This window comes from Lonchura striata, chromosome 6 (genome assembly GCF_046129695.1).
Source record: "Lonchura striata isolate bLonStr1 chromosome 6, bLonStr1.mat, whole genome shotgun sequence".
Lineage (NCBI taxonomy): Eukaryota > Metazoa > Chordata > Aves > Passeriformes > Estrildidae > Lonchura > Lonchura striata.
Genome location: NC_134608.1, coordinates 54,131,850 through 54,201,659, shown reverse-complemented (window position 1 = coordinate 54,201,659; position 69,810 = coordinate 54,131,850). Strand labels below are relative to the sequence as shown.

At 45.2% G+C, this 69,810-nt stretch overlaps 4 protein-coding genes across 4 annotated transcripts in view; 1 reads left to right on the top strand and 3 right to left on the bottom strand.

Moving 5' to 3' along the window:
- Positions 1–1,614, bottom strand: part of LOC110485021 (acyl-CoA (8-3)-desaturase) — a 7,660-nt gene extending 6,046 nt beyond the window's left edge. The window contains exons 1-2 of the mRNA XM_021556069.3: positions 1,447–1,614; positions 1–104 (exon numbers count right to left, since the gene is read on the bottom strand). The exon at positions 1–104 is cut by the window's left edge and continues 7 nt beyond it. Coding sequence (XP_021411744.3) covers positions 1–104; positions 1,447–1,614 — 272 coding nt within the window. The remainder of the gene's footprint in view (positions 105–1,446) is intronic.
- Positions 1,615–21,714: 20,100 nt separating this feature from the next.
- On the bottom strand, positions 21,715–30,784 carry LOC110485022 (acyl-CoA (8-3)-desaturase). Its single transcript, XM_021556070.3, has 12 exons — positions 30,455–30,784; positions 27,759–27,869; positions 27,139–27,336; positions 26,055–26,156; positions 25,763–25,891; positions 24,585–24,642; positions 24,148–24,224; positions 23,618–23,715; positions 23,225–23,321; positions 22,486–22,565; positions 22,252–22,377; positions 21,715–21,936 (listed from the first exon to the last, which is right to left on the bottom strand). Exons 1-12 carry the CDS (start codon positions 30,671–30,673, stop codon positions 21,885–21,887), a joined length of 1,347 nt encoding a protein of 448 aa, XP_021411745.3. The 5' UTR covers positions 30,674–30,784; the 3' UTR covers positions 21,715–21,884.
- A 7,157-nt stretch (positions 30,785–37,941) lies between these two features.
- LOC110484927 (acyl-CoA (8-3)-desaturase) lies at positions 37,942–47,449 on the bottom strand. Its single transcript, XM_021555917.2, has 12 exons — positions 47,184–47,449; positions 44,859–44,969; positions 44,385–44,582; positions 43,514–43,615; positions 43,254–43,382; positions 42,093–42,153; positions 41,907–41,983; positions 41,323–41,420; positions 40,916–41,012; positions 40,632–40,711; positions 40,122–40,247; positions 37,942–39,914 (listed from the first exon to the last, which is right to left on the bottom strand). Exons 1-12 carry the CDS (start codon positions 47,379–47,381, stop codon positions 39,863–39,865), a joined length of 1,329 nt encoding a protein of 442 aa, XP_021411592.1. The 5' UTR covers positions 47,382–47,449; the 3' UTR covers positions 37,942–39,862.
- Positions 47,450–55,076: 7,627 nt separating this feature from the next.
- On the top strand, positions 55,077–68,469 carry LOC110484926 (acyl-CoA 6-desaturase). The gene is made up of 12 exons (XM_021555916.3): positions 55,077–55,532; positions 58,903–59,013; positions 60,005–60,202; positions 60,316–60,417; positions 60,911–61,036; positions 62,255–62,315; positions 62,647–62,723; positions 62,888–62,985; positions 63,553–63,649; positions 64,558–64,637; positions 65,658–65,783; positions 66,645–68,469. The coding sequence occupies exons 1-12, from the start codon at positions 55,326–55,328 to the stop codon at positions 66,694–66,696; spliced, it is 1,335 nt and encodes a 444-aa protein (XP_021411591.2). The 5' UTR covers positions 55,077–55,325; the 3' UTR covers positions 66,697–68,469.
- The last annotated feature ends 1,341 nt before the right edge of the window (positions 68,470–69,810 follow it).

Here is a 69,810-nt window from a genome sequence, read left to right as displayed (position 1 = left end):
GTGGGCTCAATGCTGGGTTGGTCTGGTGCCAGCTCCCCAATCTGCAGTGGCTTCAAGTACTTGCTCACCAGCACCTTGTCAACGTGGAATGCCACAAAGGCATCCTGCAAAGGCACAGCAACAAAGGGGGGGAAAAAAATCCAGATTTTGTTAAAAATTTTTTTTTAATTGCCTTTTGAATCAATTAATTTCTGGAAGTGTCCAAGGCCAGGTTGAAGTAACTTGGTCTGGTGAAAGGCATCCTTTCTTTTTTATCCTTTGTGAGGATAAAAAATCAGCACCAAGAGGACTCCACAGTTTCAGTGTGCAGTGTCTCCTGAGCTGCCACCTTGCTTGGGTTTCTGCTTTTAGTTAAAATCTCCCAGGTCAACTAAGATAATGTCTTAATTTTTCATAACCTACCATCCAAAAGATTAAGCAATGGACCTAATGCAAGATGGACAGACATGAAAGTGGCTCAGATCCTGCAGGGCTTAATGATTTGGACATGGAACCAACTACCTACCAAACTGGCTCAGGTCCCAGAAACAAAATACCTGGTTCATCCATTGTCTGGGATTTTCCAGCAATGTAAAATGAAAGAAATCTAGTACTAGTAACTCAAGAAATAAGTGATGAAATTACAGAATGCAGAGTTCAACTAATACACAACTTGAAATTTAAACTTGATGGACTGAAAATTATTTTGAATTCTTGAGCCTCAAATATCCCTTATATATGGAAAAAAATGCTGCAACTCACAGCAACTGCACAAGCAAGAGCAGAAGAGAAGAGGAATCCTGAAGACTTAACGATCACAGAATGGTTTGGGTTGGAAGGGGCCTTTAAAGCTCCTTTAGTCCACCCCTCCCTGCAATGAGAAGGGACATCTTCAACTATATCAGATTGCTCCATCCCACCTGGACTTGGAGGTGTCCAGGGATGGGAAATCTCTGGGTGACCCATGCCAATGTTTCACCACCCTCATCATCAAAACCTTCTTCCTTATATCCAATCTAAATTGATGCTCTTTTAGTTTAAAGCTATTCTCCTTTGTCCCATCCCTCCGGGCCTTTGTCCAAAGTCCCTCTCTGGTTCTCTTGGACACCTTTAGGTAGTGGAAAGGGCTCTGAGCTCTTTCTGGAGCCTTCTCGTCCCCAGGCTGAACACGCCCAGCTAGCAGAGGTGCTCCAGTCCTCTGAGCATCTCCATGTGCTCCTCTGCTCTCGCTCCAGCTGTTGCTCTGATTTAGCTGGAGCAACCGCTCAGATCCCGTTCCCGTGGGCTGCATCTCCTCATTTGCCCTTTCCCATGGCACGGGGATGGCGAGGCTCGCACGGAGCGGTCACACTTCGCTCCCCCGACTCTGTCGCATACCTCGATTCCCACTCCCAAGCTCTCTCCGCACGACTTTCCCGGCCTCCCTCCTCCGGCTCATCCCGGTCCCCCCGTCCCCGCTCCGCTCACCGTGGCATCCTGCCCGGCGTGGCTGACGAGGAGCCGGGCCCCCCCCGGGTGCCTCCGGTAGAAGCGGCTGATGTCGTACACCTTCCTGTGGATCACCAGCCAGCGCTCCTGCGGCGCCGGCCCCCGCCCGTTCCGCTGCCCGATCTCCTCCCAGGTGAAGCGCCTCATCCCCGCTGCAGGGGCTCTGTCCCTGTCCCCATCCCTGTCCCCATCCCTGTCCCCATCCCGCAGCTCCCCGCCGCCCCGCGGCGGTGCCATCCTGCCTCCCGCCCTCCTCCCGCCGTGGCCGCAGCCCCGCATCCCGCTCCGCCGTGGCATTTAAGGGAGGGAGCCGCCCCAGCGCCGCTCCCCGCCTCCTCCACCCGCTCCAGCTCCTCGAGGTTGGGTCTGCCTCCCAAAATTGCCCCGTTCCCACCCTGGTTCTGCATTCCCAAAGTCCTCAGGTCGTACCCTCAGGTAGGGGCTACCTGACTGCTTAGGCGGGGTCCTCAGCAAGTTAATTCCATTCCCAGGACGGGCTCAGACAGGAAAAACTTCCCTTAAAATAGTCCGCTGATTAACCAGAAAAAATATCACTCTGTAGCTTTGCTTTTGATGTTGCAGTCCACAAACCCTTTGGATGAAACATGAATTAAGCATATTCTTATGTCCTACTAAAAAAACCCAACAGCCAAACCACCCCAATCTCCAGAAAACTCAGTATAATAATTAGCACCTGGTGAAACTCTATTTCAATCCAGTTTTCCAACACTGACAGCGAGCAGGGAGCTCCCATAGAGCCCGTGGCAGGAATAATCCTCGAAGTTCTGCCCTGGATGCTTCTGTTACCTGGGATAAACCTGGGATGGCACACATGGAATGTTGTACCAGGTTCTGATAGCAGGTTGTGAAACTGATGTTTCTTTCCCTCCCACTGCCCCCTTTGTGTTGGTAAAATTATTAATTAGATTTGTGGACTCCAGGAAATGAGCATTAATTTCAGAACAACACTTGGTGCCATTTTTCCTTTCCCTCTGAACAGTCACAACATCTACATCATTTTCTCTTGTCAAAAGAGACCCCAATCTTGAAAATTAAAACTGTGATTGACTGAATGATTTCTTTATCCTATAGAAAGCCACCTGTTAAAACCCACAACAGCAACAACCCAGATGGAGGAGCCTGTCCAAAATTAGGACAGGCTTTTCAAAGTACATGAATTAATTTATCCGAGATACCATCTTGTAATTAATTTGAACTGATTTCTTTACATTTATAACATTTCTCATGCATCTATTTGACCTTTTATTTTTTCCCTCAGTGCTTGTTTGCTCTTGAGTCTACTTGTGCTGGTAAAGCTCACACTTGATAATGATTCTGCAGTCTAGATTTTCAAAAGACGAAATCTCATCTCATTATCTCAAACAGTTTACACAATACTTCTGGCTCTTCTCCTTTACAGGAAGGTGTGAAAATCCTATAGCTGGTTTCTCAGCCCAGCTCCCAGAGACAACCAGTGCAATAAGGTGCCTTAAAAAGAAGTTTAATAGTTGTTTTTATCACCAACCTGTTTCTTTGCTTGTCCCCTGTCACAGTAGGCACCATTTCCTCCTGATTCCTGGGCTTTGCCATTCCTTTAGGCTCACATTTGGTGCTTTTTACAGAATGTGTTTTTATAACATACGAGATAAACCACACTTCCAGCACACCAGCACATACCTTCAGGAGTGCAGCACAACTCCTTCCTTTTAGCTTCTCCTCTTACATGAATACTCAATATTAAATATTCAGCAGAAAAGAAGGAAGAATCCACCCCCTTCTTGTCCCGTGCCCCTTAGCTACTTTATGGAATTATTAAGGTGGGAAAAGACCTCCAAGATCATCAAGTCCAACCTTCAAGATCATCAGCCCAACCTTTCTCTGATCTTAAAATCCTGCACAAAGTTAAATAGCTCTCACTGGGTCAATAAGTCAAGCAGGCAAAAGCTCCCTCCCCAGAGGGTTTTTAGTGTATGGAGCACAAAAAAATAACCCTAAACATGGCAATTTCTGTGCACAATTCCAGTACCTAAAGAACCTCCAAGAGAGCTGGAGAGGGACTTTTTACAGTGACCTGGAGTGACAGGACAAGGAGGAATGGCTTCAAAGGGACAGAGGGCAGGGTAAATGGGCTGGATATTGGGAAGAAATTCTTCCCTGTGAGGGTGAGGAGGTCCTGGCACAGGGTGCCCAGAGAAGCTGTGGCTGCCCCATCCCTGGAAGTGTTCCAGGCCAGGTTGGACAAGGCTTGAGCCTGGGGGTGTCAGGAGACAAGCACAAGCTTAGCTGGAGTTCTAGATTTTTTAAAAACTGCCTTTTTGGCAGCACCCAAAATGGTAGCGAGGTTTTAAGACCTTACATGGATTTATGTTAAGCCCTTGGATAACTGAAGCTTTCATGACCTCAGAATGAGCCAGGTAACCTGCTGAGAGAAAGAGCTGCCTGTCACATGCAGGACACTCATGACATTATCCCTGCCAGATACTGCTCTGATAGGAATGCTGGTAACAGCACCCAGGTCCATTGTAGCAGCAGGTCCTTCCAAGGGGGACAATCTATTTGGGAACAAACCCTTCATTAATCTGCACCACAGCCCTTACATCACCAAGGTTCCAGCTCCTCAGTTGTCTACCCACATTAAGCAGCACTGATTGGTTTTGCAACCTGTCTTTTCACAATCAAGAAATTAACTGCTAAAAAGATAAGCATCAAATTATGACTGGATAGCTACCTGATAAGCATTGTTCCTTCACACATCCCACATCTTTATGGTCCTGTATTGTAAATGCAGGTGAACCCAGTGGGAAGAGATGATGATGTCTGACTCCAGTTCAGAAGGCTGAATAATTTCTTTATTATAACTATACTATAATACATTAATAGACTATTTAAAGTTGATACTGAAACTACATACCTACTTTTTCTAACTACCATAACCTACTTTTTCTAACTACCATATCTAACTGACTCGCAACTCTGACTCTCTCTGGAGAGCCCAGCCCCAGGTGGGTTGGATTGGCCATCAGGCTCAAACAATCCTCACCTGAATCCAACCAAGCAACTACCCCAAGTAAACAATTCTTTAAATGCATTCCACATGGGTAAAACAAGGAGAATAACTAGAAATTGTTTTCTCTTTCTTTCCTCTGTGCTCCTCTATGAAAAATCCTGAAAGAAAGAAGAATGTGCCTGCCACACTCCTGTAATCCAGTCTTCCTTTCCTTGCACTGTACCAAAGCTGCATGATGGTCGTTTCTGGAACTTTTGTCTTAATACATATGTCATCAAGCCTGAAAAAAAAAAAAAGAAAAAAAAAAAAAAAAAAAAAAAGGAGAAAAAAAAAAAAATCTGGGGCAAAGCTAAATGGACTTTTATCCAGATTAAAATCTGATTTTTTCCAAACTGAGCTGTTGCACTTCCTAAGTGATGAATATATTTGTTGACTGCCAAAGGAATTCCATTAGTTCCCTTTCTGCATGTTATGAACATGGCAGGTTCTGGAGAGAAACACCGATTAGATGATTGACAACAAAGGCATGAGGAGGTCAAACACCCTCATAAATGAACAAGCAGGAATTTCCTCTCTCTTAGAGGCAGGAGAAAATAGAACAGAATGGAATACAACAGAGTATTTCAGTTGATCTGGTTGCAAGGGACTATCATTTAATCACTTAGATCATTTAGCTCACTACAAATATCATGCCTGACCACTTCATGGCTTACCAAAAGTTAGAGCCTCTACCATTGCTTAAATGCTTCTTAAACACTGCCAGGTTTGGAGCATCACTCACCTGTTGAGGAAAAAGGAAAAAAAAAAGGAGCACTAATTAAGCTGAGTAACTTAGAGCAAAACATAAACAAAAATATAAATAAAATTAATTGTTAAATATAAACAAATAAACCACTTAGTTATAAGAATGTAACTTATAGAAGAATGCAAATTGTATCACCCCTGTTCCTTCTTTTTCTTTTCTTATTCTTTCATGTGGTGCAACTCCTTAGAGGAATGTCCTCTATTCATTCCTCATTATTCCCAGCAGGATGGGAGCAAGTCCTTGGAGTTTGCAGCAAACTGGAAGGGACACGATGGTAGGCACTTTTGAGGGTCCTGATGTTCTGCTGCTGAGGACCAGTAGAGCAGATAATGCTGTTTTGGTGATAGTTTAGCCACACGGGCGCAGGGCAGGGCGTTCCTCCTGCGAGAGCGGGGCGAATAAAGAAGGGTTCTAGGGAGCGACCACCCAACCAGGCAGAAGAGGTGGACAACTCATTCTATAAGCAGCTGGAGAATGTTTCAGGATCACCAGCTGTTGTTCTTGTAGGTGACCTTAACCTACCAGACATCTGCTGGGAACTTAATGCAGCAGAAAGGAGGCAGTCCTGGGAGTTCTTAGAGTATGTGGAGGACAACTTTTTGTCGCAACTGGTGAGTGACCCACCAGGGGAGGGACTATGCTAGAGCTGTTCTTTGCAAATGGAGATGGGCTGGTGGGAGATGTGGTGGTTGGAGGCTGCCTGCGACACAGTGATCATGCAGTTATAGAGTTCTCAATATTTGGTGAAATCAGGAGGAACATCAATAATACTTTTACATTGGACTTCCAGAGGGCAGGCTTTGGCCTAATCAGGAGACTTATTCAGAGAGTTCCTTGGGGAGCAGCCCTTAAAAAGAAAGGAGTCCAGGAAAGGTGGATATGCTTCAAAACAGAGATTTTTGAGGGCACAGGAACAGACCATCATTGTGCGCTGAAAGATCAGTCAACGAGGCAAACATCCAGCCTGGATGGGCAACGAGGTTTTGAAGGAACTTAGGAATAAAAAGAGGATGTATCACCTTTGGAAGGAGGGTCAGGTCTCTGAGGAAGTATTTAAGGGGGTTGCTAGGGCACGTAGGAGAAAAATTATGGAGGCCAAAGCTAATTTTGAACTTAATATGGTAACTTTTGTAAAGGATAATAAAAAATGTTTTTACAAATATATTAATGGCAAAAGGAAGGTTAAGACCAACCTTTGTTCACTACTGGGTGTGGGAGAGAGCTCAGTAACTGCAGATAGGAGAAGGCAGAGGTGCTTAAGGCTTTCTTTGCCTCAGTCTTTAGTGGGAAGACAGCTTGTCCTCAGGACAAGTGTCCTCCTGGGTTGGTAGATGGTGTCGGGAGCAGGATGAGCCCCCTGTTATCCAGGAGGAGGCAGTCAGAGAACTGCTGAGCTGCAGTTCCCATAATCTATGGGACTAGATGGGATCCACCCCTTGGTGATGAAGGAGCTGGCAGATGAGCTTCCCAAGCTGCTCTCCATCATTTACCAGCAGTCATGGTTCACTGGTGAGGTTCCAGATGACTGGAACTGGCCAGTGTGACACCCATTCACAGAAAGGGTGGGAAGGAGGATCCTGGTAATTACAGACCAGTCAGCCTGACCTCAGTACCTGGTCAGGTCATGGAACAGTTACACTGAGTGTCACCACACACACTTACAGGATGGCCAGGGTGTCAGACCCACCCAGCAGGGGTTTGGGAGGGGTAGGTCATGTTGGACCAACTTGGTCTCTCTTTATGAGTGGGTGACCTGCCTGGTGGATGCAGGAAGGGCTGTGGATGTTGTGTAGCTGGACTTCAGCAAGGCCTTTGGCTCTGTCTCCCACAGCACACTCCTGGAAAAGCTGCAGCCCACGGCTGGGCCAGGAGCACTCTGTGCTGGGTTCAGAACTGGCTGCATGGCCAGCCCAGAGTGTGCTGGTGAGCAGTGCTGCATCCAGCTGGGGACAGGCACCAGTGGTGTCCCTCAGGGCTCTGTGCTGGGCCAGTTCTGTTCAATATTTTTATTGATGGCATGGATGAGGGCATTCAGAGTTTCATCAGTAAATTTGCAGCTAATACTAAGCTGGGATCATGTGCTGATCTGTTGGAAGGTTGGAGGGCTCTGCAGAGAGTCTTGGAACAGTTGGATGGATGGGCAGAGTCCAATAGGATGAAGTTTAATGAGTCCAAGTGCCAAGTCCTGCATTTTGGCCACAATAACCCCTGCAATGTTATAGCCTGAGGATGGTGTGGCTGTTCTGTGTCCAGGCAGAAGGGGACCTGGGGGTACTGGTGACAGGCAGTTGAACACGAGCCAGCTGTGTGCCTCGGTGGCCAAGAAGGCCAATGGCTCCTGGCCATTGGATTACTGTGGCCAGCAGGAGCAGGGAGGTCATTCTCCCCCTGTACTCGGCACTGGTGAAGCCACACCTCGAGTGCTGTGTCCAGTTCTGGCCCCTCAGTTTGGGAAGGACGTTGAGACGCTCAAGCACATCCAGAGGCACCGAGGCTGGAGAGGAGCTTGGAACACTGTGAGGAATGACTGAGGGAGCTGGGGGTGCTTAGCCTGGAGAAAACGAGACTCAGAGGTGACCTTATCACTCTCTACAACTTCCTAGAAGGTAGTTTTAGTCAGGTGAGGGTCAGTCTCTTTCTCAGGCAGCAGCTGACAGAATGAGAGGACACAGTCTTAAGCTGCATCAAGGGAACTACAGGTTGGATATTAGGAAAAGGTTTTTCACAGAAAGAAAGAGTGATAAAGTTCCAGAATGGTCTGCCTAGGGAGGTGGTGGAGTCACCATCCCTGGATGTGTTTAGAAAAAGACTGGATATGGCTCTCGATGCCATGGTTATTTGAGGTGTTAGGGCATGGGTTGGACTCAGTGATCTCAACCCAAGTCCCTTAACCCCTTGAAGAAATCTGGAAACATGGAAGCCACTTCCTACCAACTTTCCCTCACTTTTAACCTCTGACACTCTAAGGAAAACCCTGCATTATTCCTATTTTCTTCATCCCAATTGGCTTTTCCAAGCACCAGTTTACCGTACGTCTACCCAAAACAAATCAGAAATTTCCAGTCGCAAATTCAGGGCTGATGAGGTACTAAATATATAGCTCTACATGTCTGAACAAGGCAGGCAAGGGTGTCAACACAGAGATGCTTCCATGGGAACTCAAAACATATTTGAGAGTTGTTTGAGCCAAGCTATGACACAAAAATAGGGAAGATAAGAACCTGAACAAAAGCTACCAAGAATATGGCTGGGGAATGTTGACATGGGATAACTTCTAGTGCTGTTAGTGTCATAAATGGGAAATAAGCTGAAGAAAATGCTGGGTACAGGAGTAATGGAGGTGGCACATGCTGGTGTTGCTGTGTAATACAAGGAATTTTGTAATCTCTGGGGAAGTGATTTCTCTCATCAGCCTTGTTTCTCACACCTCAGACTTTACCATGACAGCAATTACCTACAAGAGAGGCCAGAAAGGGGAGACAGAATGAAGAAGGACAGACCAGCTCCACATAAAAATTACACATAAAACCAGTTGTATGATCACTCCAACAGGAGACACTACTCTCTTGTTAGAGAAAGAAGTAATAAATTAAGCAACTGAAAGCTTTATCAATCCACATGACTTTCCCTCATATTATCCTGATTAATGTAGAAATTATTTGTCCTACCAGTCCTACCAACAGCAGATAATCAGTGAAAGTATTTCACAACTGCACTATTTTAGAGTATTTCAAACTTGGTCCTGCGAAGTGAAAACAGTTAAGGTTATGCCCAGTTCTATACATTATTTCAGAGATGTCCAAATCTACCAGTCCCTCTCTTCCTCCCTCTTCTCCTGCAAACACAGACACTTTATTTTAGAATAAGGGTCAGAGGAAGCCAGAAATCCCTCAGAAATCCTTGACTCTTCCAAATAATCTTATATGACAGTATTGCTAAACTGACCTCTCACTCTCCGGTGTACCTGGAATATTCTGAGCTGATTTCCACTTCACACTGCCAATCTGTGGGGGAGAGAGGCATTAATGTTGCATAATTCCTTATTTCTTAGTCCTGTATATCAGAACCATAATTACTTCCTTTTCTAATCTCCAGAGGGTGACATACTGATGAACAGAGTGTTTGGAAAAGGCCAAAGGAACAGCCTAGCAACTCTAAATATGCTGGAATTATGAAGGAAAAGGAACAAAATCAATCTCAAATTATAAAGTCAAGAATTAGGAAAGGAAAGGAGCAAAACCCATCCACAGTTAGCTGGTATAGAAGGCAAAACATGGCTCTCACTTATGGTGGAAAGTCAGCAGAGAGATTTCATAAGGGTGGTGATTATGTTGCCATCACACTACTGGTAAAGATGGGAAAATGCAGAAAAAAGCTGGAACCATTTTGGTTGGAAAAGACCTTTTACAGTTATGCTCTTAAAGCAAATCTGGAGAGAAACTTGTAATAGTGTCCACAATAAAAGCACATTTTCTCCTGGAAAGGAAGGCAGAGAGGCTTACTCCTTATGTTTGTGTCACTACATTCCCTCCTTTTCTTATAAAAGAGAGGAATTGTGGTTTTCAAGAGCTGAGAAAGCACAAGGAGATGAAGAAGAGCAAGGATCCAGCAAGGATTTGCTGCACATTACAAGGTGTGTCCACATCCTACACAGACTCACAGATGGCCTTGGTAGGAAGCTTTGTCTCTTTTAGTGTTTGGGGAAAAATCCAAACTCATTCCAGCTCCTGAGTAAAGATCCACCCAGCCTTCCCACCTGAGGTGTGTCAGCAGGTACAGACAAGCCCCACCAGCCATCAGGGTGAAAACACATTGCACAACCCTCCAAATTACCTTCCTCAGAAGCTTCTTCTGTAACATTTGGGGACACAACTTGTGTGTCTTTCACTGCACCTCCTGAGAAGCACTTCCTTTGCAGTTCTTTGCACTAACAGGGTCATACTAAAACCAGCTGGAAATCACATTATTCTGCAAAATTTAAACACACAAATTATAAATTGCAGTGACTTTTCGTTTGGAAAAAAATACTGCAAGTATCACCTGAAAATGTGATTGGCCCTTTCATACTTGTTTCTTTCTGTTTTCCTCCCTTTGTTGTTTGAAGGAAGTCTTCCATGCCAGGCTGGAGGAAGCTGTTCAAGTGGATGCAGTCTTCTGTCCATGGAACTGGACGGACTTCTAGGTTCCCTTTCAACCCAAACCATTCCATGATTCCATGAAGATTATAATGTCCTTTAACAATCTCACCCCCTTTTATCAACTGCATGTTTAAGGATTATGCTGTGTGGTGGCACAGGTACAGAAAATGCTTCATGTCACCTGTGTCTCCAAACAAAATGATGTGAGTGCCAGAATATTTAAAATACAGTAAATGAATGTAATCACTTAGCTTTAGCTGTCTTAAAATGCATAATGTAAATTATTTATGTGTTCTTGCTCTATAATCATGTAAGGAAATGGACAGCATAAATTAGATCCAGAGATAATTCTCTCCATTGACAAGAAAGCCCAGGCAGCAGCTTAGACAAGATGCTTGACTCCATAAAGATGGACAAGATGAATCTGATTTGAGGAGTCCTTCAGTGCTATTGTTGACAAGGTTATTTTTCTAAAAAGTCATTGCTGCAGGCAGCACAAGTTTTAGATTTGAAGAAAACTGGAGTACTTGAGTTCTAATCAGCATTTTTCTGCATTCCTTCCATTTGTTATGGACAGTGACCAGCTTAGCTCATCCTCTCTTTCATAAGTGAAATAATGGAGTTCTTTAAGGAACTGTGCTTTCAGAAAAAGTCAGAAGAAGCATTTGAAGTAGAAAATCAAAGAATTAAAATACCCCTTTGCAGAATTGTACTCTTACAATTAGCTTTTACAACTTCTTCACCTTTCAGAATGAGTCTAAATGATTCCCCTTTATTCTCCCCAGGGGAGACAGAACATTAAAACCCCAGTCAAGTTATTCAGCCAGTCTCAAGCAAGAACTGGTGTTTTCCACACTTAAAATTGTCTTACAAAATCTCAGACACCCACTCACTCCACGAGGATAATCTTGTCACTTTTATTGGAGGGAAACGAGGGGGAGTGGAGCCAAGGAATATAATTCATCCTGTCACTCAGGAGCCATTATCAAGATGAAAAGGGAGGAACTGTATGTTGTAGCTGGACCAGTTCCTTGCTCAACCTGTGCCCAGCACCACCTGGTTTACCTAACTGCCTTGATTCACCTGGAGTGGCTGGATCCACATTTCATCACAACCCATCCTTTCTTTTGGGGTCTTTCTCCTCCTGCATCCCTGTAAAGGGCAAAGAAGCAGAAAGGGAAAGTTAATGCTACCTAAACCTCACTATTCTTGCTTGTCAAATGGAATTTATCTAGAACAACCTATAAAGTGTCTAGTTATCTATATTTTGGCTTGCAGTTGCATTTGGAAACATAAATTTGCATAGGTGACACAGGCACAGGACACACTAACTACACATCCCGAGGTGCACAAGTGCAGCTCATTCTGGAAACCATGGGGATTTAGTAACTGCAACTTCAGTGTTGTAAAATAAACACTGCAACTCAGACAATCAAAACCTGTGCCTTTGCATATGTGTAATAACAATATCTGTTGGAAACTTCTTACCCATCGATTAGGAACCCTAAAAATAATTAAATATTCCTTTCACAGTAGTGTCCGATGCATAAAGAGCAGATAATACAATTCAATCAATCAATAGAAGGGGTGTTAAGCACAGATAAGTGAGTGTTGTATTGCAGTGCCTCCTTTAGGAAGCTTTTACACCATAAACATCCTCATACAGAGCAAATGTGTCATTGCTCCTGCTCAGGGACAAAACCAGCAGTTCAGTTCAAAGTTTCCTTTATTCGTCTTGCCTATAGTCAAAATGTCTCACTTTTTATTCAGAACCTTTAATTATCTTCTAAAAAAAAACAAACAATTTAAAGAGTCTATAAGGTTAAATTTGTTAAGGAACGCGTGTTAAGGAAAAGATTGACTGGTCTCAAACATTCAGTAGAAGAAAAACATTCATAAAGTATAACAAATATTTAAATATTTCCTTGCACAATCCCTGTAGAGCTTCCACGGATCAGCAATGGTTTATCATTATCCTTTTCCAATGTCATTAGATAAGTTATCTCAATAATCGAATTATTTCCTGTAGATAATCAATTGCTCAGTTTAAAAACCTGCCATCACTAATGATTATCAATGCTGACTAGACTATTTAATGTTCCCTTGATTTTTTTTTAGAGTATTATTTTATGCTCTTCAATCAAAACTAATGTGTATTATTGAAAGAAATACTGGTAAAAATACAGTTTAACTATTCCCAGCTGTTTTTTACTTAAGTTTTTCTGATTATGAGTCAGTAAACAAAGAATAAATGTTCATAGGAGTTATCAGAGTATGCATCATTTAAAAATACCTAAACAAAACAGAAGGCTAAAAGTTTTAGGGGGGGAAAGGTGTCTTTAAAATATGATGAAATGTTAGAACTGAGGCAAATGAAGCAGCTTCTGAGGGAAGCAAAGACTCAGAAAGTAACTGGGGAAATTATAATAACAATGGAGAATAAAAATTATAATATGAGAATAAAAACCAGGCAAACTGTAGATTTAAGGTGAATTTTCATGTGCAGTCTTTCTCCTCAGTTCTACATCCTTGAACTAAGGGATCCTGACTGAGACAAGTCCATTAAGGGAGTAGATATTTATTTGGATTTATGGATTACCATTCCATAGCTTAACTGGCTGGAATGCTTTGTTCTTCTAGTACGAGATGTTCTTTAGGTGTTCCATGAGCCACCTGGAGGGTTATCCTTGGAAGGAAATTGCATTATAAACCCTTTGCTCCAGCCCAGCAAGATGGATATTGTGGTTATTGTGCCAGTATTGCAATTGACTTCCCTTAATTGCTCCTAATCCTTGATGAGACAAGCAGAGGCCTTGGGCTGTGCCTGTGGGATGCTTCTCAAGTACTAATTGGATAATCTTAGCCCTGAGCAGCTAAACCCATAACCTTTGCTTATGTCCTGATTGCTCACAGGTTGCAAACCTGAGGAGGCACCAAAGCACTCCACACACTCCAATGCTGTGCTTTGGGCATGGAGCAGAAAGCTTGAGAGCAGCTGGGATCATCCCAGGTCACTGGGGTCTGGAAAACCAGCCTTCACCATAGCGGGCTCTCCCACGTCCTGGGACAATAGTAAGGTAATTAATTAAAGGACAACAGGCTCAGGAATTAATTTTCACCTTTAGGGATTATATCAGGGACACAATGAAATTAAATTTCCCGTTGGAAAAGGCATGAAAGGGTTTTGGGAGCTGCTGAGGGATGCAAAGGAATGAGTTTTAACCATGCAAGGCTGAGTCAGGCCCAGCCACTGCTCTCACTGGTCTCTCACAGGATATTACAGGGAACAAGCAATGGGAACACCACATCCCCTTCTATTTTTTATAAGATGGGTTGAAAGAAAAGGCTTTTTGAGAGGCCATGCAGCTATTCCTATTAGCTCCTTTTTCCTATTATTCCTATAGCTCCTTTCCTTGGAGAAGAAGTTTTGGAGGAGAAGGGAACTCAAGGACTCTGACCTGTCATCCAAGCTCCGAGGCTCTCCCAAAAAATTGGTAGCAAACACTTGCTGTGGTAGAAGATCACCTCAAAGGTGACATTTGTCCCCCTGGACGCTGGGAAAGCCTCCCAGCACCCAAAGCTGTGCCCAAAAAGCAGGTGCTGAGGAGCACGGCACGGGGAAAAGCAGCACAATGGGAGGCCATGGCTGCTCGTCGTGGCTGCAGGCAGCCACGGCCTCTCCTTTATCAATAAACCCTCACCATTCCGTGGGAAAACAAGGGAGCCAAATTTTCACACTGTGAAATCTCACGTGGGCAGTGATTCTTCTCGTTCAGGAGATGGAATGTTTTCTCTAATATATACGGGTTTGGGGTGAAATTTGTGAATTTTGAGTCCTGTGTAGTCCTAGCTTCTAAGTCCACCATTATTTCAAAATAAGCCACCCATAAATATTAGGGTTTTCATCTCGTTTTTTCCTCTCTTTCATGAGCTACTTAAAAGTTGGAATTATTGTCTGGAGATAATTTGGATTCTTTTACTCTCAGAGGAGATTTGATTAAACAGCTGCAAAGCTGCTATAAGGTAATTGTTACAATTGCACCACCTTTTCATTATCAAATACACCTGATACAAATGTAACCCAGGAGAGAGATTTTTTCTTTTTATGTTGTCATTTGTTATAGTGATTTTGATAACATTTCTCTGTTATTCACAGCAGTTATACTTAAGAGGTTTTTTAATATTGTCATTTGTTATTGTGATTTGGATAACATTTGTCTGTTGTGAATAACAGCTGTTCCAGAGAGGAATTCACCCTAGGAAAAGGAAAAACTGGCCCATTTCCAGGTGCAACAGCGGGATTCTGCCACAGGGAGGCAAACTTGGATCATTTTTTCTTATCCTTTCCCCGTTTTTTTCCCTTGAGAACCCCTCCAGCTGATTAAATCCTCGTCTCTCTAACCTTCCTCTCCTTAGCTGTCCAAATATCAGTCAATTAGAAAATCAGCTACCTCTCCCTAACGAGTAAAGAAAATCACAGTGGTTTTCTCCAGATCCACATTCAGTCAAACACTCCTTTGAAATCGTCTGCAAAATAAAATTTTAAGAAGTTTTTATTGGCTTTCAAGTCATAAGGGGAACTGCTGACCCTGGAATTGAGGTAAAAGACCCCCAGTAACCAAGGATTACACTCCAAAATCAGTGATTTCACATTTTGATTTTAGAAAATGCAAAGTATAATTCTGACATGTATTCCATGGTCACCTGGATGAATTTACCAGCGGGGGGGAGCACACAGCTGCAGCCAATATTCAGTTTTAGTAAGCACCAGCACACCTGGAGCAGGCAAGGTTTACTCCCTGTCCCAGGTGGGAATGATGCTAAAAGTGTCAAGCAGTGACCCAGAGGCCGAGCTGAGCTCGGAGATGAGTTCTGGGCTTGCCAGGTGCCAGGTCTCCCAGTGGGAAACATGTTAAGAGGTTTTCTTTGCAGAGACAAGAGGGATTATTTTGCTGTCAGCAGATTCAGACAAGATCACTAGGCACACCCTGGTTCATGCAACTGAAGAGTGACAGCAGACAATAAAACTCTGCATGAACAAGGCAGCTATGCTTCAAACTTGCTTTTAATAGCTGAGGTCATGTTTAAGAGCTTCTTAGTCAAGAGAGAATTCCTTTTCCAGGAATCTTCTGTACCACAGGGATTGCAGCCCTGAAGAAGCAGCACCAAAGCCAATTATATTACATAAATTTTCTTTTTCCAAAGCCATGTTTTCAATAAGAGAAAAATGGAAGGTTTTTATTTCCTGGGACACTGGGGAATGTCCTCAAACTGCTTCACACTGAGGGCAGTGTGGCCCTGGCTACTTAAAAGAACTGTAGCTGGTGCTGATCAAGGCCTGAAAGGCACCATAATGCAAGGAATACAAGGATGTGAAACTGGCATCTTGTGCAGCTCCCTGGACAAACCAACCTTGGATTTGGATTTGGTGGCATGATATCTGACAGCACCCTATCAACAAATTTGCAGGACATTAGCTAGGATGCCTCCTCCTCTGCTCTCTAAGTCACTGGGTGTACTTGTGGTAAGAAATTCCAGCAGATTTTATTCAGCCCAGCTGCCTAAATCCAGGTATTGCTCTGGATACTGCCTCCCCCCCATATTTATTTCAAACCAACTTTGAAAGAGTGGCAGAATCCCAGGAGTAACTAAACTGGAGAGAGTAGGCCAGAATTAAATCCCTTCCAAGTGTTATTAGGGAGAGATGGAGGTGGCAAGATAACTCACACAGGCAGTGAAACCATTCAGGGATATTCAGATTTTGGACTGGGGAGTGTAGCAAGAATGCAAATTAAGAGTTTATACTGAAAAAAAGGGGATGCTGGTTAAAGATATAACACAGGGCTTTTAATCATCAATTATTTTTAAATAAAAGCTGTCAAAATGAGGAACTCAGGGCTATACTGCAGGGAATTAAAAGGATTAAAGGGACAAAAAGGAGTTGAGATTTTTCATTGGAGGGGACACATTTCAGAGAGGTGCTCAAACTGTAAATTACAGCTCCAAGAATACCTTATTTGAGTCAGGGAGAATTTTCCTGAGTACTTTTTCAACTACATTCTTAGACACTACTGGATTTCACCTCATTCCAGAGACCACAGAATTCAGGACTGTCGGGTGGATGGTCACGTAGGCAGTTTTCTCTCACCTCACTGGCTGTCAGCACATCTCACCTTCCTACTCCAGGGATTTTTTCATTCAAGAATTGGTAGGAGCAATAAAAAAGAGAAGTGGGTTAATAAAAGAGGGTTTAAAACTACCCTGAGAGTATTTCTTTCATTCTCACACACCCAAAGCCTGCAACTTCAATCCTAGGGTATAAAATCTTACATCACCACCATTTACATTGAGCAAATTTTGTGTGCTGCAATATCACACTTTTAGCTCATGTCCCACAGCTGATATTGAAATAATTTTAATGAGCATTTTGCTGGATAGTCCCTGCCTGCTTTGCTTTGCTCATTGCTGTGCACTGCTGATGGATTTCTGATTCAGCAAACTGGAGCTTCACAATGGGGTGTTGAAACACAGCATCAGAAAATCCCAGCTGGAGTTTGTATCATCTATATCCCTGAAAAAAAGCCCAGGTAGAACATTCCAAAATTGATTGGCTCCTCTCTCCCTGACATAACACAAAGAATGTAGGGAATCTTAGTTTGAAGGTGGTGGGTTTTTGTTTTTGTTTGTGTTTTGTTTTGTTTTGTTTTTAATGACATTGATATTTTAATACATAATTTTTATGAGGGGTTTGGGTTTGGTTTGGAGCTTTTAGTTTGATTTTTTTTTTTTTTTTTTTTTTTTTTTTTTTTGGTCATGGTGTATGTAGATCTAACACCCACTTCATCATGAAAATAAAGACAAAAATAAAAAAGACAAATCCTCTTTCAGCTTCATGAGGACCCAAAGCCGGGTAAATCCACTGTTGTAACAGGTCAAAAAGTTTTAGGCTATTTCATCATTCCAGAGGAACAGAAGAAGGTTAGATGAATATTTGGAACCTCTGGCATGAGGATGCAATTCCAAAGGTCCTAATAAATCAGTGGAAGTGGAATAAGTAATTCCTGAGAAGAGCTACCCTTTAAATCACTGTGCTCAGAGCTGCATGTTATAAGTCCCTGTGGATTCAGCCCATGCAGGATAATAAAATAAACACTGTAATTAATCCCTATTGAAGCTGGGTTTATTACCTTCTTCAGGCCTCCACTTTTGGGCACTGGGATTATGCTGTGATTTGTTGTGGTCTGTTTAGCCCTCTCCTGCCTCTTTGTTGTTCTGGATACCCCACAGACCAGGAATTAAGGCTGACACCGATCCAACAGGTTGTAAACAGGTAGAAAAGCCCATGTAAGCAAATCCCAGCCCTTCACTGACTGGGATCCAACTGGTGTGCACAGTTCTGCTCCCAAAAGTGGAATTATGAGTCAGAGTGAAAATGAAGGTCACACAGATCACTGTGTGCAGCAATTCTTGCAGGGAACATGGGCTTTATTTGCATAATTAGCTTGTTCTTGCTCAATAATCTCATCACGGGGCTGGATTCTGGATGTTCTTGCTGGACTTTTCAGGTGTTATATGCTATTAAAACCCCCAAAAAGAAAGGGATAGTACTTTAAAAATTACCTTTGTTTTTATTCCATTAATGCATTTAAACTGAATCTCTTCTAACCCATCACAGATTGGAATAACAGTTCCAGTGGGCACCTTAATGACAACACCTTTAATCAATAAACTGGATTAATTGGTACAAAAAGCAATTTTTTTTTTTTTTTTTTTTTTTTTTTTAGAATGGGGAAAAAACCCACAAAATCAAAATCTCAAAAATAAACATCTTTACCTTTCTAAGCATAACCACCCTGCAGATAAAATACACAGACAGGGTAAATAAAACTCGAGTGGTTAATATTTGTAAGGATGGAACAGTCAGTAGGGAGAGTTCTAGACCATTATTTTCAGAACCTAAACCATCCCTAAAAGGTTATTTTCACCTTTTTTAGATTTTTCACATCTATTTTTATGTGTCTTCAGGTGTTACTTCCAAGAGAGGATATAGAACTTTTAGGGAAAAATTCTTTCTTTTCAGACTAGATTGAGTTTAGTGACCAGACAAATCGGTAAAGATTATTTCACTCTTTTTTTTTTTTTTTTCCTCATCTATCACCAAGGATAAGAGGATATAAGGAAGATGTATTTATATTTTTCTGAGAAAATAGAAAAATACCCTTGTGAGGCCAAGAGTTTAACGAGGAACATCCTCACCATTCACCAGTTAAGAAGACTTGAAGCAGAGTGAAAGAATTAATATTTAGATGCAAACCTGCCACAATACATGGAGGAGGTGAGGAATTTCCTGAGCAACGAGTTGATCTGAAGGGCCTCAGCCTGAGATGAAACCTTAGGTACCACATTGCCCTTTTAAGTTAATTTACAAAGTTTGTTTCTCCTGGCTCCATTTTGGAGAACAAAGAGCCATAAATATCCACTGGAAAGCACAGTCCTGCCTTTAAGAGTGTGATCCAAGCATGCCCATGGGATGAGGCTCCTCCGGGGGATGGCACCAGGAAAACCAAGCATGCCCCACCCTTGGGTGGGTGATAAGAGGAAAATTGCTCAGTCAGAGGCAGCTCTGTACTTGCAGAGGAGCACAACTCAGCACTTTGGTCTGGGGAGTAATAGCAGAACACACCTCCTGTGGGCAGAACGTGAGGAAAAGGAAATTCCATTTTAGGTGGCAAGCTGGAATAAAGCCACCTGTTTTTTTGGACTTCAGTGTGAATACAACCTCTGTTTCTGGCTGGCTCTCTCTTTTATGGGCACACAAACTGCAATTTCCTTCAAGCCAGGCTACAAGTTGCTCTCCAAACAATCACTGAAGAGTTTTTAGGCAAGAAAACTGAAAGCAGGAGTTGTTCTATCCATTTCAAAGTCCTCTTCATTAGATTCCACCCAAAGCATCTTACCCAACTGCATCCTTAAATCTGGGACCTGAGGGAAGAACAAAACGATACAGAAGAGCTTTTGCTCTACCTGGATAAGGGAAATTACTTCCAGTAGCATCTCAGGACAAACTCCAGCAACCAGGAGGATTCTCCAAAGCATCTCCCTAATTTCCTTGTATCTTCCAGGTATTTCCGGTGACAAATATTGTCTTTCAGGGAATATTAAAGTTCTCACCTGACCCCTCGGAGTTTGCAAACCATGTTAGAACTTAACCAAGGTAAACCAGCTCCACTGTGAATAACCTTTATTAAAAAGATAAAGAAATTATTATTGACACAGAGCAGCCTGTTGGGACAGAGACAGAAATGTTTTAATTAAAACCAGATTGAAAAAAGAATCAATAATAATGGCATTCAAATAAGCAGAATTCTAATTAAACACTACAAATGATCAGCTTAATTTATGAGACTGACACTACAAAGAACCCTTTTGATTCAGCCTTTTATTGATTTCAGTGGGACACTGAATCAGTACAACTTTCAAGTCTCACTGGTAAAAAAAATGAGGAATCCTTAATATTTGTATTACTTTTAGCAGGACAGCAATTTTAAAATGCCTTTATGTAGTACATAAATCCCTGCATTCATCTTAAGACAGTATTATCCCTTAAATAATTATAAAATGTTTCTGCTTTAGCAAATAATGACGGATATCACCATTATAACCACCCCTGGATTTGGAAACCCTTCATTACTATAGGGACCAGTTAGTAGGGATTTCCAAACTACATTTTAAACGCTTTTTAACAACTACTTTTTTAAACAGGACCCTTTTCAAATGCATCTGTCAGCCATTATTATGATATAACCAGAACAGTGTTATTGGTACCTGCACCTACACATAAAAATATAAATAAAAAAAAACTCCAAACTCCTTCTGCTTTGTTTGTTGGGCTTGATCTTGTTACCCATAAGAGGGGTGTTGGTGTCTGCAAATTGCAACATAAGTGAGCTGCTTTGAAATCTCCCACATCTTTCTCCTGTGGGTGATTAATCCACTGAAAGTTCTGGATGTGAAGGCAAAGGAGAGGAACCATGTGGTATTTGCTTTTATGGGCAAATTATCTTTTATTTGCCACTACAGGTTCTTGCCATGGAAACCTTTCTGGTTTTGGGTCAGTGAGGTGGGTACAGTACTACATGGGTTCTGACAGTCCCATAATGGAATATATTTGTTCTAAGTGGCATTAGGAAATGTCATTGAATCATAATTGCTTTTCAAAATTAGCAAGATAAATCAGAACTCCTTCTAAAAGAGGCTTTGACTTCAATCTAAAAATCATGACCAAGAACTTTATTCATAATTCTCTCATAAGACTATTTGTACTAAACCACCAAGAGGTAAACCTTTAGATAAAATGTAATATATATATAAAAGGAGTACTCTAAATACCCTTGAAATCTCGACCTACTCCTCAGTGCTTTGTCTTCTCAGCCTGATTCAAAGCTGGTCTGCACCAGAAATCCAATCTGACAGCACAGTGAGCACTCAGTTAAAATGCAGACATGTATTTATGCCTACAGATACCACATGCCTTACACAGTGTTCACACTGCTGGCTGCAAGTGTCAGGAGCCCCCAGCTGCTCTGCCTGCCCAGGGCTTCTGTTCCTGCAATCCAGGAACAGAACCTGTTACAACCCTTAATAGTCACAGCAAGGGGACCAGAGCAATGGGGACATGCCCCAGAGCCCATCTGGTTCTTTGTACATTTATTTGATCTGCTCAAGGAAAATTTAAAAGGAATTCCCCCTGGCCTAATGTCTCCTGACTTCCTGTGCTTTTCCTGCATTTTATCACTGAGCCAAGAACACAAATGAGACCTTAATACTGAAAGAGGCTTGTGAGAAAGATGGAGAGTTTTTATCAGGACATGTAGGGACAGGATGAGGGACAACAGTTTTGAACTGACAGAGGGTGGGTGTAGAGTCGATATTAGGAAAAAAATCTTTATTGTGAGGCACTAGAGCAGGTTTCCCAGGGAAGCTGTGGATGTCCCATCCCTGGAACTGTTCAAGGCCAGGCTGGACAGGGCTTGGAGCAACCTGGTCTGGCAGAAGGTGGCCCTGCCCATGGCAGGGGGTGGAGCAAGATGATCTTTAAGGTCCCTTCCAATCCAAACCATTCCAGGATTCTATGACTCCGAGAAGAATTTCCTTTCAAACCTCTTCCATAAGCAAGGAGCTGGCACTTCCAATAAAGTGAAACTGGTCAAGCTGATTCAAGAGCTACTTTTCCCCAAGTTTAAAAGGCCATCTCTAAATTCTGAGATTGAGGGCAGGAAAAAACAGAGTTCATGGTTGGGAACAAGGTAAAAATGTATCTTGAAGGCACTTTCCCATTTCATTCTTACTGAAATTAACTTTGCCCAGCTCCTGAGTTCCCATGCCTGAGACATGCACAGGGATGGTGTGTCCTGGCTCTTGGCAGAAGTTGTGTGGTGAAGGGATTCCTTTGGAGAGTTGCCAGTTTCTATCCATGCAGATATGCTTCCAGCCAGTGTTCCCCAGAATCCTTCAGGGAACTGCAGGAGCAGAAGGGAAAAAATCACTTAGGAGAGAGTTCAGCTTTGTGGAAGGCCAACTGTAGTTACAGAAATAAAAGGGGAAAAAATGGATTTTAAATTGTATGGACACCTCATAGCAAAGTCTGACTGCTGCCATTGAGCTGGGAGGACTTAAAGAGGAGAAAAACAAGCTTTGAAACTTAAAAACTTTTGAAAACTCTAAATAGAAATACTCTAGGTTTGATCTCTCCATGGACATTAATTTGAAATGGCTGCCTGGGTGTCTCTTACGTGCCACCATGGAGCAAAATCATCTTGTTAATTGATACTTACCGCAAAATATCCACAAACGCTGTCAGCAAAGTCTTGGTTTTGTACTCGATGCCATGCTTGTCACAGAGGCTTTTCACCAGGGGAGCCACTTTCCAGTAGTTGTGCCGAGGCATTGTGGGGAACAGGCTGCACAATGGAATGAGAAAGAGTTATTGCAGGGCTTGACTTTCTCCCTGTTCAAAATATTCCCCTGCCTCAGATTATTCCCATTTTTTCCCCCAGGATGATACTCACTGGTGCTCGATTTGGAAGTTCAGGTGCCCAGTGAACCAGTCATTGAACAGAGACTGCTTCACGTTGCAGGTTGCATGGAGCTGGGAGGGAAAAACCCAAAACCCTCAGATGACTTAGATTTTATTTACCTGCAAGTCCAACAGTTGAACCCACAGCAATCGCTGCCCACCCTAATCCAGCAAAAAAATCAAGGCAAAGTCAGTGATTACAACCATCATTGCCCTGAGGAATTCAACACAGTCTAAACTAGCCAGGCTATGTTTTTTATCCTTGATAAAACAGGAAACTGCTGCAAGCCCACTATGCGGGATTGCACTGTTGGAGGCAGGATAGATGTGAGCAAAGCACTATTTACATATTCTTTTTTATCAGGCAATTTTGTCAGATTTATCTGTAGTAAACTTGCAGCCTGTAGGGTAAAAATAAAGGTATCCCACTTTGCTTCCCTTTAGTTGGCCTAAAAAGGAAATTTGCTGTTATATCACCAGTACATTTCTATAATAGGGAGGGGAAAGGGTTATGAAAAATATGTCAAGGCCTTTCAGTGAAAAAACCAATATTATTTAACTCTAGCTTTCCTGTTTTCCAACTAAAATTTTAAATGGTTTGAATATCACAGAAATGTTTATTAAATGAATGGAAGGGCAAACCTCATTAACAGTTAATCTAAGAGAATATTGTCTTTGTTCTATAATTTAGACCAGCAGACCCAGTATTCCAGAAGAAAGGAGTTTCTCACCTGAGTAGACACCCAGTCTTTGTTCTTGTCATAATCAATGTCCATTGGGATGTGGTTCATCTGGGACACCCAAATAAACCAGCTACTCTCAAGGAACCTGGGCAGATAAACCCAGAAATTCTTGTCAATCTCTAATCCCATCCAAATTTAACACTAAAACACTCGGCTAAGTCTCTTCTTAGGTGAAAAAGAACTTTTGGAGTTTAAGAACCACTCAAGTTTTAGATGCAGATGTCCCTGAGCAGCCACCACCCCCCTCACTGAAGTGAAATGGTTTCTTTTGGACTACTTAATTCTGAAAAAATTGTAGGTTTAGTTTTCATTTCTTTCTTTTGAAGCTCAATATTGATAACAAATCTTAATTATGGGGGCTCTGGGTCTGCTCTGAGTTACCTGGACAGCCAGTAGTACACCATGAAGTTGTTAAATCCCATTAAAGGAACATACATGAGGCAGACTCGGATGTTGAAAGTCACAACCAATATCAGGTCCTGTAAAAAATAAAACAAAACAAAACAAAAACAAAGAAAAAAACCCCAAAATCAGCCTTCGTTGATGAAATGTCTCCACTCCATTCTCTCCCTTTTACTAGAACTGCAGCTTAAAAAATGCTCTGATATGCAAATTTCTGATTTATCAGGAGTATGCTCCATGCTACATAAGGTGGGTGTGTCCCTGAAATATTCCTACTTATCCATCAATAACTGCAGACAACAGCCCTGCTGTCACACTCTGGGTCTGGTAATTTCCTGGTAACTTTTATTTTTCTGCTAAATGCTAAACTATCTTCTCTGCTTCAGCAAGCCTAGAATCAGCCTTCTCTATCCTTTTTCTCTCTTACCCTTCAACCACCTGCCTAATAGGAGGTGAAGGTGGATACAGTGACATTTTTTGAGTTTTCCAGACAGGGAAGCAGTGCTTACCAACCACTTTTTCCTCTTGATTGCAAAGTAGATTGTTGACAGCTGGAAGAAGGGTACGAGGGCGAGTGGGGCCAGTACTGAAGGATAGAACAGAAAAAGAAAGATATTTGTCATTTCACTGCATCATTAAAATGATTCTTCTTTCCAGTGGAAGAAAAATTGCTGTCTTCCACTCATATTAAGCTCCATGCACCTACATAATCTCTTCCTCTTTTCTTCTCATCACTTCTCCATTTCTTCCCCACCCCTGTATCTGTTTGATACACCCCCATCTACATCTCATAACCCAAACAGAGACTTAAGGGGCAATTCTTCCTCATAAGGACCTTCTTTAATGTGAAGGAAGCTTCCTGGAGCTCTCACTTCAATGGGAATATCTTTAAAAGCCATTATTTTGCGGGGGAGGAGATGCACTCATGGTTTTAGGGGATACTCACAGATGAAATACTTGTGCTGGTAATTGTAAGGCATGAACTTCTTCTTCTGCTTTCCAAGCTGAAAAATGAAAAGATAATTAAATATTCACAAAAAGCACAATTAAGTTTGTTTCTTCACCTTGTAATTTTTCACCAATTGCACAAAAAGTTTCTTAACAACACCCCAACCTTTTGTAATGTAATTCTTCAAAAGACAAAATAATAAGAAACTAAAGCAAACTGCTTCCAGAGCTCCACTCTGCACTGGATCAACACTGAAGCAACGAATAAACTGCATAAACAAAAGCCCTGAAATCCACTTTGAGTATCCATGGTGTGCCTAACTTCGATCCTGTTAAAAAGCAGGAAGACATGAGAACTGATTTCCTACATTTTCACTCCATCAAAGCCACTGGACCACAGCCAACCTGCTCTGGATGCTCATGCTCCTACATGAGAGATCTTTCCCAAAATCCCTGACAAAATCCTTCCCAACTGGAGCCAGTGGTTTTCTATCAATAAGCATTTTGTATCTCCCATTGTAGGAATCTGTCTGGAACACAGAGCTGGAATTTTCCATGTGTCTTGGAGAGTTTCTTTAGCAGGTAAAAGAGAGAGAGGCATTATTTTAAGAGGCTGGTGTATCTGGCAACAAGGCTTTTATCACCCCGTGAGTAAAAGGAATTACAATGAAAAGGCAAACGAGTCCTTGCCTATCCTGATGCTGTCAGAAACCATAATGGATGCAGAGAGTTTCTCTTTTTATGAAAGCCATAAAATTCAGGATTAGGAAATCATTTGCTGCATTTGCTCTCGATGTGCAGCAGCTCCGCTGGCCCTGAAGGATTTGGGTGCCCAACAGCTCTGGCAGCCAGGAGGATCCAGAGGGAACATCTGACTCACTAACCCTCTCTTATGCAAGTGGGCTGACTCACCCCTGGAGCTGCCTTCAAGGTGCTTGCCCTTACTTAAGGACTGATTTTAAGCTTTTGCTTCTCAGGAGTGCCTCAGCATTGCAATAACAAGACACTCTCAGATCTTGGAACACTTTGGGAATTACCATAAAATCCTAGAACAGTCTGGATTGGAAGGGGACCTTAAAAACCACTTTGTTTCAAGGCACAATCTGGGCTGTTATTATTATATTTTAGATACATATCACACTCTAGCTTTCTGTCACTAAATGTGCTTTTGCAGACCTCCTTGGAGAGGGTCTTTCCCAGGCTGAAGAGCAGAGGGTGCATGTTGAGGTCGGGGTCCTTGTGGAAGCAGTTGGGCTTGGCGTGGTGCTGGTTGTGCAGGTGGTTCCACCAGCTGGCAGGCAATCCCTGCATGGGGAAAAGGGCAACACCAGGGATTCAAACTGGAGCAATATCAAGGATCCCATCTCTATTTACTGCAATTCCCTCACAGGAGACCTTGCCTGGATTTAGGGACACTCCCATCCATTGCTTAGTCCCAATCAGCCCCAGAGAACATTCCCACCACTACCTTCAGCATGTTTATCACCACGATCTGCAGGAGATGATTCCACCTGGGCTTCCTGAAGACAGAGCAGTGCCCCAGATCATGCTGGAACCAGCCCATCTGGATCTGGAAGACAAAAATCACTGAGGAAAGAGAACTGCTTTATTGCAATAATTTGCCTTGTGAGTCTCTGTAACTTCATAGTGTGAGTTTCATCCTCCTTCTGATGTGTCAAGAGACACTCACAGGGCTGGAACTTCCATCCAGGCCACTGCCCACTAGAGCTGCTCAATTCCAGATTATTAGTTTCATCTGGAATATAGGGAAAGCAGCAAAGCATCACTGCAATTAACTTCACTGTCACAGTATGGAATTCTGTTGCTACCATCATGAATAATTAATTTCCAAGTAACCAGCCACAGCAAGTCTGTGGCTTCACTGCATTCCATATTTCCATGGAAATACAAGTCTGCTCTTTGAGGGATATCTGCCTTAGCAGATATTAGGCAATTAAAACAGATTAATTAAATAAATTAGCTCATTTGCACCTGCTGCAGGGGGATCTGAACAAACTAAAGCATTTAGTGCTAATAAGAAAATCTTAATTTTCCTCCTTCCGCCACACCCTTCAATTTCTCCCATCTAAGTGCCACAAATCCCTATTCCCTCCTTCCCTACACCCACACTGAAATGGATACTTTGCTTATATGGCTGAATTTACTAATCCAGCAGAAAACTACTCAGGGCTAGAGAGGACTCATAAAGGACCCAAAAAATACCAGAGCCATCTGACAGAAGAAACAGAGCCAAAAGTGCAGGTGAGAACTAAATATTCCTTCTTTGTCCTGGGGTAAGTGATTAAATCAGCTCATCCCATCTTGTGAAAGAGCCAGTTCCACAAGAACCCCACCATCCCGAGGGAGCAGCCTGTCAGCAAAATGAGATCAGCTGCAGGCAACAAAAATTGTGACATAGAATGTCCTTGTCATCTTCAGCCAGATAATGGGATCTAAGGAGAGACAATGCCTGGTATGGGAGCATTCCATTAACCCTCTCCACCTGGAAGAGCCAAGGGTGTCTGAGCATTGAGCACCCATCAGCAGTTTACCTGGGCAGTGGTGAAGAACACCATGCCAGTTACGAAAGGCACCAGGGATATGCCAAAGTACCAGACCATAAGCCAGGATGCAGCATCCAGCACCAGGAGATGAAGAAAAATCAGGAAGAAGAAGAAGTAATTGGGCCTCAGAAGTCCCATCTTCTCAATGGTGCAGCGCAGCTCACGAAAATCCTCCAAAAGGGATTTCTGTGGGTAAAGAAAGGGAATTTCTGTGGGTAAAGTAAATATTTATGTACTGTTTACCTTGAAAATGTCATAGCAGAGCCAGGAACCCCAAAACAGCCACAGAAGTTGAAGGAGATGTTCTGTGAGTAGGGGCTCTGTGCCAAAACAAGCATGAAGTCAACAGACTTTGCTTTGATTCTGATTTGATTCTGAGACATCCCAGCGAGGAGAACAGAGGAGGATTTGGGGCTCTGGAGCTCATTCCTTGCTGCCAGGGGTGGATTTAGTGATGCTGGGACAGTCATGTTTCCATGCCTGCCCATCGCCACCCACAACATCAGGCGTGCTCCCTCAGAGGCAATTCCTCCTACCTCTCCTGTTTTTCCTTCTCCTTCCATGCTGAACCCCAAGCCATTCCCACCACTGGAATCTAGGGCACTCACCTTTTTATTAGACTCAAAGCTTGGTTGATCAGGTGCCAGCTCCCCAATCAGCAGAGATTTCAGGTACTTTTTCACCAGGGACTTGTCGTTGTGGAATGCCACAAAGGCATCCTGAGGAACACAAAGGGAGCAAGTGAGAGAGGGCACGTGGCCAAACACCAGAGCTGAGCCTCTCATTGCCCAGGTCTAAATTATAACACAAAATCCTGCTCCCCTTGTCCATTTTTGTCTCTCCTGTCACTCTTTCCCATTTACTGAAGCTTGGCTCAAGGAAGCTGGAGGAGTTTCAAGCACCCAGATTTCATAAGTGCCCCTGGGTGAGGCTGGTAATAAACATGAAAGGGTTTGATGAAAAACCCTTTGCAGAGGGAAACCTGTTCCTTCATCTGCTTGCTTCAGCACACTCTGTCCCTAGAAGGCTCCAGCCAGCAGCCCTGCCCTATGGATGGGACCCAGGAGCAGGGAATGAGGTGTGTCTCTGCCATGCTTGGGATGAGGCTTTGGAACCCTGCCTGTGCAACACTAAGGCCATACAAAATAGATGCTGAAGCCTTATATTTAGCAGCACAAACTGGGTGTCTCTTACAGTTCCCTCCCAATTTCCAGAACAGGTTGATGTTTTGGGAATGTGGGAGCACTAATGACACAAAAGTGTCTGTCCAAGAACCATTTCAAATCACAGTTTCATATCATATATAAACAATGGAAAAAGGATGAGATTCTAGATAAATCAAAACTCTTCTTTAGCTCGTGTCCTCAGTGGATTTTCCAGAAGAAAGGTAAAGAGGCTGGCCATACCCTTTTTTCTTCCAGAAAGAGCAGATAGAACAAAATCCTCATTTTGAACAGTCTGGTTTTGCTGATTTTGGCTCTGAAAATCAGCAGGGATGAGCACAACCCAAATATTCTGCACAGGTCTGGTCAGGATCAAATCTCTGGAAGAGGACAGAGGACTTCCTTGGAGCCTCTTGGCTGGAGACAGTCTCTCTCTGAGTACTGTAGTCTAGAAAAAGTCAGAACAGGGTGACTTTTTGGACATTTGAGCTTTTCTACAGACATCTAGTGACCCTTTGTCACAGTGACAAATGAACAACTCTGTCCAGACCAAGAGGACTGGGGAAATCTTTCCATCAAGATTTTGTGCCCCTCATCCTCCAGGTCTTTATACATTTTTATATCCCTCCATCTTGTCAGGAATTCTGATTTAATCCATAAGAATCTATACTGCAGTTTGGAAACAGGAACCAGAATCCTTTCAAGCAGAAACTCCTCTCCATGAGATCAGTATCACAGATTCTTATCACTGAAAGCCTCTCAGTCCTGTCTGTTCTTCCTCCTCCCTGGTCTTAGGCCCTGATTAGCATCTCACTAACTTTAACGTCAGAGATGAAGAACTATCACCTACAACACACATAACTCACAACATCTGACATCAATTAAATGCTCTGTAATGGTCTTGCTTTGTATTTTCAAAATAATTCCCACAGAGGAAGAAAATTCTCACTATGTATAGACTATTAGGAGCTCTAGAGCAGCCAAGAGTTGCTGGGAAAAAAATCCTGGATCCTGATTTTAGGTAAAGTCCTGGACCAGCAATTTTTTGAGACACCTTCCAGTCCTGCTTTTCTATGTGGATTTCTTAGAGTATATGAACAAGCAGCACTTTAAAAGCAAAAAGAGTGATTAGGATTAGCGAGGACAAGACACAAAGTGTTGTTAGGATGCAACACAAATCCCCACTGAACCCACGATTTTGGCTACTGGTTGTGGTCCTGTCTTCAAAGGGATATAGTTCACCTCGAGGTTTGAAAATACCTTCATGATTAAGTAAAATCAGATTGTAATTATTGCTACAATAAAAGCAAGTAAGATCAAAGGTCATTTTTTAAACATATTCACTGCAGTTAAAGCCCCTGGGTGTCTATAAATACAATGATGTATGTTGCAGGTCCTTGCAGGAGCTGGGAGGACATAGCTTGGGGACAAATCATTCCATGCATTCTGCATTCCTTGACTCCTTCTGTAAAAGTCCAGTGGTGGAAAGTGCAGGAGATAGCACTAGGATTTCTGGGCTGGTCTATACTCTGAAGGTCAGTGAGCTTGGGAGAAACCAAACAAGACTCAAACCTCTCCTTTTGCTTCCTCTGGGATCACCAGGTATTTTTCTGCCCCAGGGTGCAAGGGATGAAATGTGAAAAGTAACTGATCTGGTCCATTTTGGGCTGGGAGTTAGAATTGCTATCCTATTCCGCACGCTGAAACATGAGGAATTAAGACAGGCTAAGCAACCTTCTTCAAGTCAGAAAGTCTTGTCGTGACAAGAATTAAATCTCCCACATCACAAGTTTATGCTCATGTTTCCAATTCTCAGATTTTTGCCTATTCAGAAATTCAGCGTCTCCTTTCAGCATAGTCTGGGAGATCTGCTTAGAATTTATTATTCCTGCCAAAAAGCACCAAATTATTTTAGATAAATCCTCTAGATCAAAGATTTTTGCAGGAATCCCTGGAAGATCTCTGATCAAATATATTTGTAGGACTTTTCCTTATGTCCTGCAGCCCGAGGTCATCATGCTGCTTTCTCAGTCCGCTCTCTGACCAAGCACAGTGATGACCACCACCAGACAGGATTCCCCACCACGTCCTCCTTCCCTGCCACTGGAACCACCTTCTGCAGCCGCTTTCCCAGCTCTTACCGTGGCATCCTGCCCAGCATAGTGGCTGATAACCCGGCTGCCCCCAGGATGGCGCTTGGAAAACTGGCTGACATCATAAACCTTCCTGTCAACCACCAGCCACTGCTCCCGGCCTTGCCCGCGGCCGTTGTGGATCCTGATCTCTTCCCAAGTGAAAAGCTGTGGAAAGGCTGGAACAGGTCCCGTCCCCTTCTCGCTGGGGCCAGTCTGGGGAGCCATCCGTGCTGGGACGCTCCAGTGCCAGCTCCGTGTCCAGGCTGAGGTGGCCCATCCTGGCCTGCCCGTTATACAGCCCCATTCCAAGCCACTCCCTGCGCTTCCAAGGGCTGCTCGGCTCTCCTCGCCCAAACACACCCATCCCAAGTTCCCTCCTCTTCCAGACGCTTGGACACACCCGTGAGGAAAAGCCCTGCTCCTTCTTGTCCTTTCTGAGCTGCCTTTGCAAAGTCTGACTGCATCACTGAACACAAAGAGGAAGAAAGACAGAAATTTGGGAAGACAACCTGTTACCTCTAAATGGCCTCATCACCACCCAAACCCTTCACGTTGTTCTTGGTCTTTGAAATTTTTTTGACTCTGGCATTCTGAATTAATGTGCCTTTCTCAACTAAATAATTGATTAAAATACCAACAGATCAGAGTAAAGAAAGAACACAATAAGAAAGCATTCTTTACTTCCAGTTAATTTGACTTCTATATTGATAATACCTCGCATACAGTTGGTTTCAGAATTTCCTGTATGTTCCTGAGGCCATGCAATCACCTAATTGTTCAAGTAATTAATTAATGAGTCTATAACATTAAAATATTTTGTAGTAATAGCAGCATTAATAATAGTGATAAAAATAACAACAAAAACAACAACAATAATAATAATAATAATGACAATAATAGCAAGAACTGTTAACACCAACTTTGGCTATAAATTCAGAAACCTATGCTTAAAGGCAATGTTGACATAACTAACTTTACTGAAACACTACTCCTGCAGAAACCAAGTCTATGCATCTCTTATATAGTGAAGGTCTCCTGTGCAATAAAGAGGTAAAGAATTCTCAGCTGTAATAAAATGCAGTGACAAGGCAATGCCAAGTTTCCTATGAATTCACATCAATTTTGCAGAAAAATTTAAGCAATGTAAATCAAGTATTGCCCTACTTGAGATCTAGCAGTGTCTTAATCCTGGTTGGGGTTTTTTAAATCCAATATTCCAACCCTTGGGTGTTTTTGAGGAAGGTACAAGCAGCAGGCAGACATGGTACAGTCTGGGGTGGTACAGATGGGGTATTTCCATCATACCCTTTTGTAATGCAACACTGAGTTAAATCCTGACTTTTCCCCCTTGCCCCAAACGTTCTATTTATGTTTCTGAATTTCTTAGGTCTGTAACTCCAGATGTGGCCTGCAGTGATGCCCAGTCCCTGCCTGAAGCTGGGCAGCTGCAGGTCTCAACTGTCTCTTGTGACAATGAGCTACCCAGACAATTCACACTCTGGGATTCCAAGAAAACTGTGGAGCTCCCAGTGCGAACTCCCAGTTATGAGAAGGACTGAAAACACTCAGATGAACCTGCAGACTTCAGGCGGGACAGAAAGATAAAGGCAGATAAAAAAGCAAAACTACTTTCTTGACCAAGGCACCTCAGCAGAGTGAGGTGTTTTCCCTGTCTTTCAAGCACAGAGTGGGCAGTTTTCTGGCTGACATGGAACTCCAAATGATGCAATTCTAATTCTTCAAATCATGTAGCATCTTGCAAATTATTCAGTCAAGCCCCAAACTGCCATTTAAAAGTGCCTGACATGTGGCAATTGGTGAACCACCCAAAGTGAAAGAGAAATGTGACTGCTGCTATTCATCAGAAGACAGTGATAAAAGAATGGGAGGAATAATTTCTACCCTGCTGTCACATTGTATTTTGTAACTCTTTATCTTGCTCTAAATAAAAGCTGAGAGTGTCCACGCTAATGATGTGTTCATGATCTATGTACATGTGCAGAGACTTACCTAAATCAATGTTCAGTACTTGAGGTGGTGGCAATAAAATATGCAACAGTTTGCGCAATTTCCTGCAGATGTGGGGTTTTGCACACATGAAAATATCAAGTTACTCCATAGCTAGCTGAAAGTACAAAAAACTCTTCCCATGGGCCTATATTCAGACTTGTACATGTAGCAGCTACTTGACAAGGAGAAGATAAAAATGTGGGGTTTGGTTTTGGTTTACAAGGAGATGCAGGATAAAGAGCCAGGAATGTACTGGAGTGAACAAATATGGGATGTCTCTGTCTATACCCACAGTCAGTAGCTGTGACTTTCACTGTTAACACTGTGGGTGCCAGCATCCACCAAACTGGGATGGTGGATGGCAACTCTAAGATGATTGTTCTCTGTATTAACAGATGGAACCAGCCATCTGTTAAATGCATAAATATTTATTGTCCGAATTTATTTAGTGTCAGATCCTATCCAGAGGGGCCTGTAACGCCCACTGATATTCTGTTCAATTAAAATCCCTTCCCAATGTGAAAGCAGAAGCTGCCTCTGTCTATATTATCCAGTTACGAAACTGATTCCAAAAGCCCAGACAGTGAAAGGCACGGTCCTGCTCACCCAGAGAAACTATTGAGAAACCTGCTACAGTGAATTTACACCACACTCGGTGTTCTGCAACCACTGCCCACACACCTGCCAGGAAGCGTGTCCTACGTTCCCGGGAGCTGGTCCACGTGCACAGGGCTGCTCCACAGCCCTGCTCCCATGACTCAGAGCCTCCTTGCACAGGCTCTCGACACAGTTTCCCAGATTTCCAGAACACTGCTTGACTGCTCAGCAGGCAGTTGCTGCCTCAGCCCTTTTATCATCTGTCACATAAATGTTTGCAGCTTACACTTAATCCACTGGATGGTAAGTGGTCCAGAAATAAAGCTGGTACTGAGATACCCCAGAATATTTGGAAGTGGTGGATGATCTTAGAGGTTTTCCAGCATTAATGATCCTGTGATCTTGTTTCTAAGAAAATCTTCTTTTCCAGAGAGGATCTTTAGGTTCTGAGTAATATTGTCTTGCTTTTTTACAGGGTTTTCATGGAGCCTTGGCAAGTGGGAACACCTCCCAAGTGGGGCTCCTGGGCAAAACTGGATGGAGAATCCCTTCTTTTTGACGTGTAGAGCCTCACCAGAGTTGTTAGATAGAACACAGACAGTTGTGGGTTGAACAGGTCTCCAGAATTAGGTATCAACAGTGGAGAAAGCTGGAAAAGTGTGACCTTGGATGAGTATCTACAAGTACACCTGCACTTCCCTCTGGAAGCAGAGCTGAGTCCCACTGCCCTGTCCTGGCTGCTCTGGAGCCATGGAACAGCATCTTTGATCAACGCAGAGATGATCTCAAATGTCTCTGCATCAGGAGGCAGGTACCACCTAGTTTATATAACATAACTTTACTTTGAAGAGTTTGTCCTCAAGGGACTCTGGAATGGAGCTCACAGGATACCGAACCCTTTGTGGAGGGTCCAGGACTGCTCTGCCTTACAGTGACTCCAAGGAAATTACCTGCATCCATCCACAGTTAGCACAAACATCCCTGTGCACAGAGGCTGTTTTTCTTCCTAGATTCATGGACTCTCCTTCAAGACTCCCTCTTCTGTGGCTATGATGTGCCTCTTCCCAAACACAGCCAAGAAATAGAAATAATGAAAATTATTTTATCTCCAGCACAAAACTTAATGGGGAATCCATAATTCAGGAAAAGGCTACATTCAGAAAGATCTTTTCAATCTTTTCAAGCGATAAAAAACTTGCAGTTTTCAAAATTTTGTTTTGGAAAGGAAAAAAATAATCTAGCAATTTACTGCTTTTGATAAAAAACATTATAAGGCACCATGTCAGTCAGAAGGAGAACAGGACCAGGTTTTCCCTTTTTTAGTATATTCTGGGTTGATGAAATACCACCCTGCATCACAGATGGAGATACTTACCAGGAATACCATATCCCATGAAATGGAAAGAGAAACCTAAAGCAAAACCAAGGAGTTTTTTAATAGACAAGAGTCAGGTTTGTAATGGAGACCCTGCTTTGAGGGGTTTCATTTGCTCAGATATTTAAAATTTTTATTAATTTTGTTTCATTCCTTAGTCCAGATACCAATAATAAATCAACACAAGTTTTTTTTTCTCTGTGAAAATCATCTTCACACCCTTTGCAAAAGAGGATAAAAACCCTCTGTGAAAGCCACACTTTCCCTCCCAGCTTTTGGTTGCATTTTATGAGTAAACAATAAAACCCCAAGATGTTAATTAGAATGAGAGCTAAAATTAGGCTCTGTAATAAGCCCTGTGAACCTTCTCATCTAAATCTCCCAAGAGAACAATAAATGACATTAAAGCACAAATTATATAATTTTTTTTTCAATTCCTATGAAATAAACCTTTTGCATCCTTCAGCTTCATGAAAGTCAGAATCTCAGGGTCTCTTCTGTGGCTTAAAGATCTAAATTAAGCTGATCTAAAGTTATAAATTCTGTAGTTCTCTTCTCCCAAGTGCTCCGTATTGTTACAATGAATAAGACACAACATGATCCAAGACAAAATTGTTAAATGCCTGTAACAAACCCATTTTGTTTTCTCACTGTTGCATATTTGAGGTTGGTTTTTGTTCAGACCAGGCAGCATTTTTGTTGTGTTTTCTGTGCCCAGTGCAGGGCACCCGCTGCTTACAAACTTCTGAATGATCCGGCTGCCTGAAATTGGGCATCCACAGAAGAGAAACTCCACAAAAGTTGCCCATGCTTCAAAGTTTGTTTTAATATGTGGTTTGTGCAACCATAATTAGGAACAAAGTGGCCTAAGCCAGTATTAAAACACCCACGCTGGTTCCGTGGCCTTCACTTGGAGAACCTTCCTCTGTCTGGCCTTCCTGTGGGCCTCGGGTCACCTCCCAACCTCTGCAATAAACGTGGCACAGCCAATATTTGGCCATAATTCCTTCCCTGGCCTTCACCATCTGCCTCTGCCCTTCCTTGGCCACATATTTTGGGGTATATTCTTCGGGCAATGTAAACATTTTGCCTCAGAGATGTCCCTACATCCTACCCTGCTGCCAAGGGGACCACTCATAATTTGCGTATTTTGCTACTAATTTTGCAAAATTTAATTTTCCTTTGACACTTTAGCAATTACTAAATTGTTGACAAGTAGCAACTCCTACTTGTAGATTCCATGACCTTTTCACTATTCTTTCTATTCCCAATCTGCCTCACAGGTTGTCCGTCATCCCTCAAAAATGGTCTCATGAGTTTGTTTCTCCCCTCATTGCTAGGGAGCTAAGTCCCATAATTTTATACTTATTCATTTATTTTGGCAACTTTGGAATATTTGCTGAAGATAGAAATACCTGTGGCTTTGTAGTCTCACATGTTTCTGATCTTCCTCTTGGATGAGGGGAGAAGAGAGAACAAAACAAAGAAAATGTCAAAACCTGAGCTCATTGCAGATCTGCACTCACCTTTTATTTTCCTTGGGCAACACCCAGCATTTCTTACCTCACCTTGTTTCTTTTTCCTAACCGGCTGGGAGATGATCCTGGAAAGGAATTCAGGCTCACTTGTTGAAACATTGGCACCCCTTCTTGCCAGAAGTTATCATTCTATCTTGGTCTGCAGCTAAATGATGGGTTAGTGCTCATCTGAAAAGGTCTGTTATGCAGGAGGTGGCCTAATTAGGATAATACTGCCCACAGGCCTGCCCTGATCTCTTCCTGAGTCAAAGCAAACATTATATAAGGAATTATCATCTATAAAATTGAGTTATTCTTGAATTTTTATATTACCCTTAGAGGACAATCTAGCACTGCTTCAGCTAATTGGGCTAATTAACCTTGGTACTAAGATTTGCACTTACACTGTATCTTGAACTGGTATTGATCCACAACTTAGTTGCTGCATATTTCTTTATTACTGACAGACCAAAGTATTCTCTGCTCTGAAATTTCTCATTTTCTGATCAAGTCACTGCTTCTTCTCACTGACAATTTTATTGTCTTACAAAAAAAAAAAAAACCACCAGACTGATAAAAAACTAAATGATGAGCTGCAAAAATCAAAAAGCCAGGCAGGTTCTTGGGAGCAAAGCCAAGGGAGATTACTATGGATCAATCAGACCTTTAGAAATTTTGCCTAAGGGGCACCATCATAACCAGCATTTCATATAAGCTGTCATGGATGTATAATTTCTTGCTGCTGTTTCAAAACTATTCTTGGTGGAAATTCCTCCCCATTTTCTGAACGTTTAATACCAGTCCCTGCAGGAGATGCAAATCCCAGAGAAATCTCTTCCAGTGTAATCCTCTTCCTTTCCCCATGAGCAGTGTTGCGTTACTGCACTTGTCCTCTACACCTGACCTGTTAGGAAATCTCTTTATATTCCTTGTAAAAGACCTTTGGGAAGCACCAAATTCTCCTGTTTATGAGCAACTCAGCTGCATTCATCATCTGTCCTGTGGGATCTACAATCAGCTTGACTTCCCCTGCTTTTCTAAAGATGGGGAAAACTCCATAAAGAGCACCATTCCCCTCTTCAGGAATTTGCGGTAATGGATGCAAAAACATCCACAAGTTGGGCAAGGACTGCAAATCTGCTATTAACAAGTCCAGACGAGTGGGTCTTGGCAAGTGGAAAACTGCAGCATATTCTTCTTTCAGTTGCCCCATCACCCTTAACTGTATGAAAATCACGCTGATATTTTTATAATTCCAGTTGTTCCATTGCTGAAGATGTTCCTCCCTGATTTGGAAAAAGTGATTTATTCCAAGTTGGGGCCACCTCTTTGTCCAATGATATCCCACTTAACTGGATAATCTTCAAAGCATTATGAACTCCTCACATCTTCAGGAACAATATCCTCTTCTCCCTGCCATGAGCAGGGACACTTTCCACTATCACAGGTTGCTCCAAGCCCAGTCCAACCCTGCCTTGAACACTTCCAGGGATCCAGGGACAGCCACAGCTTCCCTGGGCAACCTGTGCCAGGGCCTCACCACCCTCACAGGGAAGAATTTCTTCCCAATATTCCATTTAAACCTCACTTCTTTCAGTTTGAAGCCATTCCCCCTTGTCCTGTCACTCTATGCCCTTGCCAGGTCTATCTCATGATCTGATCCTCCCCTTCTAATGTCTGACTGCCACCCTGTGGCTATTCCACAATGTTCAGGTTCCATTTTTAAGGCCAAAGGGTTTCCACTAGATGGCAAAGTTGAGGCTGGTGCTCTTCCAAGGTCGTGTAATTCAGTGTATTTCTCAAGCCTGGAAAACTTCCAGGAAACTCAGCACATTCATATTTGGTTATGCTGAGTCAGGTCCCCTTTCAGTTTTACCCTTCAGGGCTGTGAATCTGCTCATCTGTGTTATTTTTCCTGGTTATCCAGGCACTTGGTCTGTTGTATGGTGGATGTTCTCTCCTTACTGTGGCAGAGAAAACACAGGAGAAGCACATTCTGGAGAAAGAGGTTTATGACAGCTCTCTCTGTAGCTGTGGACAGCCATTTGTTCCACTTTTACAGAGTGAAGACTCTTGCACACATGTATTTTACTCTGATGACAACACAAATTGGTAAGATAAGAAATTTTATTAATAGACTTCCCTCCATCCACAGTAGTAATATGAGGGAAAGAAATGGAGCAGGAAAAACCGAGGTAAAACAATAACTAAGGCCCACTTCCTTTACGGTCTTAATCAACAGGTATTTGATTGTATGATGTATTGTTATTATATAACAATGTATTATTATATTATAACAATAACAATATTATATATATTATATATGTATTATTGTATTATTATTCCCATTACAATTTTATCCTGTGCTTAAGAACACTCTTGGCCTGAGAAGATCTATTTCTTCCATTCTATCAACACCTCATCCTCATTTTTGATGTTGATTGGGAAAAAAAATCCTCAAAATCAACCCATCCCTCCTGGATTCTAATCCACCAGTCCCTGGAGGACCAGGATGATGGAGCATCTTCCTCAGTGATGTGGCAGATGCTGCATCCTGGTTTGGCATCTGAAACGTTGGGGCAGTAAATTAAAAGGCCCCAGGAAAGGCAGTAAGACTATTCAGTAAACCCCACAGGATTGGGGTGTGTTTGGAAGGCACATCATCCAAGAGAGGGAGACCAGCAATGTTTTGGCTGAGGTGTGCCTGTGGATATGCAGCTGAATGAAAAGTTAAACACTTTTAAACAGCAGTCTGACCCCCACCACCTTTCTAACTTTCTTAGATTTGTCTGCTGCTCAGGCAGGAATGCCTCACTCTCCATGGGCCAGGAGGCAGGAATGTTCTCCTTTTAACAAATCACCCAGAGGTCCAAAAAAGCCCAAAGCTTCAGGCAGTCACAGAGTGATTATGATCACCTTTCACACAGAATCATTGTAGAACAGTTTGGGTTGGAAGAGACCTTAAAGCTCAGCTCATTCCATCCCCTGCCATGGTTTATTGTATTCCACTAAACCAGGCTGCTCCAAGCCCTGTCCAGCCTGGTCTGGAATGCTTTTGCTTCCTTAGTCACTCTTGCAGGGATCCTGGGTATGGATGGGACAGGTTTCTCTCTCTTCTGACTCAGTAATGGCTTCATACCACTCCAAACTCTGGCAGGGAGGAAATCCCTTGCAGATCCCCCACAGAATGTCATCAGTGGCCAAATAACCCAGAGGCTTCCAGAGATGTGGAAGGCAGCATTCCCACAGAATATGGCATATGGAAAAACTTCCACTTTCCTCTTCCCCTACTTTAATTAGGGCTCTAACTAGATAATATTCCTAGAGAACTGCTGCCTGCACCTCCCCACCCCATCCATATATGTACAAACTGGTCAGGGAGCTCCCTATTACAAACAGGGATTCAAAAATACTGAACATATCCAATTCCCTAGACCTTCCACATTTCCCTAATTCTCACATTGCTTGATTTCATGCTGTCTCAACTTTCTTACTACACTCACACAAGAGCCATCCCAAAAAGCCTATGTTAGATAAGAAGCTTCCCTCCTATATACTCAGCAAATGAAGGATCAGCAGATGGAAAGGAACCTGTTCCCAGTCCCAAAGCTGCACCCAGCTTGGTGGGACACAACCTCCTCCATCCAGCTTCTCCCCAAAACTCAGCACCAGAGAAGAGGAATGAAAGAAGCACAAGAAAAAATTAAGAGCACACATTACAAAACAAAAACAAAAAACCAAAACAAAACAACAAAAAAAAAGGAAAGATCATATTAATTACATTCATCCATGGAAATAAGCAGCACCACCTCCCCGAATCTGGCTTAGTCAGCTCTCCTCAGTGCAAGATCTTCAGGGTGACCACCACAGGAGGCAGCAAAGCTGGGGAACTCCTCTGCAGGGATCCATTGCTGCTTACTTATGTAGATAAGCATCGAGCCAGAGCTCCCCTGAATCTTTCAAAGAGCTGCCAAGAGAGAGAAACAAGGGAATGAACCCATGTTCCATCCAGCAACTCATGGGGAGAATTCTACAGATGAAGCAAAGGAGAACATGAAGTGATTTGGGCCAGAAGGGACCTTTAGAGGCTGCCCCTCCCTGTCCACGTCCCTCCCCTTTTCACTCCACAGCACTGACAACCCTTGACTTGGGAACACAGCGGGTCAATACTCACTGCACGATGTCTGCGAAGGCTGTGAGCAGAGGCTTGCACTGGTACTCAATGCCATGCTTGGCACACAGGGACTTCACCAGAGGGGCCACCTTCCAGTAGTTGTGCCGTGGCATTGTAGGGAAAAGGCTGTGGGAAAGGAGGTGCTGATTCAGTGGCATCCCTGACCACCACATGGAATCCTGGCCCTGCTGCTCTGCCTAATTCTGGAAGTGCCCCAAGCTCCCCTTGTGCCAAAGCCATAGGTGCTCTGCAATGGTCCCTCTCGTGTCCCTTCAGTGCCTGTGCTGGGAACTCTCCCCTCTGTGCCATGCAGCTCAGATCTGAAGTGGTGCTGGTGCTCACTGGTGCTCCAGAAATTTTCTTTTTGGAGTTCCTGTTCCGCCCCCACACAAAGGGCACAAAATTAACCCACGTTATCTTTTGTTCCTGAATCAGCTGATAGAGGGACCTCTTCAGCCCTGGTGTATCTAGCATTCCTTGGAACTATTCCCAGCCCCCGTTTCCACTCACTGGTGCTCGATCTGGAAGTTCAGGTGCCCACTGAACCAGTCATTGAACAAGGACTGATGAACGTTGCAGGTTGCCTGGAGCTGAAAGAAAAAAACAAGAAGTCCTGGTTTAATTATTGTTTTAGCAATGCCCCATCTCAAACACAAGTTTCTCATCCCCACAGGAATTCTGGCTGGACACAACAGCTCCAGGAGTTATTTCCAGCCAACATGAGGTGGCCTGGCTGAGACAGATGGACATTACACACCCAGAACTGTCACAGATCTCCATAAATAAGGTCTCACCTGGGTAGAGAACCAGTCCACATTCTTATCATAATCAATGTGCATGGGGATGTGATTCATTTGTGTGACCCAGACAAACCAGTTGCTTTCTATAAACCTGTGCAAAAACAAAAAACCATCACAAATCACACACGCGTGATGTGACAAGTCAGTACAAAACACTTGTGCACACACCAGCTGGTTGTTGCCTAACAAAATAAACACCAGAAATCCAAACAGATCAGACCTATACACACTTTCCATCTCCTGCACCCTGACAAGAAACCACCCCTGTCCCATTGAAAGGATCAGGAGAGAGAAGAACAGGGAGTGATGAGAAGAATAACCCAGGGGCTGGAGAAAAGCTGACACAAAGGATTGATACAAACTGGGCAGAGAAAATGTTGGAATTGTAAGTTGGATGATACCTGACTAACAGGTGGAGCCCCAGGGTACCCTTCACACCCAGGAAGGGCAAGTAGGTGAGGAAGAATCGGATATAGAAGGACAGCATCCAGGCAAGGTCCTGTAGTACAGGGGACAGGGAAAACTTCATTAGAAGGAAGGATTTCTGACTTCTGAATTTACCATCACTCCCTTTAAAACCTCCCTTAATGTCTTCTACTGATCAATTTTTCCTCCCCAGCTTCATCACAAAGTAACCTGACACCAGCCATTCCCTGTGCTCAGGAATTACCCTGGTTCCATGAGCCCAGCAGAGGGCAAACACCAGACAGGACACAGGTGCTCTAAAGCACCACGTTTCCCTCTGGATCTAAAGAGGAACCAAGCAGTGAGAAAACCAAAACACAGAACACCAGAGAACATCTTTTGTTACCCAGAGGACCTTTCACAAAGAAAGGCTGTGGAAGATCTCCCTTTGGCAAACACCATTCCCAAATCTATACCCACATCCCTTGCTGCATACACACACATTTCCCAGTAAATCTGGCACTGGAATTCATCCCTAAACCCAGGAGAAGCCGCCCTGGCCCCCATGGAGCTGACTCACCACCCACTGCTTCCGCTGCACAGCGAAGTAGAAGATGTACCACTGGAAATAAAGGGGCACCAGTGCTGGGGGACCAACTGGAGGGACAAACAGAGCCATGAATTATCCAACAGGATGGGATGGAATGGGAAAACAAGGGGTAGAGTGACTGCTGGCCACGGAACTGCAGAGGGGAAGGTTACTCACTGATGAAGAAGTACTTGTGCTGGTGGTTGTAAGGCATGAATTTCTTCTTTTGCACACCAAGCTGTTAAAATACACAAATTATTCAGGCCTGTGCACACACTCCTAAACTTCCAGGAGATGTTCTACCCAACCAAACCAACATCCACCATCCCCTGGAACCTCGGCTGGGATGAGTTTTCACCCTGCTCTGGGTGCAGAAGGCTGCACACACACAGCGACCTGCACAGGAAGCTCTGCCCCTACAGAGGGCACAAGCTGCCTAAAAATGCTGAAATAGAAACCCACACGAACAGTTCACTGACAAAGCAGAGCTTCAGAATTAAAAAAAAACCAAGCTACAGTAGTGTTATGATACTGTTCATGAAGATGGCAGTGTGTGGAACTCCCAACTCCTTGCAATTAGTCTGGGAAACAGAGAAGTGAGCATCTAGGTATGAAACTGTATCCACTGGAATGAGGGTGAACAGATTATCTTCCCTCTGAGGCTGCTCATTTTTCAGTGTTTGCTGTACAAACACAAGAGATCAAGCCACTGGCTTAAGGAATGCCATTGATATCCCTGTACATGTTCAAACTAATTCCCAATAGCCCAACCCTTAATTTCAATACAAATCAGAGCATTTAAAGTGACACTATGAATTTACATAGCTTTTTTTTTTTATAGGACAGCAAATGCCAAAGCCACTCATTTAACTGCAGAGCTGTACCAGAAATAGAGCTGGACTCCAGATGGGCACCACTGTGACACCCACTGCCAGGCTGAGACCACCAAAATAGCTTCTTTGATCAGGAATTGTAAAAGTTCCAGACAGCCCTGGCTTGTCATCTGCTGCTTCAGATAACTACAATTAGTCACACTGATCTTGGCAAAAGAGAACAAGTTGTAATTCTGATCTTCATAAAACTGAAATTCTCTCATCAAGGGCAACAGGAACTTGTAATCATGGCAAATATTTCATTCTTATCTTCTGACACTGCAAAAATAACTCTGAGTGAAGTTGTAACTCAGAGTTGCTGGAATATTATTGAGGAATATTAGGGACTAGTAAAAGGCAAAGGAGCACTATATAAAATCAAATTAGTGTCCCATCTCCAAGCTCTCTGCAGCTTCCCAAATTTGAATGCTATTGCTGTCACCTCCCAGCTCCCCTCAGGTCTCACCTCCACAGAGAGGGTTTTCCCCAAAGCAAAAAACAAGGGGTGCATGTTGACATCAGGATCCTTCCGGAAGCAGTTGGGTTTGGCGTGGTGCTGGAAGTGGAGGTGATTCCACCAGCTGGCCGGGGCTCCCTGTGGAAATGGATGAGAAGAAAGTTCCCTAAAGCAGGTGGATCTTCTGCCCTCAGTTCTCTCCTTATCCTGGGACTGGTTCTGGCTGCAGAGCAGGGCTCTGGCAGCCCCTCCCCACGGCCAATGCTCACCTTGAGGTGGCCGATGACAAACTTGTGCACCCAGTGATTCCACCTGGACTTGCTGAAGACTGACAGGTGTCCAAAATCATGTTGGAGCCAGCCAGCCTGGGCCTGGAATTAAGAAAACAACAGTGCTGCTGGGGAAAAAGAACTGTCAGGAGGATCTGTGTCTGAAAAGAGCTTTCATCTCCCACTCCCATGCTCCTCACGACATATCCCTGGATAGCAGAAGCGCTTCCACTGCCAGGGCCCAATCCCAACTCTCCTTTTTCACTACACACCAGTGCCCTCCAGACTCTGCCTAATGACTTTTAGTCCTGGACAGTTGTTTCCATGAGAAGTGAAAAAAAGTCATGGGAAGAAAAAACAGCCACAGAGCTGAGAACCAGCATTTATTCCCTCACAAAACTGCTCTGAAATCAGCAACAAAGTGTCCTTTAAGGAGCAGCTTGCTGCTGCCTCCTCCAAGTACTTGTAATTCCAAGGGGATCAGCTGGCCACGGGAGGAATAGCTGGGGCTTTGAGAGCTGCTCTGCCCGCTCCTCTAACTCCCTGCAAGTTCCCATGGGAACACAGCGGCTTGGCCCCTGCACACTGCCTCGGAGCTCTGGCACCGTGGAGCTCAGGAGCAGGGCACGGCTTTCATCGTGTGAGGCAGGCTGGGATAAGGAAGGCTTTGATGGAATATGGGGAGGAGAAAGTGAGGCAAAACCTGAGCTACCAGAGCAGCATGTGTAGCTTTGCCTTTTAGTGGAATCCAGAGAGAAGCAGGATTTGAGGAAGTGAAGTCCATAATGATAAGATCTGTTCCCTGCTGATGGCAACAAGCACCTAAGTCCCAAATTTGGCTTTTTGGGGTTATTTTTGTGTAGTTGCTCACCTGGACAGTGCCTAGAAGCACAGCAGAGAAGAGGAAAGGCACTAAGGATGCTCCAAAATACCAGATGATGAGCCAGGCTGCAACATCCAGCATCAAGATGTGGCAGAGACAGAGGATGAAAAAGGCGTGGTTGGGCTGGAGAAGCCCCATCCTCTCCACGGTCGCACGGAGCTCACGGAAATCTTCCACCAGCTTTTTCTGTGAGGAGACCCAAAAGCATCCACTGGTCAGAAAATGCCTCGGGAACATCAATAGAAGCATAGTTTTCCCTCTTGGGGATGAAAAGGAGGAAAGCTGAGGGTCACCTGGAGACAAATCTTTACTAAAACTACAAATAATGATGTGAAATGAAGCTTCAGCCAACAGTGATTCCCAGGAGATCTTATGATTTTATGTACAGGGAGTTCTGCCTGCCAGTCAGAAAAGTTAAACAGTACAATTTCAACCCTAAAACCAAGTTTTTATGACACTCACGTTCTTGCTGGGCTCAAAGCTGGGCTGATCTGGAGCCAGTTCCCCAATCAGGAGAGGGTTCATGTACTTCCTTACCAGTGCCTTGTCAAGATGAAAAGCAATGAAAGGATCCTGAAACACAGATAGAGGAACAGGATGAAGAAAAACCATCATTCAGCAAAAGAAATCTATTCCATTATATGCTGGACCATTCAAAAGATTCTCGTTGGGGAAACCAGTTACTGTTATTATTTAAATAGGGTGTCAATCTCCATGGCAACCAGGTGAAAAAACTCAATAGTGGCTGTTATCACTACAGATTCTGTCCCAATATTTAAATTACAAATCTTGCAGGCACACATGACACTTTGACATCTAATTCCTGATTTCCCATTTACCTCCTTTTCAACATTTCTCTCCTGATGCCCAAATTACCATATTTTTACAATCTCCCTCAACCTAAGCATGTGGATTTTTTTTAATTTTCTGCTATATAATATTTGCTTGCTGGGCATCACTTTGTGAGATTCCTGCACCATGCATTGTTTTTCACTATAATTACTAGGCCACCACTGTGTGCTTTTAAAATAAAATGTGCTTTTAAAAGATCTCTAGTCAGGAAAGGGGGTTAAAAAAACTGGCTGGTGTTGCCAGCTCTAGGTCAGCTGTAGCATCCTCCCTGCCCAGGGTCACAGAATAAAGGAGGGAAAAAGAGAGGGGAACCAACATTTGCATTTTCTCCTTAGAAAAGGGGGTGGGGGGGAATGGGGAGGAGTATGTGGGCAGAGCAGGGGAGGATGGTACCACACATTTAGACCAATCCTTTCCATGGAGGCTGTAAAACCTGGAGTGCAATCCCAGCTGGGGGTTAGGGGACAGCTGACTGCACCTTCCAGAAATCAGAACAGCGAAGCAGAGGAGTTCTTCCTTTACTTCCCATTTTTTCCTGGTTTTGTGGAGTCTTGCTCTTTTGATCCCCAGGAACAAAGCAACGGGAAATAAAACTTGGCAGGGGTTTCTGAGCGGTCAGCAGTTCAACTGCAGCCAGCAGTGGCACTGATATCATCACCATCACCTAAAGAATGCAGCTGGCTGCAATCCCGCCATGCAGCCCTGCTCCCTCCACGGGCTGACCCTTTTCTGCTCACAGAAACTCAGAATGTTCGTGTGAGAAAGGCCCTTCAGAGCTCATCTCAATCCTCCCTGGCACAGACACCTTGCAGGTTGCTCCAAACTCCACCCAGCCAGGCCTGGAACACTTCCAGGGATGGGTCTCCACCATTTCTCTGTGCAACCTGTGCCAGTGGCAGGGCTTTGAAAACACACATGTGCACCCTACCATCATGAAATGTTGCTAATTAACTTGTTATTTTTGGCTCTAAATAATATTCCTACCATAGGTTCTTCACGTGGAGATCTCAAGTTCCATCCTGACTGAAACACAGTCTATCAACACCATCCTAGAGGGAGATTCCCACCCCATATCCACCCGCGGGTCCAAACACGTGCATTTGGAGAAATTAATGGAAAAGGCACAAGCAGACAAAGAAGAAAACATCACTGGCAAAGCCACCCCACACCCGACTCCAGCAGCATTTACGCCGCTCTGCAACAGCGGCTGGCACTCAGACACGAATGATTCATTCCTTTATCGTGACTGAAATACGACTTTCAGTGACATTCTGCTCTAGTGCCATCTCTTGGGTTGGGAAGTTCGAGGAGGGCGAAGGCACCCGCGCGGCGAACAACAACTCTGTCACCGCGTGTGCCACACGGGTGGCAGCACCCGCTACTCTTACGTGTGCAAAAACTACTGAACGGATTCGGGATTTTTTTTTTTTTTTTTTTCTACCCGGCTGCGGTTTTTCAGTCATTCCTTCAGCAGCGCTTCCTTGTAACAACAATCCCAGACAATTCCCGGCGGAGCGTGTGCGCGCTGTGTGTTCCTTGCACACCGCTGCCGGCGCACTCGTGTGTGGCACAGCCGAGGGTCCAGGCGTGCGACACAAGCTCCCTGCGTGCTCCCAGCCACAGGATCCCGCTCCCAGCCCCAGGATCCCGCTTCCAGCCCCAGGGATCCTGCTCCAGCCCCAGGGATCCTGCTCCAGCCCCAGGATCCCGCTCCCAGCCCCGGGGATCCCGCTCCCAGCCCCAGGATCCCGCTCCCAGCCCCAGGATCCCGCTCCCAGCCCCAGGATCCCGCTCCCAGCCCCAGGATGCCGCTCCCAGCCCCAGGATCCCGCTCCCAGCCCCAGGATGCCGCTCCCAGCCCCAGGATCCCGCTCCGCGCTCACCCCTCCTCCGACCCTCCCCGCCGGGCTGCCGGGGCCGCAGCCGGCCGCTCACCGTGGCATCCTGCCCGGCATAATGGCTGATGACCCGGGAGCCCCCCGGGTGCCTCCGGCAGAAGCGGCTGATGTCGTACACCTTCCTGTCGATCACCAGCCAGCGCTCCTGCGGCGCCGGCCCCCGCCCGTTCCGCTGCCCGATCTCCTCCCAGGTGAAGCTCCGCATCCCTCCCCGCACGGGCTCCGAAGCCTCCATGGCCGGGATCGGCTCGCCCGGGCCCGGCTCGGCTCGGCCCGGCCCGGCTCCGCCTCCCCGGGGCCCCCCCGCCCACTGGGCTGCGCTCGCCGTGCGCCCGCCCCCGGGGCCCGAGAGGGGCGGCCGGGATGCCGGGGCGTGCGGGGGGACGGCGCGGGACGGAAGGGAGCTCGGGCTGTCCGGGCTGGGATGGCTCCCGGAATCATTTCGTTTAGAGCAGCGAGGCCCCCAGCACTGCCCAGCCCATCAGTCACAGAACCACGGGATCGGTCGGGTTGGAAGGGAGCTCTGGAGATCGTTCATTTGAACGCCCTGCCAGGAGCAGGTGGCACAGGATCCAGGTGGGTTTGGAGACTCCAGAGGGGGACACTCCACATCCTTCCTGAGGTCCCTGAGCAGCCTGTCCCAGTGCCCTGCCATCCTCAATGTAAAGAAGTTCTTCCTCACGTTGGGGTGAAGCTTCCAGAGTGTCTTGTTGCTGGGCACCATGGAAACACGTCTCCAAATGCCATATACACGCGGCTTTTAAATCCCCCCAGCTGCTTCCATCACTGCCCCAGACAGTCTGTTCCAGGGCTTGTTAACCCTTGACAACAATTCTCCCTGATATCCAACTTAAACCTCCCCTGGCACACCTTGAGGCTGTTTTCTCTTGTCCTGTCACTTGTTACCTGGGGGAGAGACCGACCCCCAGCTCTCTCCACTGTCCTTCCAGGTGATGCCTAGAAAGGCTACCTGGAACAGAGGCTAGACAGAGTTAAAGAATAAAGTAGGCATTTATTAAAAGGCCTTCAAAGGACACACCTTAGGCAGTACAAGAACCAGGCCGTGTCTCTACCCAAGATGAACCCAAGATGGATGACAGGTCATGAGTTTTCACACTTTTATAAGTTTTGGCCCATTTACATATTGGGGTTAATTGTCCAACCACAACTTCAGGTTATGAAGTCCCATCCTCCCAGTTTGCTCTCCTCAATTCGCCATTGTTTGCACTTTTTGGGCCTGAAGCTACAACAGTGTCCTTGGTTCTCAGGCTGGAAAAGGATTGCTGTGTCTAACTAAACTGTGAAGAGAACTTGCTAACACTTTATGTGAAGTTCAGAGTTATGTACTAATGCTGTACAGAACCTGGAAAATATGAAAGCTAAAACTTAAGGCATCACAGGGAGTTTCCCTTTCTCACACTCAAGTTCCTTCTTTTGAACCACTTTTACAACCTGTTTTTCCTTATTTCTATGCTGATTATGACATATCTTCCCCATCCTTGATTTTGCTTCCCCTTTCCAGCAGATCCCTCCCTCTCTTCCATCTGTTCTGCCTCTCCCTTCCAACTGCCTCAGCCTTTCCTGTTGCTGAGGCTCCTTTTGGCTGCTCATGCCTGGATATGCAGCCAGAGGGAGGGAAGGTGTTGCCACAGGTAAATCACATGAAAACCCTGCAGATGATTCTTCAGATAGCAGAATAACACTGGAAAAGTGAATGATGCTAAAGCAGACAAATCCCTCTGTGTGGGACTTCATCCATGTGAGTTACAAATTAAAATTCCTCTCCCGACACTCATCTCCCTGAACTCTCCTTATTGATCCAGGATTTCTTTGTTTCCATTCACACCTTCCAATCTGACCTAGTTACAGCAATTCCAGTTGAAGGTAACCATAGAAACAAAGAGCCACCAGGCCACATCACCTGATGGCTACATCACATCTTGGAATTCTGTGCCTGCAAAGCACTGGATGCAACGTTTTTATTTCCTTCCCTTCAGCAATTCGTATTAATAAACATGAATAGATGTTTAGTATCTTTTTAAACATAATTATATTCAGAACAGTGCAGTAATTATTTCAAATTCTGTTTTCTCCCATCATTAATTGCACAACTGAATATTTATCCTAAATTTAGTCTATATTTATGACCTTTTATCATGAATATGGAGAACACACAAAGAACAGTTTTCTTTTTCCTGTATTTGTTAAAAGCAAATAAATTCCATCTTCCTACATGAGTTAAACCTTTGGATACTTGCTTTGAGGGATCTTAACAGGCAAAAAGCAGCACTAAACTTGATAAAATCCCCTCTTGTTCGCTTCATGTGCTTCCTCTGGTTTCAGCAGCTATAAGGGCTGTTAATGCCTTATTAACACAAATTAAACAACACGACTTGGAATTTTCTTCCAAGCTCCTTCTGACATGAAATCCCTGGCTGTGATTGTTTTCCCCTCAGCAGATGATTCAAGACAAGCCATGGAGGCTCCTGGAATCACCAGCCCTAAGCAGGGAAGGTTTCTGTGCCCTGCCAGTTGCCAGCAGTGCTTGTTTGCCCTGCCCTTGCCCCACTCGGGACCTCTCTCAATAGGTGTCTCAGAGACAAGAACAGGACCTTTGTCATAAAAACTGACAGGAAAACAAAAAAACAAACAGCTGCTGTTATAGACACACCAGCATCCTGTCCAGCTGGGATTCCTGGCATCAATCCCTGCTGGAATACAATTAACCAGGTAAAATGAGTCCTTCGGTGCCCTGACTCCTTGTTTTACCTTCACTGCTTCCACCCCTGTATCTGCTGTCACCATCATGCTGTGGCCCAGCTCCCCAGGCTACCATGAACCACCAAAAATCCAAGTGGAGGGAAGAGATGCTCTTTGGTTCACTCCTCTGACCAGCCTGCAAATCTGGTGACTGGGGATCACCAGAATTTGGAGAAAATATATTAAAAATCCTTATTCTACTCCCATGATTTGGCTGGAACATGCTTTAAAATACCCAAGGGACCTGGGTGGTGAGGGATCACTAAATATTTGGGCATCTGGTGACCAAACCAGTAATCAGGGAAAGAGGGAGATGGGTTGAAAGGATTCCAGCCTTTCTGTTCTCCTTTTAGAGAAAATGAGTTACAATGATGGATGGTGAGGTCCGAAACCACAGGAAAAGAGAAATAAAAGGAAAATAACAAATGCTGAAAAACAGTTTAAAGGGCAGAGTCTAAAAGAAGACTCAGTTCTTGGCTTTGATTCAGCCTAAGAAAAGCTGAAGATTCCAGGCACAGGGGAATTGTGGTGGCATGATTTACAAGATTCTGTCATCAGTGCAATTAAAACAACCACGCTGATGAAGTAAATGCAGCAGGAAACCACTAATTCAGTCATTGTGTTACTACCAGGGAAGAGCCTGACAGCTACCTGTAACACCATTCTACACCTTGTAGATCCACTACAAGGATCTGTGTAACACCAGCAGAAGAGGGAGAAACTGGAAATATTCCCTTTATTCTTGTTGTGTTATTGGGAATGAGCTGGAATACTGGAATAAATTGGCCTAAATGAGTTAGTGTTGTACCCAGAACCCTTTGTTAGGGTTGCTAACACTTCATGCCCACAATAAAGTCTTGATTTTCCATACAAACAGTGTAACTTCGTGGAATATTTGCTCAGTGCTCTACTCTAATAACTGAACTGACTGTTAAAATTTAGATGCAAAAAAGACTGAGATTTGTGAGGAGTTTGCATCTTGGCAGGAAAAGCACCCAGGAATCACTCTGTGTAAGGGAGGAGATAAAAATAAGCATCTTATTTTTTGTCCTCCAGAAGTCATAAAATCAGATTAGCAACTGAAGGAGTGAGGTGGTGATTGTGTAGAGTTCTACACTTTGGAAAGCAAAACCTAAGCAAGGAAAAAAAGGAAATGATCCATTTATAACGTGGGAATACCAGCAGGACTTGGACTGGAAATCATTACAAAGCAGCATCAGAACAGAGCATTTCTCTCCTGATTCCTGCCCTGCTGCAGTGTCTGCTGCTTTCTGAGTGGGATTCCCTCCCCTGCTCCCCTGGCAGTTTGTGCCTGACCTTGATAAACCCACGGGCAGACCAGGAGCCACTGCAGAATGTGGAACCCCTGCCAGCCATGGCCACACAATGGGGATTTCTGTTCCTTTTGTGGTTGTTTCCCTCGCAAAGTTCCTGAGCTCTCAGCCACTCTCCCAGGACTAGAGAAAAAGTGGAATATGTCAGAGTAAAAAAAATATCAAGGAAATCTTTGGTAGCAGTTTGTTTTAAATGCATGGACTGCTACAGCATTCCCACCTAATCACTGGGTTCCTTCACCTCAGGCTCCAGCCTTCCACTCCCTGCCCAGCTGTTTCCCACTATGTTTGAATTTATTATTCAATTCAATATTTATTTTTATGTTTAGAGTTCCTCAGCCTTTCCCTTTTGTGAAAGACAGGGGAAACCTAGGGTCCTTTATCTCCTTACATGTATTTTTATGTGGCAGAAAGGAAAAAAGGTATCAAAAAACTATTAAAAGAATCAAAAAGTTTAAAGGTGCAACTAAATCTGATTTTCACTCTATTTTTCTCCCCAAATCCTCAGTTCCTGCCTTCTTCCCCTTCAGAAAGCTGCTCTGTGTCTTTTCCTTGTTCACTACTCTTTCCTGCCTTTTCCCACCACATGCCTTGGAGCCATCTAGCCTTACCAAGTTATGGATCTCATACTATAAACTGTGTGAAAAGGAGGATTTTCCCTGCATCCGTGAGGACTGCAGCTCAGCTGCAGGGCATTTCCAAGTGCTGGTGCCAGTCTGTGTGCTGCTGTCAAAGTCTAGTCCTTTCTAAAACCCAAATTAAAAGAAACTTATCAGACCTTGCAAAAAAAACTTATCTGACCTTGCAAAAATAACCTATCAGACCTTGCCTCCTACATGAAACTCCACAAAGGGATGAGACAACAAGCACAGAAAATATTGTGGTTTTGCTACATTTTTAAAACGCTTTCCTCAGGGAAAAGGAACTTCTTTAACATTAAACCAATACATGAGACAGTGTAGAGATACCCGAGCTACCACTTTTCCCTGCTGTTTCACCTTTCCAGTGTACTCCAGTCAGATTTCCTTCACTGACTCATTAGCTGAAGAGCAGACGAGCCACTTCTACGTATGCTCCCTGCAAAAACTCTTCCACTTCTACATCGCCCTTCCCATACTTTGCTCCCTTTCGTGTTCCTCACCTTTTCTGCCCACATCTCGTGACTCTTTGGTTAAACTCGGGGCTTTTATGTCCCTCACACAAGGTCTTTGTGCTGCTAAAGCTACACCGGGCAGCAACCGCAGCCTTTCACCCACTTGGCCATAGAGCAGAGCCTGTTCTCCTCTCTTTGCTGGGGCTGGTTTGTGTCCCAGGAGCCAAAGAAAACTTGGAACAAGCCCTGCCTGAAGCCTGACAGCCTGGCTGGCTGTGGTGCAGGAGGCTGAGAGTAACAGGGATTATTTTAGAAGCATCTTTCAATGGCTTGTCATTAAGTTATGGTGCAATTTTCCATGGGAAATATCCAGGTAGGGAGTTCTGGAAGCTGATTTTGCTTGTCCATCTACAGGTAAATTCCAAAATGGACCAACCTCATTTTCAGCTTATTTCATAGAATCAACATAGAATCCAGGAATGGTTTGGGTTGGGAGAGACCTTAAAGCTCATCCCATTCCAACCCTCTGCCATGGGCAGGGACACCAGCCACTATCCCAGACTGCTTCAAGCCCCTTCCAACCTGGCCTTGGACACTTCCAGGGATGGGGCAGCCACAGCTCCCCTGGGCAACCTGTGACAGGGCCTCAGCACCCTCACAGGGAAGGATTTCTTCCTGAGTTGTACATATCCAGGCACACCTACAGGACTAAAATCCCCAAATTCAAAGAATTCAGCAAACTTATCCCTCATTACAAGCAACATGTTTCAGGTCCACCTGAATGTGGCGTCTGGATGTAATTTAGTCTGATCCTTGTCACAGGGCTATTTTGAACCACACTAAATAAAACTTGCAAGTCTTAGCAAAACATTCCTGTCATTTCTGACTTTCCTCACCCCACACCACAGGCAAAGACTGTTTAACAGGCTGAAGCCATCCTGCAGCATTAACACCAGGCAGAAACAGAGGAAAGCTCTAGCATGTCTTGGCACAAAGCTAAAGAGGAGAGATTTGGACTGGAAGAAATCCTTCCCTGTGAGGATCCTGAGGCCCTGGCACAGGGTGCCCAGAGAAGCTGTGGCTGCTTCATCCCTGGAAGTGTTCCAGGCCAGGTTGGATGGGGCTTGGAGCAACCTGGGACAGTGGAAGATTTCCCTTTCCATAGCAAGGGAATGGAACTGGATGATCTTTCCCACCCAAATCTTTCTGTGATTCTATAATTAACTGTGTGGGTTCCTTCACCTGCTTAGGCCCAGCCTCTGCCATTCCAGGAAGGATTAATAATCCTCCCATTTATTCATGCAAAATCATCACAGGAAAAGATTCCTGTTGCCAGGAAAGTTGGGGATCACACCTGCCTGGCCCTGGAAAGCACTCCAGGTGCTGTCAGAGGTAAACAAAGCCACAGGGAAAGAGGTCTGTGGTATTTTTGTCCTTGCCACATCACACCTTGCATAACCTAATGAAGGAATTGCATACAAGAAAGTGCCCCACGGCAAGGAAAGGATGGAAAGATGGCATTATCCCACCTGTTAATGAAAGCATAGCCTGGGGCAGGAGAGTTCAACCAGCTCTGCTTGTGCCACGGCAAAGCTGTGAAGTCTGGCAGCTACCAGCGGAAGCCAGGTGAAAACAGAGCAAAACAATGCAGATTTTGGGCAGAAGAGCAATAGCTCATTTCTGAGCTCAGCGGTGAATAGTGGGGTGAGAAGTCTGTGGGGGAAAAGGCAGAAAAATGAGAAAAAAGCAGGGGGGAAAATATGAAAAAGAGGGGAGAAAGAAAAAATGTAAAAAAGGTACAAAAGAGTAAAATTAGTAAAAAGAAAGGTTAAAAAATAGTAAAAATGGTAAAAAATAGTAAAATGAGAGAGGAAGGAGGAGAAAAGGGTGGAAAGAGAGGAAGCAGGAGAAGGGGTGAAGGGAAAAAAGAGGGAAAAGGAGTGGAAGGAGAAAAGGCAGAAAAGGGAGAAGATGGGAAGAGGAGAAGGGAGGAAAAAGAGAAGAAAGGGGGAAAGAGATGACAAAAGGAGGAAAGAAGGAAGCAGGGGAAACGAGAAGGGGGAAAGGTAGGAAAAGTGGGAAAGAGAAGGAGTAAAAGGGGGATAAAGGGAGGAAAAGAAGGGGTAAGGAGCGAAGTGGGAAAGGTGGGGAAGGGGAGGGGGAGAAAAGGAAATTAAGAAAAAGAAAACAGGGAAAAGGAAGGGGGGAAAAAAAGAAGGACAAGAAAAATAACGCGGGAAAAGGGGAAAAAAACCCCAAAAAACGGCGGGGGCAGCTCTTTACATCGGGAGCCAAAAAATCCCGAGGACACGAAGCTCGGAGCGGGAGGAGGAGGAAGAGGGGGAGGTGGGGGGTTCCCGTCCCCCGGCGGCCCCGGCCGCTTCGAAAGATCGGGCCGGGCCAATGGGCGGGAGCGGGAGGGCGGCGGGACGGCCGGGATTGGCGCCGGGGCTCGGCTGATCCCGCCGGGAGAGCCCCGGCACCGGGCAGAGCGGGGCGGGGGCCACGCCGCGCACAGGGGGGCGGCGTGCGGGGCAGGGGGAGATGCCCACGGGGAGGAGGATGCTGAATTTGGGGAGGGGGTGGGGATGCCGGGATGGAGGAGAATGCCTGGGAGAAAGGATGGTGCCGGGAGAGGGAGGGGATGCCGAGGGAGGAGAATGCCCGGGGGGGATGCCCGAGAAGGGGGTGCGAAGGGGCGTGTGGGTGGAAGGGGCCGAGCTTCCCTCAAAACACTGGGCTATGTGCGAGGATAAAGTGCATCAGTGCGGGGACAGCCAGCCTAGGGGGCACTTCCGAGCAGGCGGAGAGAAGCGAGAAACAAAGAGAAGGGAGGACATGAGCGAAGGCGAAGGGAGGGAGCAGGGGATCAGCTGAGTTCAATCCCGCCAGGAAGGCTCTTCCCCTCCGGCACATCCCTGAGAGGCGCAGGGACAGGTTCTCCCCCCTCCTCTCCCCCTTTGGTCAAGAAGACAAAGAATCCAGTGGCCCCATGGGGAAAGGGGGTGAGCAAGGGGGGGACTCGGGGGAGCCGGCGGCGCAGATCCGCTTCTACACCTGGGAGGAGATCCAGAAGCACAACCTGAGGACGGACAAGTGGCTGGTGATAGAGCGAAAGGTTTATAATATCACCAAGTGGGCAAAAAGGCACCCGGGGGGCCAGCGAGTCATCAGCCACTGCGCCGGCGAAGATGCCACGGTAAGGACCGACCCCCGCGGGTCTCCCGGCTCCAGCAGCATCCTCTGACAGCTCCTTCCCTCCCGAAGGGAGCCAGCTGCCTGCTGTCCCCTGTCCCCCTCTCCCCAACACCTGCGGGACACCCGGCTCAGCCCTTTCGCTGCTCCCAGCTCGGTTCAAGCGGATGCAGGTTCCCCGCGATGGGTTGGTAGGGATACTCTGCTTAAATCCTACTGGTTTGCCTTTGTCTCCTGCTTGTACCGTGCCCCGAACCCTGAATTGAGGAGCAAAGTGTCCCAAATCTCCCCCTTTTCCAGTGTGGGGCTTGTGACATGCAGAGTCATGCAGCCAAGCACAGGGAGGGTTAAACAGAGGCCAGGCTGTCTCTCAAAGTTGCTTCTCTGAGGAGGCTTTAACACAAGGAGCTTTTGAGCATTTTTTCCCCAGGAGAAAATTCTCTGGAGAATTTGGTTACAGGTTGCTACAGAAAAGAGAAAAAAAAAATAAAAAAGGCAGCAAACCATTTGCTGCTGCTCCAGCTGCTCCTTCGCTGGGTTCAGCGACCTCTCAGGTTTCAGTCAAAGAAACCAAACAACAACAAAAAAAACCCTAGCCGTGAAAGAGGAACAAATTTGAAATAAATTGTTTGTTGTCTGGAGTTCCCCTCAAAACCACCTTCCTCAGAAGTGCATCCAGAGAGCGTGTTTTCCCTTCAGGGCGTGTTAATGAAATCCAAGCAGCCTCAGAGCTCTTCCTAAAACGTGCAGAGACCAAGCAGGAACAGGAACTGCTAGTCTCCCACAGCTCCTGACACCTTAGCAAGGAGGAGACAAAATTTTTTGGCAGAACCTTCCCTTTCCATCAGTCCCCACTTCCCTGCGTCCTGTCGTTATTTTCAATTCTTTTCCTTGAAGCACTGAGCTGCATTTTGACCCTTCTGTCCCTTTTAAGTAAATCCTCTGAATGAATAGCTTTCCCCCTCAGAAAGATGGGCCAGGTTTTGCTTTCAACTGCTTAAACACAGAGCTGCTGAAACGGGAGGAGTTTGACTCCTATCCCCAAGAATTTAACTCCAGTATCTCCATTAGCAACCAAAAAGCATCTGTTACTGCAGAATCCTTGAAAGGGAGGCTGAAACACAGGTTGGTGGTTCCAGGATTGCTGGTTCTCCTCCCACCTCCCCAGGGTACGTTGCATCCCACACTCTGTGAAGCCATGGCTTTAAAAATGCTCTGAAATTCTTAAATCACCACTCTGAGCACTAAACCAGGACTGGCATAAGTTTTGCAGCTTCCCTGTGATGAACAACCTCTTACAGCCAGAAAACCCTCTCTCATTCAGGGGGAGAATCCTCTGTGGGTTTAAATTGGATTTTAGGAGGAAATTCTTCCCTGGGAGGGTGTCGAGGCCCTGGCACAGGTTGTCCAGAGAAGCTGTGGCTGCCCCATCCCTGGAAGTGTCCAAGGCCAGGCTGGATGGGGTTTGGAGTAACCTGGTCTAGGGGAGGTGTTCTTGCCCGTGGCAGGGGAGTGTAATTATATGATTTTTGAAGTCCCTTTCAATCCAAACAATTCCATGTGTCTCTGATCTTTTTAAACACAACATCTGAGTCTGGGCCAACCTGTTCTGGTATCACCTCATGCACAGAACACAAAGGCAGGGACACTTTGCAGTGTCTCTGTCCCAGAAGTGTTCAGGGATGTAAAAGAAAATCCTTGTGCTGACTGCTCTAAGCACTCCTAATGCTCAAGTACAGATCATATCTCAATTATACAAAGCTTTTTTTTTCCCCTCACCAAAAGCAGCTGGAATAACTCCCATATCCCATAAAACACTTCAGCTTATTTGGTCAGTAGATCACAAAGCTGGGAGGTCAAGTGCCAATATCACACAGCATTTCCCAGGGATTATCTTTTCCCTTAAGCTTTTTATCTCCTGCAATGCAGAACTGAGAACAATTCCAAAATTCAGGTGCTATCTTATATTTGGGACCTATTAGTAACGGAGCTTCATGAGATAAACATAACAAAAATCCAATCCTTCCATCATTTGCAGGATCTCCAGGCAGTAAGCACCCAATCAGACCTCCAAAGACTTTTTTATTCCCAGCAGTTAAAATAATAATACAGAATCAACACTTTTAATGCTTCTCTCTCTTCCCCTTTCTTCCCCTTTTTGTTTTCACCCAAAACTGCAGAGCCTTGCAGTAGGCACAGTCAGTCAAGTCCCCCCTCATTCTGATTTTCCTTCCTCTTTCACGTCTTCTGCAAATTGTTCCAGAGAGGGAAACAATGAACCAGAGTCAACATTTCAGTGACCCACTTCTGGGTCCAAGTTTTGATTGATTTTGGTGGACTTTGGGCCCAAGGTTGTTGCCTGGTATTTCTGACCTCCAGATTGAGGACAGCTCCCTCAGGGTCAGCTGGACACAGGCAGCACTTTTCAGTCTGCCCTTTGTCTTTAGAGCCAAGAGGGAAATATTAGTTGGTCTCTACAATTGTTAGGCAATGGGACAAAGGTGGAAACACTGGAGCATGGTTCCCCTCACTGCTGTTTTTAATTATATTTTTTTTTCCATACTCTCTTAGCACTTCATGGAACCAATCTTTCCTGTTCTCCCAGGTGAATTCCAAGAGCTGACTCCAGTTCTATGCACATGGGAAAGGGCAAGGACAGAGTGAGGATTTCTGATGTGGATCAGCTTTCTGTCCCTGCTGCTGTCATTTGGGTTAAAATTCCAGCTGTGCCATGGGAAAGGATCTGGCCAAGATTTCACTATGAGCATCAGGCACTTGTGGGATACAGGTGGACAAAAATATGTGGAAAGGGGAAGGAATAGAGAAAAAGAAGAGCCAGATAAACTACTGAATGACAGGATCAAAATGATCCACAAACAAGGCATATTCTCAAAAATCACTTTTTCTTCAGCTGTTTTACAGCTGGGATCTCCAGGCCTGGCCAAAACACCTAAGAATATTTTTTGTGTTTGCAGTCACATCTAGCTTTGGCCACCACAGTCAGCCCCTCTCGACTTGCCTCCAGGAGCAGACTTTCCAAGGGTATTTATACCCTAGGAGGGATTTGCACAAATTCCCCTCTGCCTACCTTCTAAGGGAATTAACAGGATTTAAGTATTTAGTTGCTTAGAAAGAATTTCTTGAGGTGCCTTTCACCATATGGCTGGATGCCATCCCAGGTCTCACCGTTCCCAGACAGCAAATTCATCAGGCTTTAGTGGAATTAATGTCCCAAAAAGTGATCACAGAGCTGGAGGTCACCAGGCCCCTCTTCCACAGGTTCTACGCTGCTGGAAGTGGGTAGGAATTACACAGGGAATAGGAAGAACATCTTACTCCTGGACCTCACACAGTTCCTCCTGTTTCCACTCCAGGATGCATTCCAGGCCTTCCATATCAATCCCACCTTGGTGCAGAAGTTTCTCAAGCCGCTGCTCATTGGAGAACTCGCTCCAGGGGAGCCCAGCCAGGACCGAGACAAAAATGTGAGTATTTATTCCTCAGCTGGGGTTCAGGGTGGCTGCTCCTGCCATTCTTTCCCTCTTGGGATGCTCTCCAGAAAGGGAGAGGAGTTCTCAGTGACTGAACATCTCCATGTAGAGTATTTCCATCCTATCATGGATTCAAATATGTGTGGAAAGGGGGTGACACTTCTGGCTGTCCAAACCTTTTCTTTCCCACAGAGCCAGCAACAACCAATTTCTGGCAGCCCATTGCAGGCACCCAGGCTGGACTGAGCCCATCCTGAAGAGAAATGGGAACTGAGACATGTGGAATAGGAAATGTGCACTAGCCCTGGCGACTGTGGTCCCTTCTGCTGCTCCTTTGCTGGTGACCAAGCTCCAAAACACAAGTCCCCAGATGTCCCATTTTGGTGGCCTTGCTAAGGAGCAGCAGCCACTGCCCATTCTCAGGGCAGCTCTGTATCCCTGCTCATCCATTATTCAGGCCCAGAGCATGGCACAACTGGCTCTGGCCAGGAAACTCAATCCTGCCCTGTTGTTTGTGGCTGGCCATGATTGTGATATATCTGTGTCACTCACAATAGAGGGGACAACGCTGGCCCCCAGTGACCCAGGAATGCCCCTCATGGATGGCTGCACAGGACCTGGCCCATGGATTGAATGCATGATGGGTGATAGTGGGTGCTCATTATCAGAGCTCTGGAATTAGGCACAATAGCACTGAATTCCCTCTTGCTCCAGCTTCTCCTTAGTGCTCAGGAAGCTCATTCAGACAAGTGCCATCAGGTGATATGATACTCAACAGAGCTTAGATTACTCTTCTGGCTCCAGGTCCAAAAGGTCAGGATGTGGGCTCAGACTGGCCAGGATGTTTATTCATAGGAATACAGGGCAAAAAGCTGGAATATGGAGCCAGATTCCTTAGCATGGAGCCCATCCTTCATCTGTCCATCCCACAACTCAGTCAGGCTCACTTCCAAGCCTCACCCTGCTCTTGCCTGTCCCATTGCAGTCCCAACTGGTGGAGGATTTCCGGACCCTGCGGAAGACAGCGGAGGACATGAACCTGTTCCAAGCCAGCCCCTTGTTCTTCTCCTTTTACCTGGGCCACATCATTGTCATGGAAGTTTTGGCTTGGCTCATGATTTCCTACTTTGGCACTGGCTGGATCACAACCCTCATCCTCGCCTGCATCCTTACAACTTCCCAGGTGACAAAGAGAGTTCTTCCTCACACTCCCAATGTGCCCTCCATCTCCATTTCTTTCCTGCTTAGCTCTGATTCCCAATAGCTTCCTAACTATTTGATTTCCCCTCATTCTAGGCCCAGGCAGGGTGGCTGCAACATGATTTTGGACACCTCTCTGTCTTCAAGAAGTCTTCCTGGAACCATGTTGTCCACAAGTTTGTCATTGGACACCTGAAGGTAAAGGGAATTATGGAGCCAGGGAATTCTGGGAATGCATCATTTTGGCTGGGGCAGAGTAAGGAAGGGAGGCTCTCAACTTTTCCAGAGTGAGCAGAGGCACAAAAAAAGTTGGTGACCATTTCCCATGGAGCAACCTGGGCTAGTGGAAGGTGACCCTGCTCATGGCAGGGGACTGGGACTAGATGAGCTTTAAAGACCCTTCAAACTCAAACAATTTCAGTGTTTTCTGGGAAGACACAGTGACCTGTAACTCACTCAGAGTGTGTTTATTCCATGTTATTTCAATACAGATGATCCTTAGGGATCTCTCTGCAAGCAGCAGTCTCATAGCAACCAACAAGTCCACCACGCCCTGCTTGCTGCTCTTTCCAAAGAAATCCCACTTTGGCCACAATTTGAGTCACACCACTTTAGTTCCTATGAATGATTGGGTAATCCCACCTTGGGAGCAGCTCTCCATGGATGAAAACTCCTTGTTCTCCTTGCCCAGGGTGCGTCTGCAAACTGGTGGAACCACCGCCACTTCCAGCACCACGCCAAGCCCAACATCTTCCATAAGGACCCAGATGTGAACATGCTGCACATTTTTGTCCTGGGAGACACACAGCCCGTTGAGGTAAGGAAAAGTGGGGAAAACATGGAAAACTACTGTCCCTGAGAGGGCCCTGAAGAGTGGTTGCGCAAATCCAGGAGTTGGCTCCCATTGTTAAACATGACTTGCACAGGCAGGACTTCCAGGAATGCTAGAAATGAAATGCTTAATCCAGGGATTTCGTCTGGCTACATGGTCTGACAGGAGCTGGGAGCCAACCCTTGGGCTGAGGAGCAGCACTGACTACTAATTCCCCATCCATTTCCTGTGCTGACCACAGGAGAAAGTGTCTTGGGTCACCTTGGGAAAAATAATGTAGATGGGGTTGGAGAGAAAGCAAAAAGCCACTAAAGGCTACTTCATGCTGCTGGCTTGAAGTACCAGCATGAGAGGGGAATACGGTGTTCCTCAGTATTCCAGCAGGAGCATTTCAAAACTGACCTTCCATTTCCATAGCACATATCTTCCAGCATCAAGTAATTTTAATTTTAATTCTATCTACCCCTCCAGAGCCAAAATTTTTACTGCCTGTTTATAAAAACCTACCCAAACCATTAAAATCATGGTGTTTTTCACAGTGGAACAAGGATTTCTAGCTTCAAAAACAAAACCCCAAGAAAATGGACAAGTAACAAAGAAAACACAAGGAAATACAACATTAAAAATGGTTTCTTGGACAGATTTTGTATTATTGAGAAAGCAGACCATGGTTCTACTACTTAAAGGAAAACCTAAACATTTGTGGAAACAAGGAAAAACTGGATTTCTGCCTCAAAATATCTGATATTAGGCCAGAATCAGTCTATCCAAATATTCTCACATTGGTATAAAAATCCTTTTCCAAATGATGCCAAGCACACAGCCTTGCAGAGCTCAGCCCAGAGGGAATAATGTGCCTGATTTATTGGTGTTACAAGCCTTCCCTTCCAAAAAAATCAGACTTTTTGCCTATCACATTTGTATTAATAAAGATGGAGGTGCTAGCAGCTCTTCTAACAGACACAGGGATGGCAGAAGTTGAAGTGCATCAAAATTCCATGAAGTAAATAGAAACTATCCTTAAAAACTGAGTTTGCGCCTAACACAATGATGAAGTTAGGACATTTAATCATTCCAAATCTCTTCTTAACTGCTGGTGGGAATTCAGTCAAAATTCCCTGGTCAATAAATTAAGAATTATTGCAGAGAATCTGCTTTTACCTGGGAATGTCCCAGTATGAACTGTCTCTTTGTGTCCTGCAGTATGGCAAGAAGAAGCTGAAGTACCTGCCTTACAACCACCAGCACGAGTACTTCTTCCTCAGTGAGTATCCACTCTCCTCTCTTCCCTTTTCCTGGAATGCCACTTGTCCTTTCCAGCCCTCACTGTGTGAGCAGAACAACTCCTCAAATCCCAACTCATCCCGCCCTTCCTCAGGACCCTGTGCAGGTCCCAAAATCAGCTCAGGAATATCCAAGCACCTGGAACATTGCCCTGTAGAGCAAAGGAATATAAAACACCTGAGGCTGGCAATGACCTCCATGTGAGAGGCTCCATGGAAATGCTGCATGTTCCCAGTTCCATGGAAGCAGTCCCTCATGTCACACACCTTCCCACCCCTCTGATGGCCAAACCATTTCCCTTTGCCTTGCAGTCTTCCCACCTCTGCTCATCCCTGTGTATTTCCAAATCCAAATCATCTCGACCATGATCAAGCACAGGTTCTGGGCGGTGAGTGAAACATTCCCTCCATCCTTATGGGGTCTGGCTGGAAACTGGAGCAGAGAGGGAGGCCAGGGGGCAGGCAGGAATTACCCAGTGTTCCAAACATCACCAGCAAGGACACGTTATCCAAGGTGGGCAAAGTGATGCCTGGTGTTTTCTCTGTCCCCCAGGACCTGGCCTGGGCCATCAGCTACTACCTGCGCTACTTCATCACCTACATCCCGTTCTATGGTATCCTGGGATCCCTGTGTCTCCTCACGTTTGTCAGGTAGGGGACCCAGGACATCCCTGCTGCTCTCCCACCCCTCCAGTGCTGTTTAAGCCTGGCCTCAGCTCTACTGTGTCCTACTGGCTCACTTCCCTGTCAGCATCTCCGAGTTCCAGCTCCTCTGGCACTCTCCCTGCACCTTCCCCTGCCCTGTGATGGTCCTGCCAGGATTCTCCTGCCTTTCCTCATTCCCTGTTCTCACACACTGCTGATCCCACTTTGGTCATGGCTGGACCCTCCCAGAGTGCCTCATCCCACCCTCTTCCCAGTAGACTGTGGAGGTAATTCTGTGCATGCTCCAAGTCTGAAATCAAGCTGGAAAACTTATCACAAGCAGCCCATTATTCTCAAAATATTTGATGAAACTCAAAGTGCAAGGGAAAAAAAAGCAAAGCTGCAAAATCAGATCATTTGCTTTTCCAGAAAACAAGCCTGGAACAAAGATGATTCCAGGCAATTCCTTGTCAACATCCATCCAAGTCTCTGCTGCTCCCTGCAAACCCCACTCTAATTACCTGATGTCCCCATGTCTGGTAGATATTCTCATTATTTTTCCTGGTTTTGCAGGTTCCTGGAGAGTCACTGGTTCGTGTGGGTCACACAGATGAATCACATTCCAATGGAAATTGATTCTGAGAAGCACAGAGACTGGCTGAGCTCCCAGGTAACCGGGAGGGGGAAAACCACCCCTGACTCACCCTGAAATGGGATTTACTCAAAGAGTGTGAGAGTTACCACCACCCCCAGTGTTACCACCATCCCTTACTAGGATAGAGTGTCTTGTCCATGACTTCTCCCATAAACATGTTCTTCCCAGAGCCACCGGTGCTTGGGAAAGACATGGAATTACAAAGTTCTGCAGTTCCTTTGACAATCAAAAGGTTACCGGTGGCGAGTGAAGCTGGATGTGATTGCAAATCCAAAAAACATCCCTGGGTGTTTTGGCCATGTCTGTAGATCCCAGCAATAAAACAGCTGAGGAAAAAATGTCAACTCTTCATTTTGGAGCCTGCCTTTGTCCTTTTGTTCTGGAAGATGAGTGATTGTACTCTCCCTTTCCTCTCCTTTATTCCAGAGCCGTATTCTTGATATTTTGGCAGATTATCCCCCTGCAAATTCAAGTAAAATGTGTGAATGAGGAACCCTATAAAAAATTTGGTTGAATTTTAAGAATTTTAAGAAAAAATATCTTATTTTATGGTCATTAATGGCAGGAATACCTATTAAATATTCTCAGAATATCACACTTAAGGCAAATTGGGCAATAACTACACGGGGATGGGGGAGCTTTGTGTCCATACATTTTCCTCCTGTTTTCCACCTTGGTACTGCTGTCAACCCTCTGATCTCCAATGGAAGAGGCTGAGATTTAGGAATCTGGGCTTGGGCTGCTACATCACTTCACCACCAGTGAGAGTTTGATTATCTGAGGCCCTTAGGGAGGATTAAAAGTCCCCTTGCTGCACCCGGCCAAAGCAGACTCTGCACTCTGAGAGCTCAGGGAAGAGGAATTCCACCCTGATTTTGGGATGAGCCATCCCTAACCCTCACAGTTTTCTCTCTCCCTGGCAGATGGCAGCGACCTGCAACATTGAGCAGTCCTTTTTCAATGACTGGTTCACCGGGCACCTGAACTTCCAGATTGAGCACCAGTGAGTACAGAGCTGGGATGGCGAGGGCACTGCCAGCTTGTCACAGGCCAGGGGAGGGAATTATGAGCTGGTGAATGCCAAGGAAACAGAGTCCCAGACTACACAGGCATGGAAGATGTGGCTGCCCCATCCCTGGAAGTGCTCAAGCCCAGGCTGGATAAGGCTTGGAGCAACTTGCATTAGTGGAAGATGTCCGTGCCCATGGTGGGGCAGGAACTGAATGAGCTTTAAGATCCCTTCCCACCCAAACCATTCCAGGGTAGTCTGTTTCCATTACAGCCTGACATTTTTCTCTTTCTTCAAAGCTTTCACTCACAGCCTTACTTTGGGGTTTAATTAGGAATTGTCATTATGCATCTGCCAGTTGCAAAGGCTGTGGGCTCAAATCCCAAGCATCCACCACAGAAAACTCCCCTCCTCTCCAGTGTTTTATAGAGTGTGGGACTGTGTAGGATGCTAGGTACCAGATGCCAGAAAAAATATGGAAAACAGGGACATATGGACAGTCTGTTGCCAATAGCAACAACAAATGCAAAAGAAATGGCTTTTAGGGTGAGGCTGGCTGGTCTGGGAGTCAGCTTAGGAAATCTCCATGGAAGAACATAGGGCAAGGTACCCCCAAAATCCTTCTTTACCTGCTTCCAGAAGTGAAAAAACAGGTCACTGGGAATTCAGTTCAGCAAGAAACAATTATTCCCAGAGGAATGGTTGGCCATCTCTGAGGCTCTTCCCTCACTCCTGCTGCCCTTTCATTGCACTCATGCCTCTTTTTGCACAAACTGGCTTTCAGTGTGTCCTAAACATGGCTTTGCTTTGAGGCAGGACAGGAAAATCAGTTTTCACCACCTCCTTGAGACAGAGGAGTGTAAAGCAGGGATGTCTCAGTGCCTCCCTTCCTTTGTTTGTGCACCTTGAGGAGGAGGCACCAACGATGAGCCCCTGAGGATGCAAATCCTAATGCCAATCCCTTGTTGCTTGTCTTGAGAGTTTTCTCAGCTGTTTTCTCTCTATCCTCTCCAGCCTCTTTCCAACAATGCCACGGCACAATTTCTGGAAAGTGAAGCCTTTGGTGAAGTCATTATGTGCCAAGTATGGAGTCCACTATGAGGAGAAGCCTCTTGGGAAAGCATTTGTAGACATCGTTGGGTAAGGCCCTCCTGAGCCCACCTGCAGCTCATTTTTCCAGGGACACACAGGATATTTTCTAGAACAGAGGATCCAGGACATGGCAGACCCTTCAGAAACCTTTAGATAGGTACAAACCTGATTGTGGCATTTGAGGACGTGGTGGCTCAGCAGTGCTGGGGTCAATCTTAGAGGGCTTCTCCAGTCCTAATGATTCTGATTTTTATACCACCCTGTTCTGACAGCTAGTGGCTCCTGCTGCGGGGAGCTGCCAGCAGATCTCCTGCTGCAAAGTGAGATGAATCAAAGGGAAACAGGTCGGGTTTCAGTCCCTGCTGTGTCCCCTGAGAGCTGTGCCAGCAGCAACAGGCAATTCCCTACAGGCAGAGCTGGAGAGGATCTAACAGTCCTTGTCAGCAGCCTCGGTGTTAATGTTGCTGTCTCAGTTCCTCTGAGGGGAATAATTCATGGCAGGGAACATGAGAAAGCTCTGCAGTCCAGGCACCTCCTGCACAAAGCACTCTGAGCATGGGCAGATGGAAGTGGGGTGGTCACAGTGGGCAGGAGATCTGTTTCCAAACCTGCTTTTGTCCTCAAATCTGGTTAGGACAGGGCCACACAGCAGCAAGGGACAGTGGAGTGAAGCCTGGAGGCTCCCAGGAGAACTTACAGCCCCTTCCAGTGCCTAAAAGGGCTCCAAAGGAGCTGGAGAGGGACTTTGGACACAGGTCTGGAGTGACAGGACCAGGGGGAATGGCTTCACACTGGCAGAGGTTGGGTTCTATAAGTGTGATCCTATGATATTAAATTCAATAACAGCCTTCATTGCAGGAAAAGCATGACAGAAGCAAGACTCCCAAACTTCTCCTTTTCTTCCCACAGGTCCCTAAAGAAATCTGGAGATCTCTGGCTGGATGCTTATCTCCATAAGTGATCATGAATCTTTCTGGGGAGGTGTGAGTGACCGGGAGGGATGGGGGGGACATGGTGGGGGGATTCACATTTGTGTCTTTTACTCTCAGATCTCAGTCTAAATCCAGGGTTGGAGAGGAGTTTCCTGTCTTGCCAGCTGCTTCTGGTGCAGGCCCTGTTCAATCCAGACAGATTTAAAATGTACTCCAGAGGGTGGAAAGCAAGGCCAGCAGTGCAAATGTTTCAAAAAGGGTCATTAATATCTGACCTTGACCTTCTTTTCACAAGATTTGTTTTCATTCTGCCTAAACCACACAAACCCTGATTCACACCTAAGGATTTTTAAGCCTCAGTGAGTGTTTGCAATCCAAGGACACCCCAGTCAGCTCATGTCTCTTTCCCATGTTTGTGTGGAAGAGGAATCACATCCCACGGGAGCAGCAGCTGCTGGACTGTGCTTCCAGCCCTGTCCAGAGCCCAGCTCCCTCCTTTCCCTGCTTCCTCCCCTTCTCAGCATCTCTTTAGTGAAAGCTGTGACCCTGGCACTGCACAGCTAACCCCTAACCACAGCAGGGTTAACATAGCCGTGTTTTTAGGATCAGCCCCTCTTCCTAGGGGTCTGTAGAAGATTTCTGGGTTTAAACAGCAAAACCTCTCCTTTAGGGGAGGGTCTGTTTTCTCTTTAATGAGCAGCAGGGCTGGCACAGGAATTGTCAGTAAATCACACAAAAGATCAAAACAATCAAACAAGCAAAACATGCTAATTGCTCCTCAGTGCTCCAGAGGAACCACAAATGGCCTTTTCACCATCCTGCCCTGAAGAAACCCAGAGTTCTGCCTGTCTGCACATGCCAGGCAGGCACCGAGCCTCTTCCTGCCTGCCCTTGGGAACAATGCAGGAGAAAGGAGTTCTCCCTGCAAAAGGAGGAGCTGCTCAAATCCCAGCCGGAATCAACCCTGCTCAGGCTGTGCTGCTGATGCGAGACCTTTGGAGAACCCTCTTACAAGTTGTCTAAAACTCTATTTTCTTCACACCACCTAATTACCAAAATTCACTAATGGCTTTTCAGGAGATATGGTTGGACAGCTTCCAGATGCTTCTGGAACAGGTGACCTGACCCCAAATAAATCCGGGGTTTCAGGTTCAGCTGCAACACTACAGAAAGATATTTGGTTTAGGACAAAAGGCCATGGTTCCAAAAGCAGCCTCCAGCTCCAGCATCTGCCTCAGTGCTCCCTGGAAACGCCAGGAGGGAGATTCTGGTTACTTTGCTCACCTCATTACTTCCATCAGTTCTGAAACTGGATCCTCTCTGTCAAACCCCTGAATCCTAACAGCATCCCACAGAATCAGCAAGGTGCTTCACCATGAATAGAGAAGACCCTGGGACCGTGGCCAGCACTGAAAAGAAAAGAAAAAAAAATTACTCAATTATTCCCTCCCCACCCTCTTTGGAGAATAAAATGAGATTTTATCTTTGCTTGCAGTGGGGAATTCAGCATCTTCCAAATTCAGCAAGCAATGCTTACGGTTTGTAATTGGCTTATTCTGGGGGTCTTGCTCACCCAAGGAATGTTTAGGGTAAAAAGCTACATAAGTAACATCCTTCTGGATGCTGTGATTTCCCAGGCAGGTAGCAAGGAGCTCTCCTGGAATTTAGCTAACCTCATCAGGACTGCCTTAATTTGTGTATCCCTTCCTTGAATATACTCCACTGTGCTCCAGCAAGGATGACCACAAACACAGTGGCATCAACAGTGCAAGTTTTTAAATATCCAGCTTATTCTTCTCACAGCCCTTGGGGTTTTTTTGTCTTATTTCCAGAGCAAATATTTTCCTCCTTAGCCCTGCCCCCTTCTTCTCTTCGCACTTGTCTTCTTGGGAAGCTGTTTGGGTTGATCTTGGGGAAAGATCAGCGCTCAGGCAAATGGGCATTTCTTCCCCAAAAAACCTTACTATTTTTTCAGGCAAAGCCTCTCTAGCTCATGTAGCTTTTTCCTCTCCTTCTAAAAAATCCAAGCTTTCTCTCTCAGAATTTGAGGTGATTTTTACGTGCCTTGATTCCTTGTTGACACCCCATCCCTGCAAGTGCTGCAGGCCAGGTTGGATGAGGTTTGGGGCAATCTGGTCCAGGGAAGGTGTCCCTGTCCATGGCAGGAGGGTGGAATTGAATGATCTTTATCGCCCCTTCCAACCCAAACAATTCCAGGATTCTACAAGCTCTCCAGTCATTATTGGAGCAGGTCAAAGAGATCCCTGACAAAGAGCCCTGGAAGTCTGGATCTATCTGCTTTGTTATCATTGTTCTCCAAGTAAAATTAGGTTTATCTGGAGGGATTCCAGAAGTTTCAGTAAGACTGGAAATGTAGATAGATATAAACTTCCCATGAGCTTTGTCTCCAACAAGGCAGCAATGAGTGAGACATAAGCAGGTTAAAATCTGCCATCATATGACTGAAACACAGACTTTTCATCACAGCTTTGCCCAGCTTTCTGAGGACTCTTAACTAACCAGTTTCTCTGAAAATAATGAGGTGAAATCTTGTCCACTTTCTCTCTTGATAAAGGTCATTCATTTACACTGTAATGAGACACAAACATGGAAAAAAAACCAAACCAACCTCAGCCAGTAAGAGGTGCTGGGAACCTGCCAGGGTTTATTGAACCCAGCTACACACATGGCAATGGGGAGCTGGAAACATAGAGCTGGTTTCAGGGCAGAGAAACAAACAACAGCCAGGGAAGGACTGGAGTAGGAGCTGGAGGACCAGGATGATTGAGGATGCCAGAGAAAAGCACAAACAACAGCAAAGAGAAGGCTCTGGCTGTGCTTTGGGAAGAGAATGAGAGATGGGAGAAGTTTGGGAAGGTCAGGGGTTGGGGAGAGATGCATGAGAGTTGGAGAAAAAATACTGAGGGATGAAGGAGGAGAAATTTGGAATCAGGTGTCCCATGATCTCCCAGCATGGCTGGAAGCTGCCTGGAGGGCTGTGCTGGAGACACAGGACAGGACAGGGCAGAACTGGGGCTCAGAGGGGGTGGCAGGGACTGGTGACATCCACAGGCACCTCGGAGTGAGCTGGATCTCACACTGAGCCCCCCCTCCCACAGCGCTGGAAGCAGGAACTCACTGCT

What these genes read in the sequence shown, in the direction of transcription:
- LOC110484926 (XM_021555916.3), top strand. Translation starts at nt 55,326, where the DNA reads ATGGGGAAAGGGGGTGAGCAAGGGGGGGACTCGGGGGAGCCGGCGGCG. An exon ending in TTGTCATTGGACACCTGAAG is followed by an intron (nt 60,418 to 60,910) that starts GTAAAGGGAATT and finishes CTCCTTGCCCAG; the next exon opens with GGTGCGTCTGCAAACTGGTG. An exon ending in GCACGAGTACTTCTTCCTCA is followed by an intron (nt 62,316 to 62,646) that starts GTGAGTATCCAC and finishes TTTGCCTTGCAG; the next exon opens with TCTTCCCACCTCTGCTCATC.
- LOC110485022 (XM_021556070.3), bottom strand. Translation starts at nt 30,673, where the DNA reads ATGGCTCCCCAGACTGGCCCCAGCGAGAAGGGGACGGGACCTGTTCCA. An exon ending in TCAAGAGGAAAAAGTGGTTG is followed by an intron (nt 23,716 to 24,147) that starts GTAAGCACTGCT and finishes TATTTTTTACAG; the next exon opens with GACCTGATATTGGTTGTGAC. An exon ending in GTGTACTACTGGCTGTCCAG is followed by an intron (nt 23,322 to 23,617) that starts GTAACTCAGAGC and finishes TTATCTGCCCAG; the next exon opens with GTTCCTTGAGAGTAGCTGGT.
- LOC110484927 (XM_021555917.2), bottom strand. Translation starts at nt 47,381, where the DNA reads ATGGAGGCTTCGGAGCCCGTGCGGGGAGGGATGCGGAGCTTCACCTGG. An exon ending in GCTTTGAGCCCAGCAAGAAC is followed by an intron (nt 44,583 to 44,858) that starts GTGAGTGTCATA and finishes GTCTCCTCACAG; the next exon opens with AAAAAGCTGGTGGAAGATTT. An exon ending in GCCTTCGCAGACATCGTGCA is followed by an intron (nt 39,915 to 40,121) that starts GTGAGTATTGAC and finishes CTCTCTTGGCAG; the next exon opens with CTCTTTGAAAGATTCAGGGG.